Below are 72,089 nucleotides of genomic sequence, written 5' to 3'. Positions count from 1 at the left end.
TATAACTCAGCATTGGTAAACAATGTTAATATATAACTCAGTATTGGTAAACAATGTTAATAGATAACTCAGTATTGGTAAACAATGTTAATATATAACTCAGTATTGGTAAACAATGTTAATATATAACTGAGTATTGTAAACAATGTTAATATATAACTCAGCATTGGTAAACAATGTTAATATATAACTCAGCATTGGTAAACAACGTTAATATATAACTGAGCATTGGTAAACAATGTTAATATATAACTCAGCATTGGTAAACAATGTTAATAGATAACTCAATAATTGGTAAACAATGTTAATATATAACTCAGTATTGGTAAACAATGTTAATATATAACTCAGTATTGGTAAACAATGTTAATATATAACTCAGTATTGGTAAAAAATGTTAATAGATAACTCAGAATTGGTAAACAATGTTAATAGATAACTCAGTATTGGTAAACAATGTTAATATATAACTGAGTATTGTAAACAATGTTAATATATAACTCAGCATTGGTAAACAATGTTAATATATAACTCAGCATTGGTAAACAACGTTAATATATAACTGAGCATTGGTAAACAATGATAATATATAACTCAGTATTGGTAAACAATGTTAATATATAACTCAGCATTGGTAAACAATGTTAATATATAACTAAGTATTGATAAACAATGATAATATATAACTCAGCATTGGTAAACAATGTTAATATATAACTCAGTATTGGTAAACAATGTTAATATATAACTCAGTATTGGTAAACAATGTTAATATATAACTAAGTATTGATAAACAATGATAATATATAACTCAGCATTGGTAAACAATGTTAATATATAACTCAGTATTGGAAAACAATGTTAATATATAACTCAGTATTGGTAAACAATGTTAATATATAACTCAGCATTGGTAAACAATGATAATATATTAACTCAGTATTGGTAAACAATGTTAATATATAACTCAGTACTGGTAAACAATGTTAATAGATAACTCAGTATTGGTAAACAATGTTAATATATAACTCAGTATTGGTAAACAATGTTAATATATAACTCAGTATTGGTAAACAATGTTAATATATACCTCAGTATTGGTAAACAATGATAATATATAACTCAGTATTGGTAAACAATGTTAATATATAACTCAGCATTGGTAAACAATGTTAATATATAACTCAGTATTGGTAAACAATGTTAATATATACCTCAGTATTGGTAAACAATGTTAATATAAATCTCAGTATTGGTAAACAATGTTAATATATAACTCAGTATTGGTAAACAATGTTAATATATAACTCAGCATTGGTAAACAATGATAATATATTAACTCAGTATTGGTAAACAATGTTAATATATAACTCAGTACTGGTAAACAATGTTAATAGATAACTCAGTATTGGTAAACAATGTTAATATATAACTCAGTACTGATAAACAATGTTAATATATAACTCAGTATTGGTAAACAATGTTAATATATACCTCAGTATTGGTAAACAATGATAATATATAACTCAGTATTGGTAAACAATGTTAATATATAACTCAGCATTGGTAAACAATGTTAATATATAACTCAGTATTGGTAAACAATGTTAATATATACCTCAGTATTGGTAAACAATGTTAATATATAACTCAGTATTGGTAAACAATGTTAATATATAACTCAGTATTGGTAAACAATGTTAATATATAACTCAGTATTGGTAAACAATGTTAATATATACCTCAGTATTGGTAAACAATGTTAATATATACCTCAGCATTGGTAAACAATGTTAATATATAACTCAGTATTGGTAAACAATGTTAATATATACCTCAGTATTGGTAAACAATGTTAATATATAACTCAGTATTGGTAAACAATGTTAATATATAACTCAGTATTGGTAAACAATGTTAATATATACCTCAGTATTGGTAAACAATGTTAATATATAACTCAGTATTGGTAAACAATGTTAATATAAAACTCAGTATTGGTAAACAATGGTAATATATTAACTCAGTATTGGTAAACAATGTTAATATATAACTCAGTATTGGTAAACAATGTTATATATAACTCAGTATTGGTAAACAATGTTATATATAACTCAGAATTGGTAAACAATGTTAATATATAACTCAGTATTGGTAAAACACTGTTAATATATAACTCAGTATTGGTAAACAATGTTAATATATAACTTAGTATTGGTAAACAATGTTAATATATAACTCAGTATTGGTAAACAATGTTAATATATAACTCAGCATTGGTAAACAATGTTAATATATAACTAAGTATTGATAAACAATGATAATATATAACTCAGCATTGGTAAACAATGTTAATATATAACTCAGTATTGGTAAACAATGTTAATATATAACTCAGTATTGGTAAACAATGTTAATATATAACTAAGTATTGATAAACAATGATAATATATAACTCAGCATTGGTAAACAATGTTAATATATAACTCAGTATTGGTAAACAATGTTAATATATAACTCAGTATTGGTAAACAATGTTAATATATAACTCAGCATTGGTAAACAATGATAATATATTAACTCAGTATTGGTAAACAATGTTAATATATAACTCAGTACTGGTAAACAATGTTAATAGATAACTCAGTATTGGTAAACAATGTTAATATATAACTCAGTATTGGTAAACAATGTTAATATATAACTCAGTATTGGTAAACAATGTTAATATATACCTCAGTATTGGTAAACAATGATAATATATAACTCAGTATTGGTAAACAATGTTAATATATAACTCAGCATTGGTAAACAATGTTAATATATAACTCAGTATTGGTAAACAATGTTAATATATACCTCAGTATTGGTAAACAACGTTAATATATAACTCAGTATTGGTAAACAATGTTAATATATAACTCAGTATTGGTAAACAATGTTAATATATAACTCAGTATTGGTAAACAATGTTAATATATACCTCAGAATTGGTAAACAATGTTAATATATAACTCAGCATTGGTAAACAATGTTAATATATAACTCAGTATTGGTAAACAATGTTAATATATACCTCAGTATTGGTAAACAATGTTAATATATAACTCAGTATTGGTAAACAATGTTAATATATAACTCAGTATTGGTAAACAATGTTAATATATACCTCAGTATTGGTAAACAATGTTAATATATAACTCAGTATTGGTAAACAATGTTAATATATAACTCAGTATTGGTAAACAACGGTAATATATTAACTCAGTATTGGTAAACAATGTTAATATATAACTCAGTATTGGTAAACAATGTTATATATAACTCAGTATTGGTAAACAATGTTATATATAACTCAGAATTGGTAAACAATGTTAATATATAACTCAGTATTGGTAAAACACTGTTAATATATAACTCAGTATTGGTAAACAATGTTAATATATAACTTAGTATTGGTAAACAATGTTAATATATAACTCAGTATTGGTAAACAATGTTAATAGATAACTCAGTATTGGTAAACAATGTTAATATATAACTCAGTATTGGTAAACAATGTTAATATATAACTCAGCATTGGTAAACCAATGTTAATAGATAACTCAGTATTGGTAAACAATGTTACATATAACTCAGTATTGGTAAACAATGTTAATATATAACTCAGCATTGGTAAACAATGTTAATATATAACTCAGTATTGGTAAACAATGTTAATAGATAACTCAGTATTGGTAAACAATGTTAATATATAACTCAGTATTGGTAAACAATGTTAATATATAACTGAGTATTGTAAACAATGTTAATATATAACTCAGCATTGGTAAACAATGTTAATATATAACTGAGCATTGGTAAACAACGTTAATATATAACTGAGCATTGGTAAACAATGTTAATATATAACTCAGCATTGGTAAACAATGTTAATAGATAACTCAATAATTGGTAAACAATGTTAATATATAACTCAGTATTGGTAAACAATGTTAATATATAACTCAGTATTGGTAAAAAATGTTAATAGATAACTCAGAATTGGTAAACAATGTTAATAGATAACTCAGTATTGGTAAACAATGTTAATAGATAACTCAGTATTGGTAAACAATGTTAATATATAACTCAGTATTGGTAAACAATGTTAATATATAACTCAGCATTGGTAAGCGATGTTAATATATAACTCAGCATTGGTAAACAATGTTAATATATAACTCAGTATTGGTAAACAATGTTAATATATAACTCAGTATTGGTAAACAATGTTAATAGATAATTCAGCATTGGTAAACAATGTTAATATATAACTCAGTTTTGGTAAACAATGTTAATAGATAACTCAGTATTGGTAAACAATGTTAATATATAACTCAGTATTGGTAAACAATGTTAATATATAACTCAGCATTGGTAAGCGATGTTAATATATAACTCAGCATTGGTAAACAATGTTAATATATAACTCAGTATTGGTAAACAATGTTAATATATAACTCAGTATTGGTAAACAATGTTAATATATACCTCAGTATTGGTAAACAATGTTAATATATAACTCAGTATTGGTAAACAATGTTAATATAAAACTCAGTATTGGTAAACAATGGTAATATATTAACTCAGTATTGGTAAACAATGTTAATATATAACTCAGTATTGGTAAACAATGTTATATATAACTCAGTATTGGTAAACAATGTTATATATAACTCAGAATTGGTAAACAATGTTAATATATAACTCAGTATTGGTAAAACACTGTTAATATATAACTCAGTATTGGTAAACAATGTTAATATATAACTTAGTATTGGTAAACAATGTTAATATATAACTCAGTATTGGTAAACAATGTTAATATATAACTCAGCATTGGTAAACAATGTTAATATATAACTAAGTATTGATAAACAATGATAATATATAACTCAGCATTGGTAAACAATGTTAATATATAACTCAGTATTGGTAAACAATGTTAATATATAACTCAGTATTGGTAAACAATGTTAATATATAACTAAGTATTGATAAACAATGATAATATATAACTCAGCATTGGTAAACAATGTTAATATATAACTCAGTATTGGTAAACAATGCTAATATATAACTCAGTATTGGTAAACAATGTTAATATATAACTCAGCATTGGTAAACAATGATAATATATTAACTCAGTATTGGTAAACAATGTTAATATATAACTCAGTACTGGTAAACAATGTTAATAGATAACTCAGTATTGGTAAACAATGTTAATATATAACTCAGTATTGGTAAACAATGTTAATATATAACTCAGTATTGGTAAACAATGTTAATATATACCTCAGTATTGGTAAACAATGATAATATATAACTCAGTATTGGTAAACAATGTTAATATATAACTCAGCATTGGTAAACAATGTTAATATATAACTCAGTATTGGTAAACAATGTTAATATATACCTCAGTATTGGTAAACAACGTTAATATATAACTCAGTATTGGTAAACAATGTTAATATATAACTCAGTATTGGTAAACAATGTTAATATATAACTCAGTATTGGTAAACAATGTTAATATATACCTCAGAATTGGTAAACAATGTTAATATATAACTCAGCATTGGTAAACAATGTTAATATATAACTCAGTATTGGTAAACAATGTTAATATATACCTCAGTATTGGTAAACAATGTTAATATATAACTCAGTATTGGTAAACAATGTTAATATATAACTCAGTATTGGTAAACAATGTTAATATATACCTCAGTATTGGTAAACAATGTTAATATATAACTCAGTATTGGTAAACAATGTTAATATATAACTCAGTATTGGTAAACAACGGTAATATATTAACTCAGTATTGGTAAACAATGTTAATATATAACTCAGTATTGGTAAACAATGTTATATATAACTCAGTATTGGTAAACAATGTTATATATAACTCAGAATTGGTAAACAATGTTAATATATAACTCAGTATTGGTAAAACACTGTTAATATATAACTCAGTATTGGTAAACAATGTTAATATATAACTTAGTATTGGTAAACAATGTTAATATATAACTCAGTATTGGTAAACAATGTTAATAGATAACTCAGTATTGGTAAACAATGTTAATATATAACTCAGTATTGGTAAACAATGTTAATATATAACTCAGCATTGGTAAACCAATGTTAATAGATAACTCAGTATTGGTAAACAATGTTACATATAACTCAGTATTGGTAAACAATGTTAATATATAACTCAGCATTGGTAAACAATGTTAATATATAACTCAGTATTGGTAAACAATGTTAATAGATAACTCAGTATTGGTAAACAATGTTAATATATAACTCAGTATTGGTAAACAATGTTAATATATAACTGAGTATTGTAAACAATGTTAATATATAACTCAGCATTGGTAAACAATGTTAATATATAACTGAGCATTGGTAAACAACGTTAATATATAACTGAGCATTGGTAAACAATGTTAATATATAACTCAGCATTGGTAAACAATGTTAATAGATAACTCAATAATTGGTAAACAATGTTAATATATAACTCAGTATTGGTAAACAATGTTAATATATAACTCAGTATTGGTAAACAATGTTAATATATAACTCAGTATTGGTAAAAAATGTTAATAGATAACTCAGAATTGGTAAACAATGTTAATAGATAACTCAGTATTGGTAAACAATGTTAATAGATAACTCAGTATTGGTAAACAATGTTAATATATAACTCAGTATTGGTAAACAATGTTAATATATAACTCAGCATTGGTAAGCGATGTTAATATATAACTCAGCATTGGTAAACAATGTTAATATATAACTCAGTATTGGTAAACAATGTTAATATATAACTCAGTATTGGTAAACAATGTTAATAGATAATTCAGCATTGGTAAACAATGTTAATATATAACTCAGTTTTGGTAAACAATGTTAATAGATAACTCAGTATTGGTAAACAATGTTAATATATAACTCAGTATTGGTAAACAATGTTAATATATAACTCAGCATTGGTAAGCGATGTTAATATATAACTCAGCATTGGTAAACAATGTTAATATATAACTCAGTATTGGTAAACAATGTTAATATATAACTCAGTATTGGTAAACAATGTTAATATATAACTCAGCATTGGTAAACAATGTTCATATATAACTCAGTATTGGTAAACAATGATAATATATAACTCAGTATTGGTAAACAATGTTAATAAATAACTCAGTATTGGTAAACAATGTTAATATATAACTCAGTATTGGTAAACAATGTTAATATATAACTCAGTATTGGTAAACAATGTTAATATATAACTCAGCATTGGTAAACAATGTTAATATATAACTCAGCATTGGTAAACAATGTTAATATATAACTCAGCATTGGTAAACAATGTAAATATACAACTCAGTATTGGTAAACAATGTTAATAGATAATTCAGCATTGGTAAACAATGTTAATATATAACTCAGTATTGGTAAACAATGTTAATATATAACTCAGCATTGGTAAACAATGTTAATATATAACTCAGTATTGGTAAACAATGTTAATAGATAACTCAGTATTGGTAAACAATGTTAATATATATCTCAGTATTGGTAAACAATGTTAATATATAACTCAGTATTGGTAAACAATGTTAATATATAACTCAGTATTGGTAAACAATGTTAATAGATAACTCAGTATTGGTAAACCATGTTAATATATAACTCAGCATTGGTAAAAAATGTTAATATATAACTCAGTATTGGTAAACAATGTTAATATATAACTCAGCATTGGTAAACAATGTTAATATATAACTCAGTATTGGTAAACAATGTTAATAGATAACTCAGTATTGGTAAACAATGTTAATATATAACTCAGTATTGGTAAACAATGTTAATATATAACTGAGTATTGTAAACAATGTTAATATATAACTCAGCATTGGTAAACAATGTTAATATATAACTGAGCATTGGTAAACAACGTTAATATATAACTGAGCATTGGTAAACAATGTTAATATATAACTCAGCATTGGTAAACAATGTTAATAGATAACTCAATAATTGGTAAACAATGTTAATATATAACTCAGTATTGGTAAACAATGTTAATATATAACTCAGTATTGGTAAACAATGTTAATATATAACTCAGTATTGGTAAAAAATGTTAATAGATAACTCAGAATTGGTAAACAATGTTAATAGATAACTCAGTATTGGTAAACAATGTTAATAGATAACTCAGTATTGGTAAACAATGTTAATATATAACTCAGTATTGGTAAACAATGTTAATATATAACTCAGCATTGGTAAGCGATGTTAATATATAACTCAGCATTGGTAAACAATGTTAATATATAACTCAGTATTGGTAAACAATGTTAATATATAACTCAGTATTGGTAAACAATGTTAATAGATAATTCAGCATTGGTAAACAATGTTAATATATAACTCAGTTTTGGTAAACAATGTTAATAGATAACTCAGTATTGGTAAACAATGTTAATATATAACTCAGTATTGGTAAACAATGTTAATATATAACTCAGCATTGGTAAGCGATGTTAATATATAACTCAGCATTGGTAAACAATGTTAATATATAACTCAGTATTGGTAAACAATGTTAATATATAACTCAGTATTGGTAAACAATGTTAATATATAACTCAGCATTGGTAAACAATGTTCATATATAACTCAGTATTGGTAAACAATGATAATATATAACTCAGTATTGGTAAACAATGTTAATAAATAACTCAGTATTGGTAAACAATGTTAATATATAACTCAGTATTGGTAAACAATGTTAATATATAACTCAGTATTGGTAAACAATGTTAATATATAACTCAGCATTGGTAAACAATGTTAATATATAACTCAGCATTGGTAAACAATGTTAATATATAACTCAGCATTGGTAAACAATGTAAATATACAACTCAGTATTGGTAAACAATGTTAATAGATAATTCAGCATTGGTAAACAATGTTAATATATAACTCAGTATTGGTAAACAATGTTAATATATAACTCAGCATTGGTAAACAATGTTAATATATAACTCAGTATTGGTAAACAATGTTAATAGATAACTCAGTATTGGTAAACAATGTTAATATATATCTCAGTATTGGTAAACAATGTTAATATATAACTCAGTATTGGTAAACAATGTTAATATATAACTCAGTATTGGTAAACAATGTTAATAGATAACTCAGTATTGGTAAACCATGTTAATATATAACTCAGCATTGGTAAAAAATGTTAATATATAACTCAGTATTGGTAAACAATGTTAATATATAACTCACCATTGGTAAACAATGTTAATATATAACTCAGTATTGGTAAAAAATGTTAATATATAACTCAGTATTGGTAAACAATGTTAATATATAACTCACCATTGGTAAACAATGTTAATATATAACTCAGTATTGGTAAACAATGATAATATATAACTCAGCATTGGTAAACAATGTTAATATATAACTCAGCATTGGTTAGCAATGATAATATATTAACTCAGTATTAGTAAACAATGTTAATATATAACTCAGTACTGGTAAACAATGTTAATATATAACTCAGTATTGGTAAACAATGATAATATATAACTCAGTATTGGTAAACAATGTTAATATATAACTCAGCATTGGTAAACAATGTTAATATATAACTAAGTATTGATAAAGAATGATAATATATAACTCAGCATTGGTAAACAATGTTAATATATAACTCAGTATTGGTAAACAATGTTAATATATAACTCAGTATTGGTAAACAATGTTAATATATAACTCAGCATTGGTAAACAATGATAATATATTAACTCAGTATTGGTAAACAATGTTAATATATAACTCAGTACTGGTAAACAATGTTAATAGATAACTCAGTATTGGTAAACAATGTTAATATATAACTCAGTATTGGTAAACAATGTTAATATATAACTGAGTATTGTAAACAATGTTAATATATAACTCAGCATTGGTAAACAATGTTAATATATAACTCAGCATTGGTAAACAACGTTAATATATAACTGAGCATTGGTAAACAATGTTAATATATAACTCAGCATTGGTAAACAATGTTAATAGATAACTCAATAATTGGTAAACAATGTTAATATATAACTCAGTATTGGTAAACAATGTTAATATATAACTCAGTATTGGTAAACAATGTTAATATATAACTCAGTATTGGTAAAAAATGTTAATAGATAACTCAGAATTGGTAAACAATGTTAATAGATAACTCAGTATTGGTAAACAATGTTAATATATAACTGAGTATTGTAAACAATGTTAATATATAACTCAGCATTGGTAAACAATGTTAATATATAACTCAGCATTGGTAAACAACGTTAATATATAACTGAGCATTGGTAAACAATGATAATATATAACTCAGTATTGGTAAACAATGTTAATATATAACTCAGCATTGGTAAACAATGTTAATATATAACTAAGTATTGATAAACAATGATAATATATAACTCAGCATTGGTAAACAATGTTAATATATAACTCAGTATTGGTAAACAATGTTAATATATAACTCAGTATTGGTAAACAATGTTAATATATAACTAAGTATTGATAAACAATGATAATATATAACTCAGCATTGGTAAACAATGTTAATATATAACTCAGTATTGGAAAACAATGTTAATATATAACTCAGTATTGGTAAACAATGTTAATATATAACTCAGCATTGGTAAACAATGATAATATATTAACTCAGTATTGGTAAACAATGTTAATATATAACTCAGTACTGGTAAACAATGTTAATAGATAACTCAGTATTGGTAAACAATGTTAATATATAACTCAGTATTGGTAAACAATGTTAATATATAACTCAGTATTGGTAAACAATGTTAATATATACCTCAGTATTGGTAAACAATGATAATATATAACTCAGTATTGGTAAACAATGTTAATATATAACTCAGCATTGGTAAACAATGTTAATATATAACTCAGTATTGGTAAACAATGTTAATATATACCTCAGTATTGGTAAACAATGTTAATATATAACTCAGTATTGGTAAACAATGTTAATATATAACTCAGTATTGGTAAACAATGTTAATATATAACTCAGCATTGGTAAACAATGATAATATATTAACTCAGTATTGGTAAACAATGTTAATATATAACTCAGTACTGGTAAACAATGTTAATAGATAACTCAGTATTGGTAAACAATGTTAATATATAACTCAGTATTGGTAAACAATGTTAATATATAACTCAGTATTGGTAAACAATGTTAATATATACCTCAGTATTGGTAAACAATGATAATATATAACTCAGTATTGGTAAACAATGTTAATATATAACTCAGCATTGGTAAACAATGTTAATATATAACTCAGTATTGGTAAACAATGTTAATATATACCTCAGTATTGGTAAACAACGTTAATATATAACTCAGTATTGGTAAACAATGTTAATATATAACTCAGTATTGGTAAACAATGTTAATATATACCTCAGTATTGGTAAACAATGTTAATATATACCTCAGCATTGGTAAACAATGTTAATATATAACTCAGTATTGGTAAACAATGTTAATATATACCTCAGTATTGGTAAACAATGTTAATATATAACTCAGTATTGGTAAACAATGTTAATATATAACTCAGTATTGGTAAACAATGTTAATATATACCTCAGTATTGGTAAACAATGTTAATATATAACTCAGTATTGGTAAACAATGTTAATATAAAACTCAGTATTGGTAAACAATGGTAATATATTAACTCAGTATTGGTAAACAATGTTAATATATAACTCAGTATTGGTAAACAATGTTATATATAACTCAGTATTGGTAAACAATGTTATATATAACTCAGAATTGGTAAACAATGTTAATATATAACTCAGTATTGGTAAAACACTGTTAATATATAACTCAGTATTGGTAAACAATGTTAATATATAACTTAGTATTGGTAAACAATGTTAATATATAACTCAGTATTGGTAAACAATGTTAATATATAACTCAGCATTGGTAAACAATGTTAATATATAACTAAGTATTGATAAACAATGATAATATATAACTCAGCATTGGTAAACAATGTTAATATATAACTCAGTATTGGTAAACAATGTTAATATATAACTCAGTATTGGTAAACAATGTTAATATATAACTAAGTATTGATAAACACTGATAATATATAACTCAGCATTGGTAAACAATGTTAATATATAACTCAGTATTGGTAAACAATGTTAATATATAACTCAGTATTGGTAAACAATGTTAATATATAACTCAGCATTGGTAAACAATGATAATATATTAACTCAGTATTGGTAAACAATGTTAATATATAACTCAGTACTGGTAAACAATGTTAATATATACCTCAGTATTGGTAAACAATGTTAATATATACCTCAGCATTGGTAAACAATGTTAATATATAACTCAGTATTGGTAAACAATGTTAATATATACCTCAGTATTGGTAAACAATGTTAATATATAACTCAGTATTGGTAAACAATGTTAATATATAACTCAGTATTGGTAAACAATGTTAATATATACCTCAGTATTGGTAAACAATGTTAATATATAACTCAGTATTGGTAAACAATGTTAATATAAAACTCAGTATTGGTAAACAATGGTAATATATTAACTCAGTATTGGTAAACAATGTTAATATATAACTCAGTATTGGTAAACAATGTTATATATAACTCAGTATTGGTAAACAATGTTATATATAACTCAGAATTGGTAAACAATGTTAATATATAACTCAGTATTGGTAAAACACTGTTAATATATAACTCAGTATTGGTAAACAATGTTAATATATAACTTAGTATTGGTAAACAATGTTAATATATAACTCAGTATTGGTAAACAATGTTAATATATAACTCAGCATTGGTAAACAACGTTAATATATAACTCAGTATTGGTAAACAATGTTAATATATAACTCAGTATTGGTAAACAATGTTAATATATAACTCAGTATTGGTAAACAATGTTAATATATACCTCAGAATTGGTAAACAATGTTAATATATAACTCAGCATTGGTAAACAATGTTAATATATAACTCAGTATTGGTAAACAATGTTAATATATACCTCAGTATTGGTAAACAATGTTAATATATAACTCAGTATTGGTAAACAATGTTAATATATAACTCAGTATTGGTAAACAATGTTAATATATACCTCAGTATTGGTAAACAATGTTAATATATAACTCAGTATTGGTAAACAATGTTAATATATAACTCAGTATTGGTAAACAACGGTAATATATTAACTCAGTATTGGTAAACAATGTTAATATATAACTCAGTATTGGTAAACAATGTTATATATAACTCAGTATTGGTAAACAATGTTATATATAACTCAGAATTGGTAAACAATGTTAATATATAACTCAGTATTGGTAAAACACTGTTAATATATAACTCAGTATTGGTAAACAATGTTAATATATAACTTAGTATTGGTAAACAATGTTAATATATAACTCAGTATTGGTAAACAATGTTAATAGATAACTCAGTATTGGTAAACAATGTTAATATATAACTCAGTATTGGTAAACAATGTTAATATATAACTCAGCATTGGTAAACCAATGTTAATAGATAACTCAGTATTGGTAAACAATGTTACATATAACTCAGTATTGGTAAACAATGTTAATATATAACTCAGCATTGGTAAACAATGTTAATATATAACTCAGTATTGGTAAACAATGTTAATAGATAACTCAGTATTGGTAAACAATGTTAATATATAACTCAGTATTGGTAAACAATGTTAATATATAACTGAGTATTGTAAACAATGTTAATATATAACTCAGCATTGGTAAACAATGTTAATATATAACTGAGCATTGGTAAACAACGTTAATATATAACTGAGCATTGGTAAACAATGTTAATATATAACTCAGCATTGGTAAACAATGTTAATAGATAACTCAATAATTGGTAAACAATGTTAATATATAACTCAGTATTGGTAAACAATGTTAATATATAACTCAGTATTGGTAAACAATGTTAATATATAACTCAGTATTGGTAAAAAATGTTAATAGATAACTCAGAATTGGTAAACAATGTTAATAGATAACTCAGTATTGGTAAACAATGTTAATAGATAACTCAGTATTGGTAAACAATGTTAATATATAACTCAGTATTGGTAAACAATGTTAATATATAACTCAGCATTGGTAAGCGATGTTAATATATAACTCAGCATTGGTAAACAATGTTAATATATAACTCAGTATTGGTAAACAATGTTAATATATAACTCAGTATTGGTAAACAATGTTAATAGATAATTCAGCATTGGTAAACAATGTTAATATATAACTCAGTTTTGGTAAACAATGTTAATAGATAACTCAGTATTGGTAAACAATGTTAATATATAACTCAGTATTGGTAAACAATGTTAATATATAACTCAGCATTGGTAAGCGATGTTAATATATAACTCAGCATTGGTAAACAATGTTAATATATAACTCAGTATTGGTAAACAATGTTAATATATAACTCAGTATTGGTAAACAATGTTAATATATACCTCAGTATTGGTAAACAATGTTAATATATAACTCAGTATTGGTAAACAATGTTAATATAAAACTCAGTATTGGTAAACAATGGTAATATATTAACTCAGTATTGGTAAACAATGTTAATATATAACTCAGTATTGGTAAACAATGTTATATATAACTCAGTATTGGTAAACAATGTTATATATAACTCAGAATTGGTAAACAATGTTAATATATAACTCAGTATTGGTAAAACACTGTTAATATATAACTCAGTATTGGTAAACAATGTTAATATATAACTTAGTATTGGTAAACAATGTTAATATATAACTCAGTATTGGTAAACAATGTTAATATATAACTCAGCATTGGTAAACAATGTTAATATATAACTAAGTATTGATAAACAATGATAATATATAACTCAGCATTGGTAAACAATGTTAATATATAACTCAGTATTGGTAAACAATGTTAATATATAACTCAGTATTGGTAAACAATGTTAATATATAACTAAGTATTGATAAACAATGATAATATATAACTCAGCATTGGTAAACAATGTTAATATATAACTCAGTATTGGTAAACAATGCTAATATATAACTCAGTATTGGTAAACAATGTTAATATATAACTCAGCATTGGTAAACAATGATAATATATTAACTCAGTATTGGTAAACAATGTTAATATATAACTCAGTACTGGTAAACAATGTTAATAGATAACTCAGTATTGGTAAACAATGTTAATATATAACTCAGTATTGGTAAACAATGTTAATATATAACTCAGTATTGGTAAACAATGTTAATATATACCTCAGTATTGGTAAACAATGATAATATATAACTCAGTATTGGTAAACAATGTTAATATATAACTCAGCATTGGTAAACAATGTTAATATATAACTCAGTATTGGTAAACAATGTTAATATATACCTCAGTATTGGTAAACAACGTTAATATATAACTCAGTATTGGTAAACAATGTTAATATATAACTCAGTATTGGTAAACAATGTTAATATATAACTCAGTATTGGTAAACAATGTTAATATATACCTCAGAATTGGTAAACAATGTTAATATATAACTCAGCATTGGTAAACAATGTTAATATATAACTCAGTATTGGTAAACAATGTTAATATATACCTCAGTATTGGTAAACAATGTTAATATATAACTCAGTATTGGTAAACAATGTTAATATATAACTCAGTATTGGTAAACAATGTTAATATATACCTCAGTATTGGTAAACAATGTTAATATATAACTCAGTATTGGTAAACAATGTTAATATATAACTCAGTATTGGTAAACAACGGTAATATATTAACTCAGTATTGGTAAACAATGTTAATATATAACTCAGTATTGGTAAACAATGTTATATATAACTCAGTATTGGTAAACAATGTTATATATAACTCAGAATTGGTAAACAATGTTAATATATAACTCAGTATTGGTAAAACACTGTTAATATATAACTCAGTATTGGTAAACAATGTTAATATATAACTTAGTATTGGTAAACAATGTTAATATATAACTCAGTATTGGTAAACAATGTTAATAGATAACTCAGTATTGGTAAACAATGTTAATATATAACTCAGTATTGGTAAACAATGTTAATATATAACTCAGCATTGGTAAACCAATGTTAATAGATAACTCAGTATTGGTAAACAATGTTACATATAACTCAGTATTGGTAAACAATGTTAATATATAACTCAGCATTGGTAAACAATGTTAATATATAACTCAGTATTGGTAAACAATGTTAATAGATAACTCAGTATTGGTAAACAATGTTAATATATAACTCAGTATTGGTAAACAATGTTAATATATAACTGAGTATTGTAAACAATGTTAATATATAACTCAGCATTGGTAAACAATGTTAATATATAACTGAGCATTGGTAAACAACGTTAATATATAACTGAGCATTGGTAAACAATGTTAATATATAACTCAGCATTGGTAAACAATGTTAATAGATAACTCAATAATTGGTAAACAATGTTAATATATAACTCAGTATTGGTAAACAATGTTAATATATAACTCAGTATTGGTAAACAATGTTAATATATAACTCAGTATTGGTAAAAAATGTTAATAGATAACTCAGAATTGGTAAACAATGTTAATAGATAACTCAGTATTGGTAAACAATGTTAATAGATAACTCAGTATTGGTAAACAATGTTAATATATAACTCAGTATTGGTAAACAATGTTAATATATAACTCAGCATTGGTAAGCGATGTTAATATATAACTCAGCATTGGTAAACAATGTTAATATATAACTCAGTATTGGTAAACAATGTTAATATATAACTCAGTATTGGTAAACAATGTTAATAGATAATTCAGCATTGGTAAACAATGTTAATATATAACTCAGTTTTGGTAAACAATGTTAATAGATAACTCAGTATTGGTAAACAATGTTAATATATAACTCAGTATTGGTAAACAATGTTAATATATAACTCAGCATTGGTAAGCGATGTTAATATATAACTCAGCATTGGTAAACAATGTTAATATATAACTCAGTATTGGTAAACAATGTTAATATATAACTCAGTATTGGTAAACAATGTTAATATATAACTCAGCATTGGTAAACAATGTTCATATATAACTCAGTATTGGTAAACAATGATAATATATAACTCAGTATTGGTAAACAATGTTAATAAATAACTCAGTATTGGTAAACAATGTTAATATATAACTCAGTATTGGTAAACAATGTTAATATATAACTCAGTATTGGTAAACAATGTTAATATATAACTCAGCATTGGTAAACAATGTTAATATATAACTCAGCATTGGTAAACAATGTTAATATATAACTCAGCATTGGTAAACAATGTAAATATACAACTCAGTATTGGTAAACAATGTTAATAGATAATTCAGCATTGGTAAACAATGTTAATATATAACTCAGTATTGGTAAACAATGTTAATATATAACTCAGCATTGGTAAACAATGTTAATATATAACTCAGTATTGGTAAACAATGTTAATAGATAACTCAGTATTGGTAAACAATGTTAATATATATCTCAGTATTGGTAAACAATGTTAATATATAACTCAGTATTGGTAAACAATGTTAATATATAACTCAGTATTGGTAAACAATGTTAATAGATAACTCAGTATTGGTAAACCATGTTAATATATAACTCAGCATTGGTAAAAAATGTTAATATATAACTCAGTATTGGTAAACAATGTTAATATATAACTCAGCATTGGTAAACAATGTTAATATATAACTCAGTATTGGTAAACAATGTTAATAGATAACTCAGTATTGGTAAACAATGTTAATATATAACTCAGTATTGGTAAACAATGTTAATATATAACTGAGTATTGTAAACAATGTTAATATATAACTCAGCATTGGTAAACAATGTTAATATATAACTGAGCATTGGTAAACAACGTTAATATATAACTGAGCATTGGTAAACAATGTTAATATATAACTCAGCATTGGTAAACAATGTTAATAGATAACTCAATAATTGGTAAACAATGTTAATATATAACTCAGTATTGGTAAACAATGTTAATATATAACTCAGTATTGGTAAACAATGTTAATATATAACTCAGTATTGGTAAAAAATGTTAATAGATAACTCAGAATTGGTAAACAATGTTAATAGATAACTCAGTATTGGTAAACAATGTTAATAGATAACTCAGTATTGGTAAACAATGTTAATATATAACTCAGTATTGGTAAACAATGTTAATATATAACTCAGCATTGGTAAGCGATGTTAATATATAACTCAGCATTGGTAAACAATGTTAATATATAACTCAGTATTGGTAAACAATGTTAATATATAACTCAGTATTGGTAAACAATGTTAATAGATAATTCAGCATTGGTAAACAATGTTAATATATAACTCAGTTTTGGTAAACAATGTTAATAGATAACTCAGTATTGGTAAACAATGTTAATATATAACTCAGTATTGGTAAACAATGTTAATATATAACTCAGCATTGGTAAGCGATGTTAATATATAACTCAGCATTGGTAAACAATGTTAATATATAACTCAGTATTGGTAAACAATGTTAATATATAACTCAGTATTGGTAAACAATGTTAATATATAACTCAGCATTGGTAAACAATGTTCATATATAACTCAGTATTGGTAAACAATGATAATATATAACTCAGTATTGGTAAACAATGTTAATAAATAACTCAGTATTGGTAAACAATGTTAATATATAACTCAGTATTGGTAAACAATGTTAATATATAACTCAGTATTGGTAAACAATGTTAATATATAACTCAGCATTGGTAAACAATGTTAATATATAACTCAGCATTGGTAAACAATGTTAATATATAACTCAGCATTGGTAAACAATGTAAATATACAACTCAGTATTGGTAAACAATGTTAATAGATAATTCAGCATTGGTAAACAATGTTAATATATAACTCAGTATTGGTAAACAATGTTAATATATAACTCAGCATTGGTAAACAATGTTAATATATAACTCAGTATTGGTAAACAATGTTAATAGATAACTCAGTATTGGTAAACAATGTTAATATATATCTCAGTATTGGTAAACAATGTTAATATATAACTCAGTATTGGTAAACAATGTTAATATATAACTCAGTATTGGTAAACAATGTTAATAGATAACTCAGTATTGGTAAACCATGTTAATATATAACTCAGCATTGGTAAAAAATGTTAATATATAACTCAGTATTGGTAAACAATGTTAATATATAACTCACCATTGGTAAACAATGTTAATATATAACTCAGTATTGGTAAAAAATGTTAATATATAACTCAGTATTGGTAAACAATGTTAATATATAACTCACCATTGGTAAACAATGTTAATATATAACTCAGTATTGGTAAACAATGATAATATATAACTCAGCATTGGTAAACAATGTTAATATATAACTCAGCATTGGTTAGCAATGATAATATATTAACTCAGTATTAGTAAACAATGTTAATATATAACTCAGTACTGGTAAACAATGTTAATATATAACTCAGTATTGGTAAACAATGATAATATATAACTCAGTATTGGTAAACAATGTTAATATATAACTCAGCATTGGTAAACAATGTTAATATATAACTAAGTATTGATAAACAATGATAATATATAACTCAGCATTGGTAAACAATGTTAATATATAACTCAGTATTGGTAAACAATGTTAATATATAACTCAGTATTGGTAAACAATGTTAATATATAACTCAGCATTGGTAAACAATGATAATATATTAACTCAGTATTGGTAAACAATGTTAATATATAACTCAGTACTGGTAAACAATGTTAATAGATAACTCAGTATTGGTAAACAATGTTAATATATAACTCAGTATTGGTAAACAATGTTAATATATAACTCAGTATTGGTAAACAATGTTAATAGATAATTCAGCATTGGTAAACAATGTTAATATATAACTCAGTATTGGTAAACAATGTTAATATATAACTCAGTATTGGTAAACAATGTTAATATATAACTCAGTATTGGTAAACAATGATAATATATAACTCAGTATTGGTAAACAATGTTAATAGATAACTCAGTATTGGTAAACAATGTTAATAGATAACTCAGTATTGGTAAACAATGTTAATATATAACTCAGTATTGGTAAACAATGTTAATATATAACTCAGCATTGGTAAACAATGTTCATATATAACTCAGTATTGGTAAACAATGATAATATATAACTCAGTATTGGTAAACAATGTTAATAAATAACTCAGTATTGGTAAACAATGTTAATATATAACTCAGTATTGGTAAACAATGTTAATATATAACTCAGTATTGGTAAACAATGTTAATATATAACTCAGCATTGGTAAACAATGTTAATATATAACTCAGCATTGGTAAACAATGTTAATATATAACTCAGCATTGGTAAACAATGTAAATATACAACTCAGTATTGATAAACAATGTTAATAGATAATTCAGCATTGGTAAACAATGTTAATATATAACTCAGTATTGGTAAACAATGTTAATATATAACTCAGCATTGGTAAACAATGTTAATATATAACTCAGTATTGGTAAACAATGTTAATAGATAACTCAGTATTGGTAAACAATGTTAATATATATCTCAGTATTGGTAAACAATGTTAATATATAACTCAGTATTGGTAAACAATGTTAATATATAACTCAGTATTGGTAAACAATGTTAATAGATAACTCAGTATTGGTAAACAATGTTAATATATAACTCAGCATTGGTAAAAAATGTTAATATATAACTCAGTATTGGTAAACAATGTTAATATATAACTCACCATTGGTAAACAATGTTAATATATAACTCAGTATTGGTAAACAATGATAATATATAACTCAGCATTGGTAAACAATGTTAATATATAACTCAGCATTGGTTAGCAATGATAATATATTAACTCAGTATTAGTAAACAATGTTAATATATAACTCAGTACTGGTAAACAATGTTAATATATAACTCAGTATTGGTAAACAATGATAATATATAACTCAGTATTGGTAAACAATGTTAATATATAACTCAGCATTGGTAAACAATGTTAATATATAACTAAGTATTGATAAACAATGATAATATATAACTCAGCATTGGTAAACAATGTTAATATATAACTCAGTATTGGTAAACAATGTTAATATATAACTCAGTATTGGTAAACAATGTTAATATATAACTCAGCATTGGTAAACAATGATAATATATTAACTCAGTATTGGTAAACAATGTTAATATATAACTCAGTACTGGTAAACAATGTTAATAGATAACTCAGTATTGGTAAACAATGTTAATATATAACTCAGTATTGGTAAACAATGTTAATATATAACTCAGTATTGGTAAACAATGTTAATATATACCTCAGTATTGGTAAACAATGATAATATATAACTCAGTTTTGGTAAACAATGTTAATATATAACTCAGCATTGGTAAACAATGTTAATATATAACTCAGTATTGGTAAACAATGTTAATATATACCTCAGTATTGGTAAACAATGTTAATATATAACTCAGTATTGGTAAACAATGTTAATATATAACTCAGTATTGGTAAACAATGTTAATATATAACTCAGTATTGGTAAACAATGTTAATATATACCTCAGTATTGGTAAACAATGTTAATATATAACTCAGCATTGGTAAACAATGTTAATATATAACTCAGTATTGGTAAACAATGTTAATATATACCTCAGTATTGGTAAACAATGTTAATATATAACTCAGTATTGGTAAACAATGTTAATATATAACTCAGTATTGGTAAACAATGTTAATATATACCTCAGTATTGGTAAACAATGTTAATATATAACTCAGTATTGGTAAACAATGTTAATATATAACTCAGTATTGGTAAACAATGGTAATATATTAACTCAGTATTGGTAAACAATGTTAATATATAACTCAGTATTGGTAAACAAGTAGCCCAGTTCTGTATTATTCTCGTGGCCACAGTATGACATTGAGACGCCTGGTCTACACACACACATATATAATCTGCTATTTTTATTCCCCGTTAACTCCACACGTGAACTATTTCTCCACCTTAATGAATGATTTGCAACTCTGCTGTATAAACGGATCTCCACGTGTTGTAGGTGGAGGAGGGTCAGTGGGCTAGGAGCCAGGATTTTGACTTTGGGGGGGGGGGGGGGGGTTGCTGACTTCAATATTCTGAGACATCTCAGTGTGTTGACGTTTTACAATGGGCCGCCACAAATGTATAAAACTAATTTTAATTGGATTTGAACGCGGAGTTTATTAATAGGTGACAGCACACGAGGTGACAACACACGTGGTGGTGACATCACACGTGGTGGTGACATCACACGTGGTGGTGACAGCACACGAGGTGACACCACACGTGGTGGTGACATCACACGTGGTGGTGACATCACACGTAGTGGTGACATCACACGTGGTGGTGACATCACACGTGGTGGTGACAACACACGTGGTGGTGACAACACACGTGGTGGTGACATCACACGTGGTGGTGACAACACACGTGGTGGTGACATCACACGTGGTGGTGACAACACACGTGGTGGTGACAACACACGTGGTGACATCACACGTGGTGACATCACACGTGGTGGTGACAACACACGTGGTGGTGAAAACACACGTGGTGGTGACAACACACGTGGTGGTGACATCACACGTGGTGGTGACAACACACGTGGTGGTGACATCACACGTGGTGGTGACATCACACGAGGTGGTGACAGCACACGAGGTGATGACAACACACGTGGTGGTGACATCACACGAGGTGGTGACAACACACGTGGTGGTGACATCACACGTGGTGATGACATCACACGAGGTGGTGACAACACACGTGGTGGTGACAACACACGTGGTGGTGACATCACACGTGGTGGTGACATCACACGAGGTGACAACACACGTGGTGGTGACAACACACGTGGTGGTGACAACACACGTGGTGGTGACAACACACGTGGTGGTGACAACACACGTGGTGGTGACAACACACGTGGTGGTGACAACACACGTGGTGGTGACAACACACGTGGTGGTGACAACACACGTGGTGGTGACATCACACGTGGTGGTGACATCACACGTGGTGGTGACATCACACGAGGTGGTGACAACACACGTGGTGGTGACAACACACGTGGTGGTGACAACACACGTGGTGGTGACATCACACGTGGTGGTGACATCACACGTGGTGGTGACATCACACGAGGTGACATCACACGAGGTGACATCACACGAGGTGGTGACATCACACGTGGTGACAACACACGTGGTGGTGACAGCCTGCAGGGAAGCACACGAGGTCCCCGACTTACGACGATCCCCGAATTACGACGATCCCCGACTTACGCTATTTCGATCTTACGATAAGACAAAATTGTTAAAATCTTTTAAATTTCGCGCGGCAGGCAAACGCAGCGGCGCGCGAGGTACGAATCTTGGCGAGTACAGTACAACATACGATACGTTACGTTCAATGCATGTTTAAAGTTGTTATAGCAATACAGTATTGTAATAAATACATACGGTATATAGTTTATACAGTACTACTGTAAATTATCTGTTTTTGCTAAATAATCACCATTCTGTAAGACTCCCGGCTAGGCTAAGGACGATATTTCCGAGTTCCGGTGTTGGTCGCTGTAACGCAACTCCGTCGTAAGTCGAGGACTACCCTGGAAACGCCTTACACACAATAACAACGTTTTATTATTAAACAACGCCTTCTTATTTTAAAGTGCGCTAAAAGGTAAAGAAGAAGAAGTCGAGTGGACAACGGGAAGTGATCACAAGCTTTAAACGCGACGTAAACACAGAGAAGTGAAGATTAATAACAATAACAACAATAATTAAATAGTTTATAACTCACCGCCGTGAGAGAAGGACGTGGTGCCTGCTTCCCCGGCGAGGCAATTCCACACTTTAGGGACCGCGGCGTTTCATTGACCTAGCCAAAAAAAACATTAAATTAAATAATCCGTCCATACAAAAAAAATTGTAATTGCTTTAAAAGAGCCGCTTAATTGATTGATTACTTTATAAATTAATCTTCAACGTGCTACTTTTTTGTGTGTGCGTGTGATGCTGTCCGTAACTCGTTAACACGCACACGGAGCAGGCGCGCCTCAGACACGCGGCGCCTGCTCGTCGCGCGAGACGATTCCGCAGTTTAGGGACCGCGGCGTTTTTCCCACCTGCACAACAAAATTTAAGACGCCGTCCATAAATCTTATTTTTAATTGCTGGAAAGGAGGCAATAAATTGATTAATTGATGCCGATTTTAATACAGGATATGCATCGTCACCGCGTGCAACATGTGTGATTGATTGGACGACAGGAAGTAAACTACATTTTCAAGTTCGGTAAAAGCGTTGAAAAATTTAGAGGGGCAGAAATTACTCCATCGAGAACACAACATTTTAATTCAAACCCAGTAAACATGCAACGTCGAGCCAACGTTGGCATTTAGTTAACATAGGTGTACACACAGTGTGATTAACATGGTGTACACACACACACAGTGTGATTAACATAGGTGTACACACACAGTGTGATTAACATGGTGTACACACACACAGTGTGATTAACATGGTGTACACACACAGTGTGATTAACATAGGTGTACACACACAGTGTGATTAACATAGGTGTACACACACTGTGATTAACATGGTGTACACACACACAGTGTGATTAACATAGTTGTACTCACACAGTGTGGTTAACATAGGTGTACACACACAGTGTGATTGACATGGTGTACACACACACAGTGTGATTAACATGGTGTACACACACAGTGTGGTTAACATGGTGTACACACACACACAGTGTGATTAACATGGTGTACACACACACAGTGTGATTAACATGGTGTACACACACACAGTGTGATTAACATAGGTGTACACACAGTGTGATTAACATGGGGTGTACACACACACAGTGTGATTAACATAGGTGTACACACACACACAGTGTGATTAACATGGTGTACACACAAACACAGCGTGATTAACATAGGTGTACACACACACAGCGTGGTTAACATAGGTGTACACAGACACACAGTGTTACTATTATGATGGGCTCATCTTGCCTTAGCAGTAGTGTGACATCAGACGCTGAGTTTGTATTGTATTTTTCTCAAGCAGCTTTGAATTAGCCCAGCTAATTGACCCCGCGGTGTGAAAGTGGTAACTCTACATGTGCGGCTTGTCAGAGGCAGTCTTCACTGCAGTGAGCATTAGTGATGATACCACACTGATGAGTCTGATCAATGACTAAATGGGCCTTGAGTTACCCATCTCTGTATTGGTGATGATACCACACTGATGAGTCTGATCAATGACTACATGGGACTAGAGTTACCCATCTCTGTATTGGTGATGATACCACACTGATGAGTCTGATCAATCACTAAATGGGCCTAGAGTTACCCATCTCTGTATTCGTGATAATACCACACTGATGAGTCTGATCAATGACTACATGGGCCTAGAGTTACCCATCTCTGTATTGGTGATGATACCACACTAATGAGTCTGATCAATGACTAAATGGGCCTAGAGTTACCCATCTCTGTATTGGTGATGATACCACACTGATGAGTCTGATCAATGACTAAATGGGCCTAGAGTTACCCATCTCTGTATTGGTGGTGATACCACACTCATGAGTCTGATTAATGACTACATGGGCCTAGAGTTACCCATGTCTGTATTGGTGGTGATACCACACTGATGAGTCTGATCAATGACTACATGGGCCTAGAGTTACCCATCTCTGTATAGGTGGTGATACCACACTGATGAGTCTGATCAATGACTACATGGGCCTAGAGTTACCCATCTCTGTATTGGTGATGATACCACACTGATGAGTCTGATCAATGACTACATGGGCCTAGAGTTACCCATCTCTGTATTGGTGATGATACCACACTGATGAGTCTGATCAATGACTAAATGGGCCTAGAGTTACCCATCTCTGTATTGGTGATGATACCACACTGATGGAGTCTGATCAATGACTACATGGGCCTAGAGTTACCCATCTCTGTATTGGTGATGATACCACACTGATGAGTCTGATCAATGACATGGGCCTAGAGTTACCCATCTCTGTTTAGTTTAACACATACGCTTTCGCGACCAAAATTCAGAACATCTTGTGAATGTGATTAAAGATATTAAACTTACTCCGATGTGATTTCTCTATTCACTAAGGTTCCAGTGGACGAATCGCTTAAATTACTTGATACACTAGTAAAGAATACCGGTTTACCAAAAGATATTCCGAAACTTGCTGGCCATTGTTTAAATAACACTTATTTCTTATGGAGAGGGGATTTCTTTAAACAAAAGGAAGGAGCAGCAATGGGTTCTCCTTTATCCCCTGCTATACCAAATTTGTACATGGAAAACTTTGAAATAAGAGCACTTGCCTCGAGCACATTGAAACCATCCTTTTGGTTTAGATATGTGGATGACACTTTGGTTGTCTGGCCACATGGTAAAGATACACTTAATGATTTTCTAAATCATCTCAATGCACAAAACCCGGCCATCCAGTTCACCATGGAAATGGAGGCGAATAACACACTCCCATTCCTAGATATTTTGCTTGGACATGGCCTAAACGGTAAAATAACACACAGCGTTTACAGAAAGCAAACGCACACTGATACCTATCTGAATGCAGAATCACATCATCATCCAGCTCAGAAATCCTCTCTTATCAAGACGCTCATACATCGGGCTAAAACAGTGTCAGATGGTGAGAGTCTAGTGAGAGAGATTAAACACGTTAAAGATGCACTACGACAGAATGGCTACAATAATGCTCAAATTAACAGAGCACTGAATGCCAAATCACGATCGCAAAGCAATACTGCTGAAAGCGACCAGATTGTTAAAACAATAAAAATTCCATATATCTCAGGAGTAACTGACAAATTAGCCCGTGTTTTGCAAAAGCAAAACATTACAGTAAGATTTGGTACAGTACACAAAATTTAAAAACTAGTATCTTGCACTAAAGACGCATTACCTAAATTATCAACAGAAGGTGTATATCGGATTAATTGTTTATGTGGCAGCTGCTACATTGGACAGACGGGACGTAACATCAGCGTAAGACTAAAAGAACATCAGATAAATATTAAATTATCTCAAACACAACTGTCAGCAGTGGCAGAACATGCTTGTCAACAAGGACACTCAATTGATTTTGACAATGTTGCAGTGGTGTGTAAAACGAATTATTACTGGCAAAGACTAATTAGAGAATCCATTGAAATTGAGAGGAACAAGAATAACTTTAATCGCTCTGACAGCTACAGGCTTAGTGCGGCCTGGAAGCGTATTATTAAATAATACACATTACATTTTGATTTAAAGAATTACTAATCTACAACTCATTACTAATCATAACCATTGACTGATTATCAATCGATTATATAATTACAATACCCCCCCCTCCGCCTCTAATCACTGCACCTGATATGAGTTAAGTGATGACGTCACCCTGCTGCTCTATATAAAACCGGGAGCAAGCGAGGGCTTTACCATTCTGGCGAATTGCCCGATGATTGCTGGATGTATTTACCAGAGAAACGTCGTACTCAAACTGTAAATGTGGATTCACTCTTCAACACACCGGTGGGCTAAAGTAGTGAACTATGTGTCTTTTTGTCAACGTGACACTTTTTTTGCTGATTGGCCATGTCGGGTGGTGGAGGGTTACGACACATTTATAAACGCGATCTAACCCAAAAACCTTTATTATGAATTACCCATCTCTGTATTGGTGATACCACACTGATGAGTCTGATCAATGACTAAATGGGCCTAGAGTTACCCATCTCTGTATTGGTGATGATACCACACTGATGAGTCTGATCAATGACTACATGGGCCTAGAGTTACCCATCTTTGTATTGGTGGTGATACCACACTGATGAGTCTGATCAATGACTAAATGGGCCTAGAGTTACCCATCTCTGTATTGGTGGTGATACCACACTGATGAGTCTGATCAATGACTACATGGGCCTAGAGTTACCCATCTCTGTATTGGTGCTACCTGACAGCAGTCGGTCAGATTTGCTCTGATTTATTTTGACAGTGACCAAAGGTAAGATAACCACAATGCACTGCTTAAGAAGAAACCGTTCGTGTTTATTTGCAAGTAAAACATGATTTTACAACCTGCGCTGTTATGATCGGATTTTTTTCGTCAATTACAGGTTTAAATACTCTTTGTTGGTGATATTAAAGGAATTACCAACACTGGATCAGGGCCACAAATACGAATATCTTGCCATGATCGTTTGAGCAGGAAGACAGTTTTATCAGTAACATTTTTTCTAAATTAATAGTCTAAAACAATTAATGATTCCCTTGTCTCACATGCAAGAGATAATTCTGAATATAAATGCTGTCACCCAGTCACACACAGGATTAAATGTGCCCATTTAAAGTGTACATAATTATCCACAATGAAATTACAGCAATACACCTGTCCGTAGCAGCATCTTTCACATGTCGATGCAGAAAACTTCGAAACCGACTTTACCATCCCTATAATTACACGTAATTTCATTAATACACGTTCTTTCTGAGAGGTGCATAAGTGATAAGGTCGCAATATATAAAAACAAGTAGCAGACACAGTTCGCACTGTTTAATGGAAGTGTCTGGGTGGCTTTGGGCTAACACTATGCCCCGAAACAGAGACATGAGATTGGTACAAATTCCACGCATGGTTATTTTTTTATATTAATGGCTAAACAGATGGCACATTATGTTCAGTGTATTTGGTAATGTTGTTCAGTGTAGCGCAGTGATAAAAGAGTCCAACCTATAACCAGATAGTCGCCAGTTCAATTCCCACACAAGAGGTAGATTCTGCAATTATTCCAGTTTAACACGGAAGCTTTCGCGACCAATTATTCCGCCGGGATTGACGCAGTAAGTGCCGCTTTGTGGAACGGCAACGATCGCTTCGCAGACATGTCCTTAAAAAATACCTTCATTGGCTGAGAAACTCCCGTGAAAATAAGCATCAACCAATGCTCACTTCGGCTTGATTACATTTTCTTACTATGTCTCTTTGGCCATTTGAATTAATGGCCAAACATAAAATGGCCAGAGTGGAGCCGGGCCCGAACAGCGTGGCTTTTAACTGCAGGCCGACCCACTATTTGTCGGCGTTCGGCTGGCCTCTTGACCAGCGGAAGTCGGTTTGCGATGTCGCGGGATTGCGTGTGGCACGACGCCTCATTAATTTAAATTTGCAATCGTCGCGAAGATTCTGCGACGCTTTCGTTGCCGGTAATCTACAGCTCACTCCAGCGCTGTCCTCCAGACAGTCTCGTCCCTTCACCTGATGAAGGCCGCTTGTGTTGTGGCCGAAACGTCGTGATTTTTGTTATTTTATTTTTTACCTACGTGACTTTACCCAATAGAACCAAAGAGTATGGATCTACAGCCTCCTTGAACACCCCCCACCCCCCCAGCTTGCCGACCAAAGCTCTGACGAGCTGAGCTTTGACCGACAACTCGCTCCGTGTTCTGCATTCCTGAAATCGGTGCCCTGCCGAAAACGCAACAGCAATCGCCGCACAGCCTGCCGATCTATCTGTTGTGCGGCTCGATGGCCAGGTTCCTGCTGACACGCGGCTTGCGCGGCCAAAACGTGGTCATCCCAAATGTTGCCAAGGGTCTCTTTGCTGAACGGCGGCGGCAGCGGCGGCGACGACGACTCCATCTCCTGACCCACCTCCACAGGTGGCGTCTGCACCGACTTGGGCACCAGATGCTGCTCCTCCTGCTGCTGTTGTTGCTGCTGCTGCTGTGGCTGCTGCTGCTGTGGCTGCTGCTGTTGCTGCTGCTGTTGTTGCTGTGGCTGCTGCTGCAGCTACTGTAGCTGTTGTTGTGGCTGCTGCTGTGGCTGCTGCTGCTCCTCCTGCTGCTGTTGCTCCTGCTGCTGTTGTTGTTGTGGCTGCTGCTGCTGCTGCTGTGGTTTCTGCTGCTGCTGCTGTTGCTGCTGCTGCATCATTTGTTGCTGTTGTTGCTGCTGCTGTGGCTGCTGCTGTGGCTGCTGCTGTTGCTGCTGTTGCTGCTGCTGTTGTTGCTGCTGTTGCTGCTGCTGCTGTTGCTGCTGCTGCTGCTGTTGCTGCTGTTACTGCTGCTGCTGCTGTGGCTGCTGCTGTTGTTGTGGCTGCTGCTGCTGCTGCTGCTGTGGCTGCTGCTGTTGCTGCTGCTGCTGTAGTGGCTGTGGCTGCTGCTGCTGCTGTAGAGTTGACTGGTGAAGAGGCACACGTGGTATGGCTGAGGCTGAGTGGGAGGGCTGCTCAGAGTGGACAGCAGGATTTTCCTGAAGCTCCATGACCTGCTTCCTGTTGAAGTTGTATTTACTGAAGAGTTCGAACACAGGGGGAGGACGTAGAGTTAGAACAGACACACAGGTCCATGCCTGTGTGTCTAATCATGTTAGGTTCAAGCCCATCTTGACACACACAGGTCCATGCCTATGTGTCTCATCATGTTAGGTTCAAGCCCATCTTGACACACACAGGTCCATGCCTGTGGGTCTAATCATGTTAGCTTCAAGCCCATCTTGACACACACAGGTCCATGCCTGTGGGTCTCATCATGTTAGGTTCAAGCCCATCTTGACACACACAGGTCCATGCCTGTGGGTCTAATCATGTTAGCTTCAAGCCCATCTTGACACACACAGGTCCATGCCTGTGGGTCTAATCATGTTAGGTTCAAGCCCATCTTGACACACACAGGTCCATGCCTGTGTGTCTAATCATGTTAGGTTCAAGCCCATCTTGACACACACAGGTCCATGCCTGTGGGTCTAATCATGTTAGGTTCAAGCCCATCTTTACACACACAGGTCCATGCCTGTGTGTCTAATCATGTTAGGTTCAAGCCCAACTTGACACACACAGGTCCATGCCTGTGGGTCTCATCATGTTAGGTTCAAGCCCATCTTGACACACACAGGTCCATGCCTGTAGGTCTAATCATGTTAGGTTCAAGCCCATCTTGACACACACAGGTCCATGCCTGTGGGTCTAATCATGTTAGGTTCAAGCCCATCTTGACACACACAGGTCCATGCCTGTGGGTCTAATCATGTTAGGTTCAAACCATCTTGTGATCCTTGAACCCAATATCACACCGTGCCCTTGACAGCAATATAATTATTTAACATCAATAAAAACATCTAGGATGTACTGCAGTAATTAACACCACTGCATAGTACTGTCGTTTGTAGTAGTTTGTCCTCAATATAACATAAGTGGAAACAACCCTGGGGCAAAATCTGAAAACCATACTCCCCAATCTCTAAAAATTAAGAGTGTGCAACTTAATGTTATGTTTAAATAACGGTCGCTAAGCACAGGCCCAAAATGCTAAGAAGCCAGCAACAGCACCAGAGGAATGTCTAATCGTTTAGCGTTCATCTGCTTATTTAATTCAGCAAGGTGATGAGAAACCTCAACCATAAGGGCCCATCTACCAATGAGTCACAAAGCACCATGGATAATGCTGGAGCGCCTCACCGAGTCTCAGGGCATCCGTGATGGACTAGGACGTGAAAATTCGCACGCACAGGAATCCACATATCAGCTTCATTTAGTCGTCATGGATATTGCTTAAAATATTTGCCATCTGTTGCACAATGGCATACTCTTTTCGATTTGAAGCTTTCATGACTGCAAGGATTAATCTTCTTTCGTTCTTTCGGTAAAGTCACCACCACATAGAATGAGAATAAAATAATAAAATAACACAATAAAATTCTCACGACGTTTCGGCCACAACGCAAACAGGTCTGTACCATTCACCTGAAGACGGCCGCTTGCGTTGTGGCCAAAACGTCGTGAGAATTTTATTATTTTATTTTATTATTTTATTCTCACTCTACGTGGTGGTGACTTTACCGAAAGAACCAAAGAAAATGGCATACTCGTTTTTTGTAGTCTCTCGTCATGCCAACTTGACAACAGTATTTGTCCTCTGGAGACACTGGCCTCCACCGTGTGAATGTTGAATCGACACGACTATCTCGGTCCCACCGACATCGCTCATTTGACCTGGGAGACAACTTTCACTTCCCTGTGACTAACAGTTAATCTTAAAGCAGTGATGGTTTGGGCAGCAGTGATGGTTCGGGCAGCGACGCATAACCTGTATTCAATTTTCCTTGGGTAAATTCGGCTTTAACGGGTAACCGGTATTGGTTTGTAAACAAAAATTGTGGAGAGAAAAGAGCACGTTGCTGCCTCGTGAGCCACAACTCAGCCTTAATAGGTCTCTTAAACGGTCACTTAGGAGAGCTTTGTGTTGTTTTGTCGTGCAAATCACCAAATCAGCTGCTCCACGCATGGCAGGATCATCTCCCAGGCAAGGCCAGTGAAGTGTTGCATGTACAGAGTCCACGCAGAGGGCAGCTTCACTTCTATACGGGCCAATGCTATGCTTGCAGCCGCCACCACGGATGGACGGAAACTCAGGAATACGTGGTCTGCATACACACAAACAAAGACAAAAACCCTCCGTTTAGCCTTAACAGACTGTTGGGGCAAGTGCTGCTAGCGAGTAGCAGCACCTATGAAGGTCGGCACTGTGGCACCCGAGGGGGTGGGTGGCCAGCACCACGCCCGGCCGCCTTTGTCTCCCCAGTGCTGGCGATGTTTACACACCGCAATGAGTTACTCATTTGAGGCCGAGTCGACCTAGGGGAGGCCCAGGACCGGTTCAGATAATCGTCACCGGTGATAGCCATGAGCGGGCGAGGGACCAGGGTGTCCAGGGTCGTAGCTGCAGCGTAGCGCTAACCGCTACGCCACCTCTACCCTGCACACAGGAATGACAGGCAGGCACACACACAGACGCTTAAACGCACAAGCACCCAGTGAATGAGGAACGTTGGGCCAACGGCACCCTGAACATTTGAACAAACATTCCGATTAAAATTTTGATTTAAAGCTTTTGTGACTGCAGTAATTCATATTCTTACCTCTTTCGGTAAAGTCACGTTGAAGGGAAACAATAAAATAATAAAATATATATAAAACAATAAAAATTCTCACGACGTTTCGACCATAACACAAACGGTCATCATCAGGTGTGAAAAGCAACGGCAAGAAACATTTGAAAGAAGTGTCGGTTCGCATTAAATTGGTTATTTTATTAACGGTATTTGTGTGTGTTTATTTATTTATTTATAAAAACGTTAGCACTACGGGCAGCGATTTGGCAGTTTGTTTAGAAGGACGAGTCCATCTATGTTCTGAAAAGAGGAGGGGGGAGACGAAACATTAATGTATGTTGTCTGAAAGCCACCGTAAGCGTGAACAATCAATTAAGACCTGTTCACGCTTACGGTGGCTTTCAGACAGCATACATTAATTTTTCGTCTCCCCCCTCCTCTTTTCAGAACATAGATGGACTCGTCCTTCTAAATAAACTGCCAAATCGCTGCGCGTGGCGCTGACGTTTTTTTAAATAAACACCCCGTTTTAAAATAAATAAATTAATGGAAACCGACACACCTGATGACGACCGTTTGTGTTATGGTCGAAACGTCGTGAGAATTTTTATTGTTTTATATATATTTTATTATTTTATTGTTTCCCTTCAACGTGACTTTACCGAAAGAGCTAAGAATATCAACATTCCGACGTTGGAAAAAAATATATATTCGGTGACGTTTCAGGCACTGCCCCTTCTGTCGCCGGTCACCTTAGCGCTGCAAGGCCGGTGCCTACGAAGCGCTCCTCTACAGCTCTGCGAGCACCTTGCAGGGCGAGCTGAAGGAAGTGGGCCGTGTACTTGATGGTGTACGCGTGCCGGTAGGACGAGCCTCCAGCCGGGGCGTCCTCATGCCGCGACAGCCACAGGAAGTAGTCCACGAAGTGCGCCGCTGTGGGCGTGCACAGGTTCCAGTCGAGTGTACACAGCAGCAGGAACTGTGCAGGGGGGAGGCAGACGGGAGAGTGGGCTGGCACGGCACAGCTGCCACCACTCCGTGAAGCATTCAGTCCGCCACGCTGCTGCGTGTTGCCTGGAGGGTTTATTTGGTGCGTGGCTCGCAAAACAGTTCAAATGTCTGGTCAAGGAGTCAACTCGGCCCTTCGTCTGCACGGGTAAATGCAATGACCATCATATTAAATTTCGATTTAAAGCTTTCGTGACTGCAAGGATTCATCTTCTTTGGTTCTTTCGGTAAAGTCACCACGTAGAATGAGAATAAAATAATACATTGATAAAATAACACAATAATATTCTCATTATTGTGTTATTTATTTGATCAAGTTATTATTTTATTCTCATTCTACGTGACTTTACCGAAAGAACCAAAGAAGACCATCATATTCTTTTGGGTCTTTCGGTAAAGCCACGTAGATTGAAAAATTAACAAAAAATATCACGACGTTTCGATCGCAACGCAAGCAAATCGTCACGGGGTGATTGTTTTACGGAGAGACTGAGCCCCACCATAGGAAGGGAGAATTTCCTGCACCACTCCACGTTCATTCGTCAGGTCTGCTGTGGTAATGTTATTCTGCAGCTTTTGCCTTCCTGTTATCTAGTAAGAAGACACGCTTCTATATTCAAATTCGGGCTGTACATTCAAATTGTTTACAGAATAATTAGTTGGCATGAAACAGAGATGATGTGTTCATACTCTTTGGGTCTTTGACGTTTCGATCGCAACACAAGCAATCACCTGAGGACAACTGCTTGTGGTGCCATCGAAACGTCGTGATTTTTTAAAATTATTTTTCCATCTACGTGACTTTACCGACAGACCCACAGAGAAAGATTGTAAAGTAACAAGACGAAACAATTGGTTTCTTGAATCAAATCGTGACCTTGAATCATGACAATGCACGGAACGGTTCTGGGGTGAAACATTGCATGCCGAATTAATAGGGGCATGCAGCTACCTCCGTCTGCTGCAATTCCTCCTTGGACAGACTTAGCCCTTGCTTGGTCATCACCTCCAGCCGGTTCACCCAGTCCAGTCGCGGCACCTGCTCATCCATCTCCTCGAACTTGGCTGCGCAGGGTGTCAGGGACACGCATGCCGACGGTGAGCAAGCGACCAAGCGTACGAGCGAGAGATGAGCGAGTGATCGGGTGATCGGGTGGGTGGGTGGGCACGTGAGCGATTGACCGACCTGCTATAATGAGGTAGCAGATTGAGCAGGTGTAGAGGCAGAGGACGGTGATGTCGTGGCGGTCCATGAACACGTCTAACATCGCAATGGCCAGGTGGTGCGTGGCCACACCCAGCTGCAGCTGCTCGCTCAGAGTTGCCAGGAGGTCGACGAAGTGGCGACGGAGGTGCAGCTTGGGCGAGCGTGCGCAAAACCGAGGCAGCGACAGCTCCTGCGAGGGGGAAAAAACAGAGGACACGGGGTTGGGAGAGCAGTTGGGACGCTGTAGAGTTGGGTCAAGAGGTCAAGAGGTGTTTTGAAACGATAATAGATTATTCTGGGGGTCTAAGGAGGCGACGTGCCCGGTTACGGTCGGCCACAGCAGTTAATTTTCGCTGTCACGCAAACCAAGAGTGACAAAAGCCACGGGCCAAATTGTCTCCCTGTTCAAGCGAGTGAAAGATGGCGAAGAACTCATTCGGTAGTCCTCAGCCTATGATGAAAAAAAACCATAAGGTGTGGTGATCCGTACCTCCAAAGCACAGCCACTTTTATTCTTCCACAAGGTACCGTATCGCTCGTGTTATAGTCCCCGGAGAGATAGGGGGCCGGGTCGACCCGCTGGCCAGGATTGAACTTGCAACTTTCCCACTGCGAGTCGAGCACTCAAACGTACAAGCCGTGTAAATCAGTCCGTGGGATTTGCGTCTGCGTGTAGGAGGCCTATTAATGAGAGAGGCGGATACCTTCTCTCGAAGGACGCGGTAGACGTCGTCTGCCAACTCGCCTTGCCACCACTCGCTTCTGTCCATGTCTTGGTTAGTCGCTCGCGCCTCGTGCTCAGGAGTTTATTACTTGGGCAGGCACGTGCTGGGTACACACAAGTGTTCACGTGTGGAGTTTATTACTTGGACAGGCACGTGCTGGGTAGACACAAGTGGAGTTTATTACTCGGACAGGCACGTGCTGGGTACACACAAGTGTTCACGAGTGGAGTGTATTACTTGGACAGGCACGTGCTGGGTACACACAAGTGGAGTTTATTACTCGGACAGGCACGTGCTGGGTACACACAAGTGTTCACGAGTGGAGTTTATTACTCGGACAGGCACGTGCTGGGTGCACACAAGTGTTCACGAGTGGAGTTTATTACTTGGACAGGCACGTGATGGGTGCACACAAGTGTTCACGAGTGGAGTTTATTACTCGGACAGGCACGTGCTGGGTACACACACAAGTGTTCACGTGTGGAGTTTATTACTCGGGCAGGCACGTGCTGGGTACACACAAGTGTTTACGTGTGGAGTTTATTACTCGGGCAGGCACGTGCTGGGTACACACAAGTGGAGTTTATTACTTGGGCAGGCACGTGCTGGGTACACACAAGTGTTCACAAGTGGAGTTTATTACTCGGGCAGGCACGTGCTGGGTACACACAAGTGGAGTTTATTACTCGGGCAGGCACGTGCTGGGTACACACAAGTGGAGTTTATTACTCGGACAGGCACATGCTGGGTGCACACAAGTGGTCACGTGACAGATTTGACGTCACAGCTCACTTGCCGTGCAAAAAATAAATACATTATTGAGCCCCCCCCCCTAAAAAAATTATACAAAAGTGTATTTTCATAATTTGTGCATGGTGTACAGTCTGGAAAGTACCCACATGGCAAATTTCCAGTTTGTTGCATGTGGAGAAGTACAGACAACACACACAATCACAACTTTGCCTTTCATATATATGGAGATTACCACAGGTTACGCCACGGGCACTTCGTGCTCAACAGAGCATTAAGAATAAAGGCATAATTTTCACAACACTTGGAAAAGAAACTACATTTGCAATTTTTTGCAAAAAAAAATGAACACATTTTCCCATGTGTAAAAAATAAATGCAATTTGTTATTGACACGTGTGCAAACTTCATAATGCATTTGCTTGAGCAACACCGATTGCATTATTGACGAAATCTTAAAAGTGCTCATGCTAAACCGGCTTCCAAACGTCTCAAGCTCACACCCTACCCCCCGCTATGCATGTGGAATAATGTAAAAAATGTGTCCCGTTATGATGAAAAACAAAACAAAGTCTTACCAAACACTGTCCATTATTACACGGCGGGAAGGGAAATCGTTCAAGTAACAAACCGTGATTGTTTAAACGCCTCAATATGTCACGATATAGTCTAAATACAGCAAGTCTCAAGTCTTTCACGGTAACTACGGACGGAGCGGGCAGCACGCAGCCACGTGGGAGTCGTCACGTGACGCAGCCGCCGACTCGCAGGACTCTCCACGCTCCCGGAAGTGCTGCTGAGCGCCGGAAGCCGGAGGTGACGCGTCATCCGTGAGCCAGACTCCTGATTGGATGAGGTGTGGGCGTGGCCGCACCCGAGGGGGAGGCGACGGCCAGGGGATAAAGGGGGGGGGGGGGTGAGGGAAAGACCCACACAGACCCATAGAGACCCACAGAGACCCATACTCACAGAGACCCATACTCATAGAGACCCACACAGACCCAGAGACTCATAGAGACCCACAGAGACCCACACAGACTCACAGACTCATAGAGACCCATACTCACAGAGACCCACAGAGACTCATAGAGACCCATACTCATAGAGACCCATACTCATAGAGACCCAGACAGACTCACAGAGACCCACACAGACCCACAGAGACACCCACAGAGACTCATAGAGACCCACAGAGACACCCACAGAGACTCATAGAGACCCACAGAGACACCCACAGAGACTCATAGAGACCCACAGACACCCAAAGAGACTCATAGAGACCCACATAGACTCACAGAGACCCACAGACACCCACACTCACATAGACCCACAGAGCCATACTCATAGAGACCCACACAGACCCACAGAGACACCCACAGAGACCCATACTCATAGAGACCCACACAGACACCCACAGAGACCCATACTCATAGAGACCCACATAGACCCACAGAGACCCATAGAGACCCACACACACTCACAGAGACCCATACTCATAGAGACCCACACAGACTCACAGAGACCCACATAGACTCACAGAGACCCACACTCATAGAGACCCACACAGGCCCACAGAGACCCATACTCATAGAGACCCACACAGACCCACAGAGACCCATACCCACAGAGACCCACAGAGACCCATACTCATAGAGACCCACGGAGACCCACAGAGACCCATAGAGACCCACACAGATACCCACAGAGACCCACACTAACAGAGACCCTAAGTAAAACTAAACTAAGTGTATTGCCACCAGGGTGTAGGGGGGCCCCCCACTGAGCTGCTGTGCCAATCTTGGTCCACGCGAGCGGCCTGCCCTGCACCAAGTGAAAGCAGCTCCGTCAGGTCGCTCGTCACGTGGCAACGGCGTTAGAGCGGCCAGGAGAATAATCCTCGCACTCTTAAGACGCACCGCTCGGATCGCTAGGGATGGGTTAGCGCGTCTCCCACGTGCGCGTGAATATTCACAGAGGGTGAACGTGGATGTAAGATAATTTTGTCGTGACGGTGCTCGCAGCTGCTGCGAGCTGCTAAGAGACACTTGCCCCTACAGTCTGTTAGAGGCCACACGGGGGGCCTTCACTGGAGGGGTTTGCTTTGGCGCACCAACGCTCCCCACACACACAGTGCACACACGGTGAACTCGTAAAGTGATGACAGGAAACGATGAGGTAAAATGTGCAAAAGTTTAATATATTAAACGGCAATAAACGCATTCAAGAGTATGATTGAGGTAAAAGAATAGAATTTCTACATTGAGGTAAACAATTTTTTTATATTGTGAGGTAAAAACAAATCTTTTTTACATTCTGAGGTAAAAAAAATAACATTAGTATTTTTTATAAATATTCTGAGGTAAACAAAAAATATTTTGAACATTGAGGAACATTTTTTTTACATTCTGAGGTAAAAATATGAACATTAAATTGTCCTTAATGAGACATACATTAACAAACGCTCTCTGTGTATCTGTCTCTCTGTGTGTCTCTCTCTGTCTGTATCTGTCTCTCTGTGTGTGTATCTGTGTCTGTGTGTGTCTGTGTGTGTCTGTGTGTATCTGTGTCTGTGTGTATCTGTCTGTGTGTCTCTGTGTGTGTATATCATCTCAGTCAGTCGACCCGTGGCACCTGGGTCTGCCCCGTGGCCTCCTGCCAGCGGTCGGTCAACACTTCACGTGGCCTCAAGGTGCACATAGCCTGGCACAAGCGTCGTGGTGACATTACTGCCACTGAGTGGTGAATGGCGGTTGTTGTTATTGTTGTGCGTGTCTGTGTGTCTGTGTGTGTGTCTGTGTGTGTGTGTCTGTGTGTGTGTCTGTGTGTGTGTCTGTTTACTATTACCATCAGGGGAAAAAACGGTGATCCAATCTCCGACCCCCAGGAACAGGTTTGCAGATTTGCTGAGCATTTCTGTGAGGTCCTGGGGGAGGGAAAATCCCTCAGCCAGGAAAACATCGTGGCACAAAGTGAGGATGACCCTGCTGTGGCTGCGGTGCCTCAAATATTGGAAGAAGTCACCCCCTGTGAGTGGCTGGCTGAGGTGCCATCTGTTGAGGAAGTACTGAAGGCGATCCGGAGTCTGAGACCAGGAAAGGCAGCGGGCAGAGATGATCTCCCAAGCGAAATGCTGAGGGTGGCATTTGTGCACAGACTGCCCTATATGACATCATAACGGTCTGGACCACTGGACGGGTTCCGCAGGATTGGAAGGATGCCCTGGTGGTCCCCCTTTTTAAGAAGGGGGACCGCACAGACTGTAACAACTACAGGGGCATCTCACTCCTCAGTGTGCCGGGAAAGGTCCTGGCAAGGATTATTCAGCATCGCGGCAATATCTTTTCATCAGTTGCGTAACACTGTGTGGAAGCTACCTGGTCTGTCGCTCCGCACTAAGCTTCAGGTCTTCTCGGCCACGGTCATTCCCTCCCTTCTCTACGCTTGCGAAACGTGGACCCCCCCTAATGGAACATCTTCGCCGGTTAGAAACATTTAGGCTGGCCTGCCTACAATCCATCCTGGGTTTAACCAGACTGGATTGTGTGAGGAGTTCACAAATCCTTGAAAGATCTGGGCAAGGTCCCATCGGTGAGCTCCTCCGGCGGGCAAGGCTGGGTCATGTAGCCCGCATGCCCAGCCACCGCATGCCAAAACAGCTTTTGTTCGGCCGGATCGAGGGGGCTAAGCGGGCGCGGCACAGGCTAGAGAAGAGATGGAGTGATGTGGTACAGGAGGACGTGGAGCTGAGTGGACTTGCCGATGACTGGTACCAGCGGTGTCAAGATCGGCTTCTGTGGAGGCTCGTGAAGGATGCTACTGGGCAGTTGGAGGTAGTTGCCCTCCAACAACAACGGAGGGCGGAGGAGCGACGCTCAGAACAACGAGCGGAGCGCCGGGTGGCTAAAGCACAGCAGGTTGGCACAGTAGGGGGCACAGGTGGTGCATCAGCCAGTGATCTCAGTCAGTCGACCCGTGGCACCTGGGTCTGCCCCGTGACCTCCTGCCAGCGGGTGTTCGACACTTCACGTGGCCTCAGGGTGCACATAGCTTGGCACAAGCGTCGTAGTGACGTCACCGCCACTTAGTGGCGAATGGCGGTTGTTGTTGTTGTGTGTCTGTCTGTGTGTGTGTGTCGTGTCAGGACAGGAACGTGTGCACCACAGAGTGGATCTCCCTGCGGCAGAGTGGGCAGCCAATGCCACGCTGCTGCAGCTCCAAGGCGCAGCGGCGGCACGTGGCAAGGTGGCCGCTGTCGCCGTGAACTAACGTGCAGCTATGCGGCTCACTCCGGCACACCACGCACTCACCCACGACAACACCATCAGCACCACCCACACCACCAACACCACCCACACCAACACCACCATCACCAAAACCACCAGCACCACCACCCACACCAACACCACCAACCACACCACCACCACCCACACCACCAGCACCACCCACACCAACACCACCACCACCCACACCAACACCACCACCTACACCACCACTATCACCACCACCACCCACACCACCACCTACACCATCACCATCACAACCACCACCAGCCACACCACCACCCACACCAACACCACCACCCACACCACCACCATCACCACCACCACCACCACCCACACCACCACCACCACCACCCACACCAACACCACCGGCTGTGGTGGAGGTGGTGGAGGTGGTGGTGACATTGACACCAGCTGAAGGGGAAGAAAAAGAAGAGATTATGTGAGTGAGTGAATGTGTGAGTGTGTGTGAGTGTGTGAGTGAATGAATGTGTGAGTGTGTGTGAGTGAGTGTGTGTGTGAGTGAGTGAATGTGTGAGTGTGTGTGAGTGTGTGAGTGAGTGAATATGTGAGTGTGAGTGAGTGAATGTGTGAGTGTGTGTATGTGAGTGAATGTGTGAGTGTGTGTGAGTGTGTGAGTGAGTGTATGACTGTATATGGGTAGCGGTATTGTAGTTAGCGCTACATCGCGCTATGAACCCGGGGAGGGAGTGAGAAGGAGGGAGTGAGGAGGAGGGAGGGGAACTTCACCTCGCCTGCTGTCGGCCGTCACTATGGAGAATGACTTCACGAACAGCGCTGCCACCGAGTGTCTGGAAGAGAGGGACAGGGAGATCCAGGCTGGGTTTGGATGCAGGCTCTATCTACCGCCCCTCTCTCTCTCTCCACCCCTCTCTCTCGTGTTTGTTTATTTTTATTTCACTTTTTAAATTATAATTTTTCTATCTACGTGACTTTAGTGAAAGAACCAAAGAATATTCACCCACTCAATCACTCACCCACTCACTAAACAGCTCACCCACCCACTCAATAATTCACTCCCCCACTCGCCCTCCCTCCCACTCACTCACTAAATAACTCATCCGCTCACCCACACTCACTCACCCACCCACCAAATCTCTCTCCACCCTCTTTCTATCTCCCTCACCTGGGATCTCTGAGTGAGAATCCCTCCACACCAAACACCTCCCCCAGGGGGTCCCCGCCACACCTCACCAGGTACGGCCTCTCTACATCGTAAAGTTGTCTCCGCTTGATGTATTGTCCCACGTAGTGGTACGCCTACGTGGGACGTACACACACACATGCACACACACACGCATGCATGCACACACACGAGTGGGTGACTGAGTGGGTGAGTAGGTGGGTGGGTGAGTGAGTGGGTGAGTGAGTGGATGAGTTAGTGAGTGGGTGGTTGAGTGATTGAGTGGGTGAGTGGGTGGGTAGGTGAGTGAGTGGGTGGTTGAGTGATTGAGTGGGTGAGTGGGTGGGTAGGTGAGTGAGTAGGTGAGTGAGTGGGTGTGTGGATCAGTGAGAGAATCAGTGAGTGGGTGGGTGGATCAGTGATTTAGTGGCATGGGCGGAAGAGATGGACTAGTCAGTGAGTGGATGGGTTAGAGGGTGAGTGGATGGGTTAGAGGGTGAGTAGAGTGAGTGGTTGGGTGAGTGAGTGGATGAGTGAGTGGTTGGATGAGTGAGTGTTAGTGTGTGGGTAAATGGAGTGGGTGAGTGGTTGGGTGAGTGGGTGGCTGAGTAGGTCAATGAATGAGTGGGTGGACGAGTGGTTGGGTGAGTGGGTGGGTGAGTGTAACGTCTGTACTATGTTGAACTTCTTTCGCACCGCACGTAGCCATCTGTGATAATCCTGCAAATCCAAATTATACAGCAGGTGTCAGGGTCGCGATAGAATCCACGACCTCCTGTACACCAGGCGAGGTAGTCAACATCTCCTAGCCACCCTGATAATGATGATGGTGGGTCCCACGACCTCCTGTACACCAGGCGAGGTAGTCAACATCTCCTAGCCACGCAGATGATGATGGTGTTGGTGGTCGTGATGGGACCCACCTGCTCCCACGTGAATGTGTCGCCCTCGACACCGACCGACTGCAGCAGACGAAGCATCGCAGGCACCGGCTTCAGCTGCATCCCAGCGGACAGAGGCATCACGGAGCCACATGTCATCACTCACACAGACACAAAGGTCCCCCGTGTAGCCACGGCAGGCTATAGGGGCAAGTGCTGTTAGCGAAGAGAAGCACCTATTAAGGCTGCCGGCACTGTGGCACATGAGAGGGTGGGTGGCCAGCACCACGCCGAACCGCCTTTGTCTCCCCAGTGGCTTTGTTTACTACGACACACCGCTACACCAGCTACTCTTTTGAGTCAACCTAGGGGAGGCCCAGGACCGATTGTAGTGTATAGTAGTGTATATTACATTGTAGTGTATAGTAGTGCATAGTGTATAGTAGCGTATAGGTCTGTAGTTTATAGTAGTGTAGGGTATAGTGTAGTGTATAGTAGTGTAGTGTATAGTAATGTAGTACATAGTAGTGTAGTGTATAGTAATTGTAGTGTATAGTTGTGTATAGTGTACAGTGTATAGTTGTGTAGTGTATAGTAATGTAGTGTATAGTTGTGTATAGTGTACAGTGTATAGTTGTGTAGTGTATAGTAATGTAGTGTATAGTTGTGTATAGTATAGTGTACAGTGTATAGTATAGCGTACAGTATAGTGTACAGTGTATAGTTTAGTGTATAGTGTGCAGTGTATAGTGTACAGTGTATAGTATAGCGTACAGTGTATAGTATAGCGTACAGTGTATAGTAGTGTACAGTGTATAGTAGTACACAGAGCACCGGTGAGCCCCCCTAAAAGCGACTCACCAGAATGTTCCTGTGAGCTCCAGCAGCGGCCAGAGACAACCTGGAGTCACCGGCACTCATCACGGCAGCGGCCAGAGACAACCTGGAGTCACCGGCACTCATCACGGCAGCGGCCAGAGACAACCTGGAGTCACCGGCACTAATTACGGCAGCTGTGGAGACAGCAGGAAGACAGCGACACTCGTCACGGCAGCTGTGAGACAGCAGGAAGACAGCGACACTCGTCACGGCAGCTGTAGAGACAGCAGGAAGACAGCGACACTCGTCACGGCAGCTGTGGAGACAGCAGGAAGATAGCGACACTCGTCACGGCAGCTGTGGAGACAGCAGGAAGACAGCGACACTCGTCACGGCAGCTGTGGAGACAGCAGGAAGACAGCGACACTCGTCACGGCAGCTGTGGAGACAGCAGGAAGACAGCGACACTCGTCACGGTAGCTGTGAGACAGCAGGAAGACAGCCACACTCGTCACGGCAGCTGTGGAGACAGCAGGAAGACAGCGACACTCGTCACGGCAGCTGTGGAGACAGCAGGAAGACAGCCACACTCATCACGGCAGCTGTGGAGACCGCAGGAAGACAGCCACACTCGTCACGGCAGCTGTAGAGACAGCAGGAAGACAGCGACACTCGTCACCGCAGCTGTGGAGACAGCAGGAAGTCACCGGCACTCATCACGGCAGCTGTGGAGACAGCAGGAAGACAGCAACACTCGTCACGGCAGCTGTGGAGACAGCAGGAAGACAGCGACACTCGTCACGGTAGCTGTGGAGACAGCAGGAAGACAGCGACACTCGTCACGGCAGCTGTGGAGACAGCAGGAAGACAGCGACACTCGTCACGGCAGCTGTGGAGACAGCAGGAAGACAGCGACACTCGTCACAGCAGCTGTGGAGACAGCAGGAAGACAGCGACACTCGTCACGGCAGCTGTGGAGACAGCAGGAAGACAGCGACACTCGTCACGGCAGCTGTGGAGACAGCAGGAAGACAGCGACACTCGTCACAGCAGCTGTGGAGACAGCAGGAAGACAGCGACACTCGTCACGGCAGCTGTGGAGACAAAGGGTAAACCTATTCTTATATCTTGTTTCTGGCAAAGGAGGTCTCATAATGTTAATGCTCACCCCGAGCCCTCAATGCTCTGAGAGTGCGCTGTTTTTGAGTTGTACGCCTTTTGGCGTCTTCTGGTCCAACACCAATGGAGACTAGGCTCCAAGAAAAGCTGTCTCGGGTGTGGACCAATCAAATTCAAGGACAGTGCATATTATTATCAGAGTTGTCTTTTTTGTTTGCATTTTGACTGCTTGTGTTGTGGTTATTGCAAACATGATGCCTTGAATAAAGGTGTCAGTTTTTGTGCCAGTTAAAAGGGTAAAACCTATTCTTATATCTTGTTTCTGGCAAAGGAGGTCTCATAATGTTAATGCTCACCCCGAGCCCTCAATGCTCTGAGAGTGCGCTGTTTTTGAGTTGTACGCCTTTTGGCGTCTTTTGGTCCAACACCAATGGAGACTAGGCTCTAAGCAAAAGCTGTCTCGGGTGTGGACCAATCAAATTCAAGGACAGTGCATATTATTATCAGAGTTGTCTTTTTTGTTTGCATTTTGACTGCTTGTGTTGTGGTTATTGCAAACATGATGCCTTGAATAAAGGTGTCAGTTTTTGTGCCAGTTAAAAGGGTAAAACCTATTCTTATATCTTGTTTCTGACAAAGGAGGTCTCATAATGTTAATGCTCACCCCGAGCCCTCAATGCTCTGAGAGTGCGCTGTTTTTGAGTTGTACGCCTTTTGGCGTCTTCTGGTCCAACACCAATGGAGACTAGGCTCTAAGAAAAGCTGTCTCGGGTGTGGACCAATCAAATTCAAGGACAGTGCATATTATTATCAGAGTTGTCTTTTTTGTTTGCATTTTGACTGCTTGTGTTGTGGTTATTGCAAGCATGATGCCTTGAATAAAGGTGTCAGTTTTTGTGCCAGTTAAAAGGGTAAAACCTATTCTTATATCTTGTTTCTGGCAAAGGAGGTCTCATAATGTTAATGCTCACCCCGAGCCCTCAATGCTCTGAGAGCGCGCTGTTTTTGAGTTGTACGCCTTTTGGCGTCTTCTGGTCCAACACCAATGGAGACTAGGCTCTAAGAAAAGCTGTCTCGGGTGTGGACCAATCAAATTCAAGGACAGTGCATATTATTATCAGAGTTGTCTTTTTTGTTTGCATTTTGACTGCTTGTGTTGTGGTTATTGCAAACATGATGCCTTGAATAAAGGTGTCAGTTTTTGTGCCAGTTAAAAGGGTAAAACCTATTCTTATATCTTGTTTCTGGCAAAGGAGGTCTCATAATGTTAATGCTCACCCCGAGCCCTCAATGCTCTGAGAGCGCGCTGTTTTTGAGTTGTACGCCTTTTGGCGTCTTTTCGTCCAACACCAATGGAGACTAGGCTCTAAGCAAAAGCTGTCTCGGGTGTGGACCAATCAAATTCAAGGACAGTGCATATTATTATCAGAGTTGTCTTTTTTGTTTGCATTTTGACTGCTTGTGTTGTGGTTATTGCAAACATGATGCCTTGAATAAAGGTGTCAGTTTTTGTGCCAGTTAAAAGGGTAAAACCTATTCTTATATCTTGTTTCTGGCAAAGGAGGTCTCATAATGTTAATGCTCACCCCGAGCCCTCAATGCTCTGAGAGTGCGCTGTTTTTGAGTTGTACGCCTTTTGGCGTCTTCTGGTCCAACACCAATGGAGACTAGGCTCTAAGAAAAGCTGTCTCGGGTGTGGACCAATCAAATTCAAGGACAGTGCATATTATTATCAGAGTTGTCTTTTTTGTTTGCATTTTGACTGCTTGTGTTGTGGTTATTGCAAGCATGATGCCTTGAATAAAGGTGTCAGTTTTTGTGCCAGTTAAAAGGGTAAAACCTATTCTTATATCTTGTTTCTGGCAAAGGAGGTCTCATAATGTTAATGCTCACCCCGAGCCCTCAATGCTCTGAGAGCGCGCTGTTTTTGAGTTGTACGCCTTTTGGCGTCTTCTGGTCCAACACCAATGGAGACTAGGCTCTAAGAAAAGCTGTCTCGGGTGTGGACCAATCAAATTCAAGGACAGTGCATATTATTATCAGAGTTGTCTTTTTTGTTTGCATTTTGACTGCTTGTGTTGTGGTTATTGCAAACATGATGCCTTGAATAAAGGTGTCAGTTTTTGTGCCAGTTAAAAGGGTAAAACCTATTCTTATATCTTGTTTCTGGCAAAGGAGGTCTCATAATGTTAATGCTCACCCCGAGCCCTCAATGCTCTGAGAGCGCGCTGTTTTTGAGTTGTACGCCTTTTGGCGTCTTTTGGTCCAACACCAATGGAGACTAGGCTCTAAGAAAAGCTGTCTCGGGTGTGGACCAATCAAATTCAAGGACAGTGCATATTATTATCAGAGTTGTCTTTTTTGTTTGCATTTTGACTGCTTGTGTTGTGGTTATTGCAAACATGATGCCTTGAATAAAGGTGTCAGTTTTTGTGCCAGTTAAAAGGGTAAAACCTATTCTTATATCTTGTTTCTGGCAAAGGAGGTCTCATAATGTTAATGCTCACCCCGAGCCCTCAATGCTCTGAGAGTGCGCTGTTTTTGAGTTGTACGCCTTTTGGCGTCTTCTGGTCCAACACCAATGGAGACTAGGCTCTAAGAAAAGCTGTCTCGGGTGTGGACCAATCAAATTCAAGGACAGTGCATATTATTATCAGAGTTGTCTTTTTTGTTTGCATTTTGACTGCTTGTGTTGTGGTTATTGCAAACATGATGCCTTGAATAAAGGTGTCAGTTTTTGTGCCAGTTAAAAGGGTAAAACCTATTCTTATATCTTGTTTCTGGCAAAGGAGGTCTCATAATGTTAATGCTCACCCCGAGCCCTCAATGCTCTGAGAGTGCGCTGTTTTTGAGTTGTACGCCTTTTGGCGTCTTCTGGTCCAACACCAATGGAGACTAGGCTCTAAGAAAAGCTGTCTCGGGTGTGGACCAATCAAATTCAAGGACAGTGCATATTATTATCAGAGTTGTCTTTTTTGTTTGCATTTTGACTGCTTGTGTTGTGGTTATTGCAAACATGATGCCTTGAATAAAGGTGTCAGTTTTTGTGCCAGTTAAAAGGGTAAAACCTATTCTTATATCTTGTTTCTGGCAAAGGAGGTCTCATAATGTTAATGCTCACCCCGAGCCCTCAATGCTCTGAGAGTGCGCTGTTTTTGAGTTGTACGCCTTTTGGCGTCTTCTGGTCCAACACCAATGGAGACTAGGCTCTAAGAAAAGCTGTCTCGGGTGTGGACCAATCAAATTCAAGGACAGTGCATATTATTATCAGAGTTGTCTTTTTTGTTTGCATTTTGACTGCTTGTGTTGTGGTTATTGCAAACATGATGCCTTGAATAAAGGTGTCAGTTTTTGTGCCAGTTAAAAGGGTAAAACCTATTCTTATATCTTGTTTCTGGCAAAGGAGGTCTCATAATGTTAATGCTCACCCCGAGCCCTCAATGCTCTGAGAGTGCGCTGTTTTTGAGTTGTACGCCTTTTGGCGTCTTCTGGTCCAACACCAATGGAGACTAGGCTCTAAGAAAAGCTGTCTCGGGTGTGAACCAATCAAATTCAAGGACAGTGCATATTATTATCAGAGTTGTCTTTTTTGTTTGCATTTTGACTGCTTGTGTTGTGGTTATTGCAAACATGATGCCTTGAATAAAGGTGTCAGTTTTTGTGCCAGTTAAAAGGGTAAAACCTATTCTTATATCTTGTTTCTGGCAAAGGAGGTCTCATAATGTTAATGCTCACCCCGAGCCCTCAATGCTCTGAGAGTGCGCTGTTTTTGAGTTGTACGCCTTTTGGCGTCTTCTGGTCCAACACCAATGGAGACTAGGCTCTAAGAAAAGCTGTCTCGGGTGTGGACCAATCAAATTCAAGGACAGTGCATATTATTATCAGAGTTGTCTTTTTTGTTTGCATTTTGACTGCTTGTGTTGTGGTTATTGCAAACATGATGCCTTGAATAAAGGTGTCAGTTTTTGTGCCAGTTAAAAGGGTAAAACCTATTCTTATATCTTGTTTCTGACAAAGGAGGTCTCATAATGTTAATGCTCACCCCGAGCCCTCAATGCTCTGAGAGTGCGCTGTTTTTGAGTTGTACGCCTTTTGGCGTCTTCTGGTCCAACACCAATGGAGACTAGGCTCTAAGAAAAGCTGTCTCGGGTGTGGACCAATCAAATTCAAGGACAGTGCATATTATTATCAAAGTTGTCTTTTTTGTTTGCATTTTGACTGCTTGTGTTGTGGTTATTGCAAACATGATGCCTTGAATAAAGGTGTCAGTTTTTGTGCCAGTTAAATGGGTAAAACCTATTCTTATATCTTGTTTCTGGCAAAGGAGGTCTCATAATGTTAATGCTCACCCCGAGCCCTCAATGCTCTGAGAGTGCGCTGTTTTTGAGTTGTACGCCTTTTGGCGTCTTCTGGTCCAACACCAATGGAGACTAGGCTCTAAGAAAAGCTGTCTCGGGTGTGGACCAATCAAATTCAAGGACAGTGCATATTATTATCAGAGTTGTCTTTTTTGTTTGCATTTTGACTGCTTGTGTTGTGGTTATTGCAAACATGATGCCTTGAATAAAGGTGTCAGTTTTTGTGCCAGTTAAAAGGGTAAAACCTATTCTTATATCTTGTTTCTGGCAAAGGAGGTCTCATAATGTTAATGCTCGCCCCGAGCCCTCAATGCTCTGAGAGTGCGCTGTTTTTGAGTTGTACGCCTTTTGGCGTCTTCTGGTCCAACACCAATGGAGACTAGGCTCTAAGAAAAGCTGTCTCGGGTGTGGACCAATCAAATTCAAGGACAGTGCATATTATTATCAGAGTTGTCTTTTGTGTTTGCATTTTGACTGCTTGTGTTGTGGTTATTGCAAACATGATGCCTTGAATAAAGGTGTCAGTTTTTGTGCCAGTTAAAAGGGTAAAACCTATTCTTATATCTTGTTTCTGGCAAAGGAGGTCTCATAATGTTAATGCTCACCCCGAGCCCTCAATGCTCTGAGAGTGCGCTGTTTTTGAGTTGTATGCCTTTTGGCGTCTTCTGGTCCAACACCAATGGAGACTAGGCTCTAAGAAAAGCTGTCTCGGGTGTGGACCAATCAAATTCAAGGACAGTGCATATTATTATCAGAGTTGTCTTTTTTGTTTGCATTTTGACTGCTTGTGTTGTGGTTATTGCAAACATGATGCCTTGAATAAAGGTGTCAGTTTTTGTGCCAGTTAAAAGGGTAAAACCTATTCTTATATCTTGTTTCTGGCAAAGGAGGTCTCATAATGTTAATGCTCACCCCGAGCCCTCAATGCTCTGAGAGTGCGCTGTTTTTGAGTTGTACGCCTTTTGGCGTCTTCTGGTCCAACACCAATGGAGACTAGGCTCTAAGAAAAGCTGTCTCGGGTGTGGACCAATCAAATTCAAGGACAGTGCATATTATTATCAGAGTTGTCTTTTTTGTTTGCATTTTGACTGCTTGTGTTGTGGTTATTGCAAACATGATGCCTTGAATAAAGGTGTCAGTTTTTGTGCCAGTTAAAAGGGTAAAACCTATTCTTATATCTTGTTTCTGGCAAAGGAGGTCTCATAATGTTAATGCTCACCCCGAGCCCTCAATGCTCTGAGAGTGCGCTGTTTTTGAGTTGTACGCCTTTTGGCGTCTTCTGGTCCAACACCAATGGAGACTAGGCTCTAAGAAAAGCTGTCTCGGGTGTGGACCAATCAAATTCAAGGACAGTGCATATTATTATCAGAGTTGTCTTTTTTGTTTGCATTTTGACTGCTTGTGTTGTGGTTATTGCAAACATGATGCCTTGAATAAAGGTGTCAGTTTTTGTGCCAGTTAAAAGGGTAAAACCTATTCTTATATCTTGTTTCTGACAAAGGAGGTCTCATAATGTTAATGCTCACCCCGAGCCCTCAATGCTCTGAGAGTGCGCTGTTTTTGAGTTGTACGCCTTTTGGCGTCTTCTGGTCCAACACCAATGGAGACTAGGCTCTAAGAAAAGCTGTCTCGGGTGTGGACCAATCAAATTCAAGGACAGTGCATATTATTATCAAAGTTGTCTTTTTTGTTTGCATTTTGACTGCTTGTGTTGTGGTTATTGCAAACATGATGCCTTGAATAAAGGTGTCAGTTTTTGTGCCAGTTAAATGGGTAAAACCTATTCTTATATCTTGTTTCTGGCAAAGGAGGTCTCATAATGTTAATGCTCACCCCGAGCCCTCAATGCTCTGAGAGTGCGCTGTTTTTGAGTTGTACGCCTTTTGGCGTCTTCTGGTCCAACACCAATGGAGACTAGGCTCTAAGAAAAGCTGTCTCGGGTGTGGACCAATCAAATTCAAGGACAGTGCATATTATTATCAGAGTTGTCTTTTTTGTTTGCATTTTGACTGCTTGTGTTGTGGTTATTGCAAACATGATGCCTTGAATAAAGGTGTCAGTTTTTGTGCCAGTTAAAAGGGTAAAACCTATTCTTATATCTTGTTTCTGGCAAAGGAGGTCTCATAATGTTAATGCTCGCCCCGAGCCCTCAATGCTCTGAGAGTGCGCTGTTTTTGAGTTGTACGCCTTTTGGCGTCTTCTGGTCCAACACCAATGGAGACTAGGCTCTAAGAAAAGCTGTCTCGGGTGTGGACCAATCAAATTCAAGGACAGTGCATATTATTATCAGAGTTGTCTTTTGTGTTTGCATTTTGACTGCTTGTGTTGTGGTTATTGCAAACATGATGCCTTGAATAAAGGTGTCAGTTTTTGTGCCAGTTAAAAGGGTAAAACCTATTCTTATATCTTGTTTCTGGCAAAGGAGGTCTCATAATGTTAATGCTCACCCCGAGCCCTCAATGCTCTGAGAGTGCGCTGTTTTTGAGTTGTACGCCTTTTGGCGTCTTCTGGTCCAACACCAATGGAGACTAGGCTCTAAGAAAAGCTGTCTCGGGTGTGGACCAATCAAATTCAAGGACAGTGCATATTATTATCAGAGTTGTCTTTTTTGTTTGCATTTTGACTGCTTGTGTTGTGGTTATTGCAAACATGATGCCTTGAATAAAGGTGTCAGTTTTTGTGCCAGTTAAAAGGGTAAAACCTATTCTTATATCTTGTTTCTGGCAAAGGAGGTCTCATAATGTTAATGCTCACCCCGAGCCCTCAATGCTCTGAGAGTGCGCTGTTTTTGAGTTGTACGCCTTTTGGCGTCTTCTGGTCCAACACCAATGGAGACTAGGCTCTAAGAAAAGCTGTCTCGGGTGTGGACCAATCAAATTCAAGGACAGTGCATATTATTATCAGAGTTGTCTTTTTTGTTTGCATTTTGACTGCTTGTGTTGTGGTTATTGCAAACATGATGCCTTGAATAAAGGTGTCATTTTTTTGCCAGTTAAAAGGGTAAAAACTATTCTTATATCTTGTTTCTGGCAAAGGAGGTCTCATAATGTTAATGCTCACCCCGAGCCCTCAATGCTCTGAGAGTGCGCTGTTTTTGAGTTGTACGCCTTTTGGCGTCTTCTGGTCCAACACCAATGGAGACTGGGCTCTAAGAAAAGCTGTCTCGGGTGTGGACCAATCAAATTCAAGGACAGTGCATATTATTATCAGAGTTGTCTTTTTTGTTTGCATTTTGACTGCTTGTGTTGTGGTTATTGCAAACATGATGCCTTGAATAAAGGTGTCAGTTTTTGTGCCAGTTAAAAGGGTTAAACCTATTCTTATATCTTGTTTCTGACAAAGGAGGTCTCATAATGTTAATGCTCACCCCGAGCCCTCAATGCTCTGAGAGTGCGCTGTTTTTGAGTTGTACGCCTTTTGGCGTCTTCTGGTCCAACACCAATGGAGACTAGGCTCTAAGAAAAGCTGTCTCGGGTGTGGACCAATCAAATTCAAGGACAGTGCATATTATTATCAGAGTTGTCTTTTTTGTTTGCATTTTGACTGCTTGTGTTGTGGTTATTGCAAACATGATGCCTTGAATAAAGGTGTCATTTTTTTGCCAGTTAAAAGGGTAAAACCTATTCTTATATCTTGTTTCTGGCAAAGGAGGTCTCATAATGTTAATGCTCACCCCGAGCCCTCAATGCTCTGAGAGTGCGCTGTTTTTGAGTTGTACGCCTTTTGGCGTCTTCTGGTCCAACACCAATGGAGACTGGGCTCTAAGAAAAGCTGTCTCGGGTGTGGACCAATCAAATTCAAGGACAGTGCATATTATTATCAGAGTTGTCTTTTTTGTTTGCATTTTGACTGCTTGTGTTGTGGTTATTGCAAACATGATGCCTTGAATAAAGGTGTCAGTTTTTGTGCCAGTTAAAAGGGTTAAACCTATTCTTATATCTTGTTTCTGACAAAGGAGGTCTCATAATGTTAATGCTCACCCCGAGCCCTCAATGCTCTGAGAGTGCGCTGTTTTTGAGTTGTACGCCTTTTGGCGTCTTCTGGTCCAACACCAATGGAGACTAGGCTCTAAGAAAAGCTGTCTCGGGTGTGGACCAATCAAATTCAAGGACAGTGCATATTATTATCAGAGTTGTCTTTTGTGTTTGCATTTTGACTGCTTGTGTTGTGGTTATTGCAAACATGATGCCTTGAATAAAGGTGTCATTTTTTTGCCAGTTAAAAGGGTAAAACCTATTCTTATATCTTGTTTCTGGCAAAGGAGGTCTCATAATGTTAATGCTCACCCCGAGCCCTCAATGCTCTGAGAGTGCGCTGTTTTTGAGTTGTACGCCTTTTGGCGTCTTCTGGTCCAACACCAATGGAGACTAGGCTCTAAGAAAAGCTGTCTCGGGTGTGGACCAATCAAATTCAAGGACAGTGCATATTATTATCAGAGTTGTCTTTTTTGTTTGCATTTTGACTGCTTGTGTTGTGGTTATTGCAAACATGATGCCTTGAATAAAGGTGTCAGTTTTTGTGCCAGTTAAAAGGGTAAAACCTATTCTTATATCTTGTTTCTGGCAAAGGAGGTCTCATAATGTTAATGCTCACCCCGAGCCCTCAATGCTCTGAGAGTGCGCTGTTTTTGAGTTGTACGCCTTTTGGCGTCTTCTGGTCCAACACCAATGGAGACTAGGCTCTAAGAAAAGCTGTCTCGGGTGTGGACCAATCAAATTCAAGGACAGTGCATATTATTATCAGAGTTGTCTTTTTTGTTTGCATTTTGACTGCTTGTGTTGTGGTTATTGCAAACATGATGCCTTGAATAAAGGTGTCAGTTTTTGTGCCAGTTAAAAGGGTAAAACCTATTCTTATATCTTGTTTCTGACAAAGGAGGTCTCATAATGTTAATGCTCACCCCGAGCCCTCAATGCTCTGAGAGCGCGCTGTTTTTGAGTTGTACGCCTTTTGGCGTCTTCTGGTCCAACACCAATGGAGACTAGGCTCTAAGAAAGCTGTCTCGGGTGTGGACCAATCAAATTCAAGGACAGTGCATATTATTATCAAAGTTGTCTTTTTTGTTTGCATTTTGACTGCTTGTGTTGTGGTTATTGCAAACATGATGCCTTGAATAAAGGTGTCAGTTTTTGTGCCAGTTAAATGGGTAAAACCTATTCTTATATCTTGTTTCTGGCAAAGGAGGTCTCATAATGTTAATGCTCACCCCGAGCCCTCAATGCTCTGAGAGTGCGCTGTTTTTGAGTTGTACGCCTTTTGGCGTCTTCTGGTCCAACACCAATGGAGACTAGGCTCTAAGAAAAGCTGTCTCGGGTGTGGACCAATCAAATTCAAGGACAGTGCATATTATTATCAGAGTTGTCTTTTTTGTTTGCATTTTGACTGCTTGTGTTGTGGTTATTGCAAACATGATGCCTTGAATAAAGGTGTCAGTTTTTGTGCCAGTTAAAAGGGTAAAACCTATTCTTATATCTTGTTTCTGGCAAAGGAGGTCTCATAATGTTAATGCTCGCCCCGAGCCCTCAATGCTCTGAGAGTGCGCTGTTTTTGAGTTGTACGCCTTTTGGCGTCTTCTGGTCCAACACCAATGGAGACTAGGCTCTAAGAAAAGCTGTCTCGGGTGTGGACCAATCAAATTCAAGGACAGTGCATATTATTATCAGAGTTGTCTTTTGTGTTTGCATTTTGACTGCTTGTGTTGTGGTTATTGCAAACATGATGCCTTGAATAAAGGTGTCAGTTTTTGTGCCAGTTAAAAGGGTTAAACCTATTCTTATATCTTGTTTCTGGCAAAGGAGGTCTCATAATGTTAATGCTCACCCCGATCCCTCAATGTTCTGAGAGTGCGCTGTTTTTGAGTTGTACGCCTTTTGGCGTCTTCTGGTCCAACACCAATGGAGACTAGGCTCTAAGAAAAGCTGTCTCGGGTGTGGACCAATCAAATTCAAGGACAATGCATATTATTATCAGAGTTGTCTTTTTTGTTTGCATTTTGACTGCTTGTGTTGTGGTTTTTGCAAACATGATGCCTTGAATAAAGGTGTCAGTTTTTGTGCCAGTTAAAAGGGTAAAACCTATTCTTATATCTTGTTTCTGGCAAAGGAGGTCTCATAATGTTAATGCTCACCCCGAGCCCTCAATGCTCTGAGAGTGCGCTGTTTTTGAGTTGTACGCCTTTTGGCGTCTTCTGGTCCAACACCAATGGAGACTAGGCTCTAAGAAAGGCTGTCTCGGGTGTGGACCAATCAAATTCAAGGACAGTGCATATTATTATCAGAGTTGTCTTTTTTGTTTGCATTTTGACTGCTTGTGTTGTGGTTATTGCAAACATGATGCCTTGAATAAAGGTGTCAGTTTTTGTGCCAGTTAAAAGGGTTAAACCTATTCTTATATCTTGTTTCTGACAAAGGAGGTCTCATAATGTTAATGCTCACCCCGAGCCCTCAATGCTCTGAGAGTTCGCTGTTTTTGAGTTGTACGCCTTTTGGCGTCTTCTGGTCCAACACCAATGGAGACTAGGCTCTAAGAAAAGCTGTCTCGGGTGTGGACCAATCAAATTCAAGGACAGTGCATATTATTATCAGAGTTGTCTTTTGTGTTTGCATTTTGACTGCTTGTGTTGTGGTTATTGCAAACATGATGCCTTGAATAAAGGTGTCAGTTTTTGTGCCAGTTAAAAGGGTAAAACCTATTCTTATATCTTGTTTCTGGCAAAGGAGGTCTCATAATGTTAATGCTCACCCCGATCCCTCAATGCTCTGAGAGTGCGCTGTTTTTGAGTTGTACGCCTTTTGGCGTCTTCTGGTCCAACACCAATGGAGACTAGGCTCTAAGAAAAGCTGTCTCGGGTGTGGACCAATCAAATTCAAGGACAATGCATATTATTATCAGAGTTGTCTTTTTTGTTTGCATTTTGACTGCTTGTGTTGTGGTTTTTGCAAACATGATGCCTTGAATAAAGGTGTCAGTTTTTGTGCCAGTTAAAAGGGTAAAACCTATTCTTATATCTTGTTTCTGGCAAAGGAGGTCTCATAATGTTAATGCTCACCCCGAGCCCTCAATGCTCTGAGAGTGCGCTGTTTTTGAGTTGTACGCCTTTTGGCGTCTTCTGGTCCAACACCAATGGAGACTAGGCTCTAAGAAAGGCTGTCTCGGGTGTGGACCAATCAAATTCAAGGACAGTGCATATTATTATCAGAGTTGTCTTTTTTGTTTGCATTTTGACTGCTTGTGTTGTGGTTATTGCAAACATGATGCCTTGAATAAAGGTGTCAGTTTTTGTGCCAGTTAAAAGGGTTAAACCTATTCTTATATCTTGTTTCTGACAAAGGAGGTCTCATAATGTTAATGCTCACCCCGAGCCCTCAATGCTCTGAGAGTGCGCTGTTTTTGAGTTGTACGCCTTTTGGCGTCTTCTGGTCCAACACCAATGGAGACTAGGCTCTAAGAAAAGCTGTCTCGGGTGTGGACCAATCAAATTCAAGGACAGTGCATATTATTATCAGAGTTGTCTTTTTTGTTTGCATTTTGACTGCTTGTGTTGTGGTTATTGCAAACATGATGCCTTGAATAAAGGTGTCATTTTTTTGCCAGTTAAAAGGGTAAAAACTATTCTTATATCTTGTTTCTGGCAAAGGAGGTCTCATAATGTTAATGCTCACCCCGAGCCCTCAATGCTCTGAGAGTGCGCTGTTTTTGAGTTGTACGCCTTTTGGCGTCTTCTGGTCCAACACCAATGGAGACTGGGCTCTAAGAAAAGCTGTCTCGGGTGTGGACCAATCAAACTCAAGGACAGTGCATATTATTATCAGAGTTGTCTTTTTTGTTTGCATTTTGACTGCTTGTGTTGTGGTTATTGCAAACATGATGCCTTGAATAAAGGTGTCAGTTTTTGTGCCAGTTAAAAGGGTAAAACCTATTCTTATATCTTGTTTCTGGCAAAGGAGGTCTCATAATGTTAATGCTCACCCCGAGCCCTCAATGCTCTGAGAGTGCGCTGTTTTTGAGTTGTACGCCTTTTGGCGTCTTCTGGTCCAACACCAATGGAGACTAGGCTCTAAGAAAAGCTGTCTCGGGTGTGGACCAATCAAATTCAAGGACAGTGCATATTATTATCAGAGTTGTCTTTTTTGTTTGCATTTTGACTGCTTGTGTTGTGGTTATTGCAAACATGATGCCTTGAATAAAGGTGTCAGTTTTTGTGCCAGTTAAAAGGGTAAAACCTATTCTTATATCTTGTTTCTGGCAAAGGAGGTCTCATAATGTTAATGCTCACCCCGAGCCCTCAATGCTCTGAGAGCGCGCTGTTTTTGAGTTGTACGCCTTTTGGCGTCTTCTGGTCCAACACCAATGGAGACTAGGCTCTAAGAAAAGCTGTCTCGGGTGTGGACCAATCAAATTCAAGGACAGTGCATATTATTATCAGAGTTGTCTTTTTTGTTTGCATTTTGACTGCTTGTGTTGTGGTTATTGCAAACATGATGCCTTGAATAAAGGTGTCAGTTTTTGTGCCAGTTAAAAGGGTAAAACCTATTCTTATATCTTGTTTCTGGCAAAGGAGGTCTCATAATGTTAATGCTCACCCCGAGCTCTCAATGCTCTGAGAGTGCGCTGTTTTTGAGTTGTACGCCTTTTGGCGTCTTCTGGTCCAACACCAATGGAGACTAGGCTCTAAGAAAAGCTGTCTCGGGTGTGGACCAATCAAATTCAAGGACAGTGCATATTATTATCAGAGTTGTCTTTTTTGTTTGCATTTTGACTGCTTGTGTTGTGGTTATTGCAAACATGATGCCTTGAATAAAGGTGTCAGTTTTTGTGCCAGTTAAAAGGGTAAAACCTATTCTTATATCTTGTTTCTGGCAAAGGAGGTCTCATAATGTTAATGCTCACCCCGAGCCCTCAATGCTCTGAGAGTGCGCTGTTTTTGAGTTGTATGCCTTTTGGCGTCTTCTGGTCCAACACCAATGGAGACTAGGCTCTAAGAAAAGCTGTCTCGGGTGTGGACCAATCAAATTCAAGGACAGTGCATATTATTATCAGAGTTGTCTTTTTTGTTTGCATTTTGACTGCTTGTGTTGTGGTTATTGCAAACATGATGCCTTGAATAAAGGTGTCAGTTTTTGTGCCAGTTAAAAGGGTAAAACCTATTCTTATATCTTGTTTCTGGCAAAGGAGGTCTCATAATGTTAATGCTCACCCCGAGCCCTCAATGCTCTGAGAGTGCGCTGTTTTTGAGTTGTACGCCTTTTGGCGTCTTCTGGTCCAACACCAATGGAGACTAGGCTCTAAGAAAAGCTGTCTCGGGTGTGGACCAATCAAATTCAAGGACAGTGCATATTATTATCAGAGTTGTCTTTTTTGTTTGCATTTTGACTGCTTGTGTTGTGGTTATTGCAAGCATGATGCCTTGAATAAAGGTGTCAGTTTTTGTGCCAGTTAAAAGGGTAAAACCTATTCTTATATCTTGTTTTTGGCAAAGGAGGTCTCATAATGTTAATGCTCACCCCGAGCCCTCAATGCTCTGAGAGCGCGCTGTTTTTGAGTTGTACGCCTTTTGGCGTCTTCTGGTCCAACACCAATGGAGACTAGGCTCTAAGAAAAGCTGTCTCGGGTGTGGACCAATCAAATTCAAGGACAGTGCATATTATTATCAGAGTTGTCTTTTTTGTTTGCATTTTGACTGCTTGTGTTGTGGTTATTGCAAACATGATGCCTTGAATAAAGGTGTCAGTTTTTGTGCCAGTTAAAAGGGTAAAACCTATTCTTATATCTTGTTTCTGGCAAAGGAGGTCTCATAATGTTAATGCTCACCCCGAGCCCTCAATGCTCTGAGAGCGCGCTGTTTTTGAGTTGTACGCCTTTTGGCGTCTTTTGGTCCAACACCAATGGAGACTAGGCTCTAAGCAAAAGCTGTCTCGGGTGTGGACCAATCAAATTCAAGGACAGTGCATATTATTATCAGAGTTGTCTTTTTTGTTTGCATTTTGACTGCTTGTGTTGTGGTTATTGCAAACATGATGCCTTGAATAAAGGTGTCAGTTTTTGTGCCAGTTAAAAGGGTAAAACCTATTCTTATATCTTGTTTCTGGCAAAGGAGGTCTCATAATGTTAATGCTCACCCCGAGCCCTCAATGCTCTGAGAGTGCGCTGTTTTTGAGTTGTACGCCTTTTGGCGTCTTCTGGTCCAACACCAATGGAGACTAGGCTCTAAGAAAAGCTGTCTCGGGTGTGGACCAATCAAATTCAAGGACAGTGCATATTATTATCAGAGTTGTCTTTTTTGTTTGCATTTTGACTGCTTGTGTTGTGGTTATTGCAAGCATGATGCCTTGAATAAAGGTGTCAGTTTTTGTGCCAGTTAAAAGGGTAAAACCTATTCTTATATCTTGTTTCTGGCAAAGGAGGTCTCATAATGTTAATGCTCACCCCGAGCCCTCAATGCTCTGAGAGCGCGCTGTTTTTGAGTTGTACGCCTTTTGGCGTCTTCTGGTCCAACACCAATGGAGACTAGGCTCTAAGAAAAGCTGTCTCGGGTGTGGACCAATCAAATTCAAGGACAGTGCATATTATTATCAGAGTTGTCTTTTTTGTTTGCATTTTGACTGCTTGTGTTGTGGTTATTGCAAACATGATGCCTTGAATAAAGGTGTCAGTTTTTGTGCCAGTTAAAAGGGTAAAACCTATTCTTATATCTTGTTTCTGGCAAAGGAGGTCTCATAATGTTAATGCTCACCCCGAGCCCTCAATGCTCTGAGAGTGCGCTGTTTTTGAGTTGTACGCCTTTTGGCGTCTTCTGGTCCAACACCAATGGAGACTAGGCTCTAAGAAAAGCTGTCTCGGGTGTGGACCAATCAAATTCAAGGACAGTGCATATTATTATCAGAGTTGTCTTTTTTGTTTGCATTTTGACTGCTTGTGTTGTGGTTATTGCAAGCATGATGCCTTGAATAAAGGTGTCAGTTTTTGTGCCAGTTAAAAGGGTAAAACCTATTCTTATATCTTGTTTCTGGCAAAGGAGGTCTCATAATGTTAATGCTCACCCCGAGCCCTCAATGCTCTGAGAGCGCGCTGTTTTTGAGTTGTACGCCTTTTGGCGTCTTCTGGTCCAACACCAATGGAGACTAGGCTCTAAGAAAAGCTGTCTCGGGTGTGGACCAATCAAATTCAAGGACAGTGCATATTATTATCAGAGTTGTCTTTTTTGTTTGCATTTTGACTGCTTGTGTTGTGGTTATTGCAAACATGATGCCTTGAATAAAGGTGTCAGTTTTTGTGCCAGTTAAAAGGGTAAAACCTATTCTTATATCTTGTTTCTGGCAAAGGAGGTCTCATAATGTTAATGCTCACCCCGAGCCCTCAATGCTCTGAGAGCGCGCTGTTTTTGAGTTGTACGCCTTTTGGCGTCTTTTGGTCCAACACCAATGGAGACTAGGCTCTAAGAAAAGCTGTCTCGGGTGTGGACCAATCAAATTCAAGGACAGTGCATATTATTATCAGAGTTGTCTTTTTTGTTTGCATTTTGACTGCTTGTGTTGTGGTTATTGCAAACATGATGCCTTGAATAAAGGTGTCAGTTTTTGTGCCAGTTAAAAGGGTAAAACCTATTCTTATATCTTGTTTCTGGCAAAGGAGGTCTCATAATGTTAATGCTCACCCCGAGCCCTCAATGCTCTGAGAGTGCGCTGTTTTTGAGTTGTACGCCTTTTGGCGTCTTCTGGTCCAACACCAATGGAGACTAGGCTCTAAGAAAAGCTGTCTCGGGTGTGGACCAATCAAATTCAAGGACAGTGCATATTATTATCAGAGTTGTCTTTTTTGTTTGCATTTTGACTGCTTGTGTTGTGGTTATTGCAAACATGATGCCTTGAATAAAGGTGTCAGTTTTTGTGCCAGTTAAAAGGGTAAAACCTATTCTTATATCTTGTTTCTGGCAAAGGAGGTCTCATAATGTTAATGCTCACCCCGAGCCCTCAATGCTCTGAGAGTGCGCTGTTTTTGAGTTGTACGCCTTTTGGCGTCTTCTGGTCCAACACCAATGGAGACTAGGCTCTAAGAAAAGCTGTCTCGGGTGTGGACCAATCAAATTCAAGGACAGTGCATATTATTATCAGAGTTGTCTTTTTTGTTTGCATTTTGACTGCTTGTGTTGTGGTTATTGCAAACATGATGCCTTGAATAAAGGTGTCAGTTTTTGTGTCAGTTAAAAGGGTAAAACCTATTCTTATATCTTGTTTCTGGCAAAGGAGGTCTCATAATGTTAATGCTCACCCCGAGCCCTCAATGCTCTGAGAGTGCGCTGTTTTTGAGTTGTACGCCTTTTGGCGTCTTCTGGTCCAACACCAATGGAGACTAGGCTCTAAGAAAAGCTGTCTCGGGTGTGGACCAATCAAATTCAAGGACAGTGCATATTATTATCAGAGTTGTCTTTTTTGTTTGCATTTTGACTGCTTGTGTTGTGGTTATTTCAAACATGATGCCTTGAATAAAGGTGTCAGTTTTTGTGCCAGTTAAAAGGGTAAAACCTATTCTTATATCTTGTTTCTGGCAAAGGAGGTCTCATAATATATATTTTTAATTAATCAAACCCGTAAGCCAGAAACACGAAAAACCAGATGTCGGTCATAAACAGGCCATATATATAAAGAAATAATAAAACTCTCAAGGCGAGGATGTAACAGCTATCGGCGAAAATCCCCAGATGAACAAGAGTTTGATGGGCCCCTTAGGAAAGGTCCCTCCGAGGTCAGAACACCAAGAGAGCAGACACGGAGACGCCAACAGGGTAAATCGTATACATATTCTTTTCCTTATTTGCCAGTAAAACAACAAAAAAAATTAAAAGGCAACAACAAGAATAAGATAAAATTAGCGATCCTAACGCTCACTCCAGTTAACAACAGGCCACCAGACACATCAGTGAATTATTATCTAATGATTAATTCGCTATCAAATGATTGTCACCTTTAATACTTTTACTGTTAAAACAAAGCTTGGAGCAGGAATACCGAGTCACATCAAAGGTTTTTGAGAAGGAATGAGGCGAACGGGCAAACTTGCGAAAGAGTTTAAACAATATCCCAAGCGCGGAGAAGCAAGAATTACACCTTATCACAATGGGCCATCTGGAAAAGCCAGCCGGGTTTGATGAGGAGACACACCCCACCCCACACACGGCAACCAGGCAAACAAAGTTTTAAAGAAAATTGCAATATAATATTAATAATAAATACGTGTTAACCTTACACGACATTCCATTATAGAACCTTACAGAACCAAGGGATATGGATTCCAACAATCAAGAAACGGACCTCTTAAACTCAGGATGATAATTATTTTTCTTTTTAATAATTCCATCATAACAATTCGAACCTCGGTAAAACCGAGAGGTGTCGGGAGGACGTAGTTACAAACACGAGTCTTGGCGAACATGGGACCAAATGGTATTTGAGAAATATAAGTCGAAAGTATAAAGAGGTGCTCCCGACCACCTTTGTCTCTCCCGAAGAGCGCGAGAGAGGAATTTCACGCCAGGGCAAACAGATCGTTATCGCGGGCACCATCTGCCACACACGGGACTTAGTAGTGGCCCCCACCCCACCCTGCACACGGGCAGCAAAAGAGCGAGCGAGCTTTAAGTTAAACTGTCACACATTTATAAACACACAAAGTGACTTAAATTAATAAACTAAGTAAGAGCCAAGGTAACGGGGTGGATTAGGCTGGTAGAATGTGGAGTCGAAATGATATTTGCAAAGTATAGAGAGATGGGAAGATCCCGGCCACCTTTGTCTTTCCCTGCAGCACGTGATAAAATGCATACGCTCGGAAGAGCATCTTCACTTGGAAATAAATCAAATACTATGAATCACAAGCAGGATCATAACTGTGTATGATAAGACACCAACTGTGATGTGAAATGTTAAACTTAAAAAAAATCTTAACCATTTCTTTGTGCGTCGAAAACGTGTACGAAAAGGGGGGGGAACCCGCCCCTCTCTCTGGGTGGATGGAGTAGACAACCAGACGGCTTCAAGATGAATCGAAGTGTCTGTTGTCTTGATGTTTATGGCTTGAGGAAAGACCCGAACAGAACCGTGTCATAAATGACACACACACAAACATACACACTGACACACGAACCCCCCCCACCACCGACACACGAACTCCCCCACCGACATACGATCAGATCAAAGATAGCTCCGCCTCGTGAGGGGGAGCCGAGAAGGAGAGAGATTTTTGGCATAAAAAGGAGCCGTTTCAGCATTGAAATCAGCTCATCAGCCCTCGGGGCCAGCTCAACAGAAGAAGACTCATCTCAACTCAGCTCAACAGAAGAAGACTCATCTCAACTCATCTCAGCAGAAGACCCGCTCAACTCATCTCAGCAGAAGACCAGCCATCACCGACGCCGGAGACGCCTCTACAACTCGCCGAATTGGCGAGTGTCGCCGATTGGCGTCCCGCTGCCGCTGTTAGCGGCCAGCGCCACCACGAGCGAATCGTGAGCCTGCAATCTACAACCGCCGACGACGGAGCACCAGCGTGCCAGCTGCTCGCAGACGCACTGCGCGCATTACCTACCGTCCGCGTACAACCGCGCCGCTGCGGGCGTGCTTCTAACGCCGTCTACCAGACGGTCATCGCAGCTACAACAACGTATCTACTCATTCACCAACGTCCGTCGAGTCCGAACCAACTACTGAAAGAAGAATCAACTGATACGTATGATACACTGCCCCCCACTACACGACAAACCAGACGTCTGCTTGACGCAAAGAATCGATTCCGAACATTGGCCTACTCTTTCACCACTCATACCATTCAACACACACACACACGGGTCATTAACAAAGCCTAAAACCTCAAGCCATTGAACCATCCGTGATTGTGGAAACATCGCAACGACCGAGTGAATAATCCATCGTTTTTAAGAGTGTTCATAATTTTCCTCTGTAATATTGTGCTGGGGCTGTACTTATAACCGCATAAATTACCAACTGACCCATTAACAAGGATTAATTCTTGGCACCTCACCACGGAGCGCCGCTCGCGGGGGTGAAGAGCGTGCTCAACCGGTTCCCTGTCAGGGATCTGGCCACAATTAATTAAAAGATTGGCCCGAGATAAGGATCTAAAAAGGAAACATCGCCACCCATTGAGTCGCGTTGAGAAGTCGATTAGAAATACTTGAGTCGTTCGTTAATATTTTTCTTTCTACATAATCTTGCTGGTATCCACGAATGAAATAACGAATTCAAAAGCATATTTGTGCCTCCAAGAATAATACTGGTTGGAGTGCCCTTTCAACGAGTAGCGTTGCATAATAATCAGTCATCCTATTGTTAACAGCGTGACAATAATTGCATTAAGGGCCGCGCATGATCAATGACCGAATGCTGTGTTGTGTGACAATTCAAGTAACGGAGCATTGCGGCCATCGAGTGGTGTTGATAAGGTAATTAGAAGTATTTCAGTCGAATGCTTTAAATTCATAATCGTTATGAATCAATGAACGAACATCAACGTGGTACTGTGCTGACGATTTAAAGCATAATAACTTCGCATATCAGAATGTATTAAGGATTGGATACGAATCAAAGACCAAGTGCCGTGTTGTGTAACAATTCAAGTATACGAGTTTGCATATTATAAAGTTAAGGTTTGATAGAATAGTTCGCATGTTTTTAATCTCTCTCTCAACAACCGATCGATTGCGTTACGCGTCGGGAATTAACCACAGGTGCCGCTATCGAGGTGAAACAACGCAATCGTAATGTTATCATGTTAACGCTGTGTTGAAATTCCAAATGCCGAGATTGAGTTTTCATATTATCCAAAAATTAAAGTTAGCTAGAAATAAAATTGATTAAAGCAGAAGGTTTGTGTGTGATTCTTCCTGAAATCCTGCATAATATTGTTCTGCGTATGAGATCTGAATCCTGGGGACCTATCATAAGCACACTATCACCACACATAATCCATAACACACATAATTCATAATGTTCAATCGAGAGTAATCGTATCCTTATCGATAATACGGAATTAAAGAGCAGAGTCGAATCGACTCTCTCTCATTCACGCTCACAACGTCTACGTCACTGCATACGATTAATTGCATTATTCCAATTCATAACACAATCCTTGTCACCGAGGCTCGACCTTATAATCCATAACGACCTGCATTATCATAACCACGCCCACTCGCATAAATTAATACGATTATCTCTCGAATCAGTAGAATTTATGCGCATAATTACACCAATTAACATGATTTCGGATAAATTATGCAAATTTCAAATTTCATTTAATTTTCATTATTTTCATCAATTTTCATAACACCTATATATACAACAATGCCCGGCCAGAAAAATTGCAACCGCAACAACCCAATGGTCTTATGAACACCCAGGTGCAATAAACGCTCATGCGCCGCCCATACGGCCTTGCATCGCAAGGCGGATGGCACGACGATTTTATGTTGACACGAGTCAGCATCCCAATGCATCAACAAGCCGTGCTTCATGACGAATGAATTAAATTTGCCCTGTCTTGGAGTTGCATTATTCGCGTGGCGACGCAACCTCAATAACGACATGTCCTCGCTCTGGTGCCGACCCCATTCGGCCAAAGTTAGCCCCAGCAAATCGTCACTGGCCATTGGATCTGCATGATCCAACATCGGCGCTGAGGCGGCGGGAAGTGCGGCTGACACCGTTGTGAGAGGCGCGACCTGCGCAGGCAGTGGCGGCTTACAACGGCCCGAGCCCAAAAAACACGCACATTTTTGAGCCAGCGGGAGGCAAGACAACGCATCGGCATTCGTGTGTTGTGCACCCCTACGGTAAGTGATATTGAAATCGTAGTCCTGAAGGACTTCGAGCCACCGAGAAAGCTGCCCGGACGGTTGTTCAACCCGCAGAGCGTACTGTAAAGCCGAATGATCAGATCGCACGGTAAAATGCTGACCATACAGGTACGGCCTGTATTGCTGAATAAAAAAAACAATGGCCAGCAGCTCACGTCTGGTCACACAGTATCTTTGTTCAGCAAGAGACAAGACTCTGCTACCATAGGCAACAACCCTTTCAATGCCATCAACTTTTTGGGACAGAACACCCCACTTCTGACACCAGTTGTAGTGTTGTAAGGACGAGCAGACTTCTTTAGGAGGCACACTCTGTTTATTGTATTATTTCCTTATACAACGCTTAACACACACAGAGGGATATTCGGTCCCCTCACCCGATACCCTAGGGAGGTACAGCCTCCGGACCTGGCGGGACTCACACGTCTACCGCTAACCTCCTTGATACCTAAGGAGGTACAACCTCCTGACTTGGCGGGACTCACACGTCTACCGCTATCCTAGTCCTCCGGCTAGGACCTAGGGGAGGCTATCTGACCCACCGCTGGCCCGGTGGGTCCTGACCACTGGGTATGCCGAGCCTTAGCCCTTAGAAGGGCTGAAAGGCTGGTCCAGGGTCCTAGCTAGGCTTCAGCCCAGTCTTCTATCTTCGTGCAGGGAGAGAACTCCCCGAGGTCCGTTGGGTCACCTGTCTTATACTCCTTCGTGGCCAGGTAGAACCAATCATACATTCACACGTGGAACCGTCTGATTGGCTCGTACCAAACCCTGGCCACGATCCGTTTCACCTCGACTGACCCCAACCGTTGTACCCAGGGGTAATGCTGCACTGCCCTGGTGGCAATGCAGGTTACGCAACAGAGCGTAGTTAACACCTCTACACATACATGGAAGCCATCTAGCACTGCTAAAGTGAGAACAATTAAATGTAATCTTTGGGGCCATCCCTTGACATGATGAGGCTGTCTCTTACAACTGCTGTTAACTTGTGTCCTAACAGACGAGGATGATGATAATGATGACGATGATTTTGATGAGTACGAGTGGGAAGATTGAGCTGGCGAGGCTGCTACCTACCCATGTCTCTCCGGACCCCTCCGCCCCTCCACGTTCCAGGATAACGTTAAATGTTATCCGTGCCCCTCTCACCTTCAAACCAAGATTCATCTCTCACCGGCTTAGCCTGTCTTTACCCTCATGCCTCCACCTGAGTGACACCAGCATGGGCATCGTGTGTCCACCATTGATGTGAGCACCACCAGGGCCTCTAGACCTGCATCAAAAACTTGCCCACGACAGGCCCCCTTAATCCTAGAGAAAGAAAAATAGAGATCAACGTTTTTCAAAAGTAAAGCGTTTTAGCGCAACGTGTGGTTGAGCCTTTCAGCTGCACACACTACATGAGCATTTAACACTTTTTTTCGTTGGGGGTTCTTATCAGTATCGATTTCTCATGTAATTAAGCATTCATTGAATCTAATATAAAATAATATATTTATTTGAATGTGTATGAAATGGGCTCAAGACCACTGCAACATTCACTGCAATGTTATAATTGTTTTAAATTGCTGCAATTCATCTAATCACGAGGTGTAACTAGTGAGATCATTGTTACACCTACATCAGAGAGCCACCTTGCATTTTTCGTTTCACTTAATTTGGATTCGACCAACTCTGAGAGTGAAATATAAGTAGCACATGTCAGATGACTGACACGCATTGAACTGCTCTAATGGAGCACAGGAATGTGCTGGTTAAGTGTGACCTCTTGAGGAGATGCCAGAAGATATTCTGGTGGTGTTTCTTGTGGCATCTTTACTAATTAAGACATCGATCTGCTGCCAGTAGGAATTTCCCTGCCTTGTGTATTGGCTTCGATATTCCAATTCGGAGCATTAGTTATGCATGCAGAAAAATAGTAAAATAAAAAATACAACTGCACATTAAACATGTGCTCAGACACATTTGGCTAATCAGGGTGGAGTCTAAGGTGAAACTGGCTGTTTCCTACTGGAAAATTAATTAAGCAACTGCACTCTTTGTTTGACTGTAACCATTTCTGCGTAAAAAAATAGCATTGTCTAAGCGTATCAGCTTTCCCTGTTCCTTGGCTGTTTGCTCTGAGTCTGGCTTTTTCGTGCCTTTGCCCAAGGCCTTGCCATCTGCATGTCTCCATCACACCCGCGTTTTGAATGAGAGCTACACTTTTCCTTGCTATTAAAAAGGTCACCTGCATTATAACTTAATTTTGGTCTTGCTCTGGATCTAAATAATATAATTCCTAAGTTCTGTAACCAAGTAGGTTTGGTAAACAGGACTTATTGGCTACACAACTTCTGATGTGTTCTCTTTACATTTTGTATCTTGCTAATTGAGTATTCTGAGCCAAATTTGACGGGTCACCAAATGCTCAAATGTGGGTTTGGTGGTCCTTATCTCTGTTAGCACCTCCGAGCTAGTTGTGGAAACTCCATATTCCATTGGTGGGGCCATTCCTGTCTATAGCACCATCACAATTGAGCTTCTAGTAAGTGGAACTTGGTCAACTATGTATTTGGAGTCAAGCACTCTTATCCCCTGGCCAGTTAATGTTAAACATGATGGCATTCTGTGACAAAAGATGTGTACTTTTGATGATCAAAGCAGCCCCTTAATGCTTAGAGTTATTTGGTTTTAAAACTTTTGACTGTGACATTTTAAGCAAAGGTGTCCGACAAATTGCTAAAGTATGCCACACGATGAGTGTGAAAATTAACTGAAACATTCACAAATAAGATTGTTGTTTTGATTTAAAGCTGTCGTGACTGCAGGGATTCATATTCTTGTTTCCCTTCTGCGAGACTTTACCGGAAGAACCAAGAATATGAATCCCTGCGTTCACGAAAGCTTTAAATCAAAATGTATAAATAGTGTTATTCTTCTTGATTTGAAGCATTCGTGACTGCAGGAATCCATACTCTTTGGTTCTTTTGGTAAAGTCATCAAGTAGTAGTTACAAAATAAAATAAATCACGACGTTTCGGGTGCAACACAACAAGCGACCGTCATTTTATTTTATACCTACGTGACTTTACCGAAATAACCAAAGAGTACGGTGTTATGTTGATTGCGTGCACAGTATAATACAGTGGTTCTTAACCTTGTTGGAGGTACCGAACCCCACCAGTTTCATATGCGCATTCACCGAACCCCTCTTTAGTGAAAATAAAATGTGATTTTTTTCAAATTCAAGACATAGATATGTTTTTTACTGGTACACAAAATGAGCCGTGCATGAACATTACCTTGTTCAAAGAATAAAACCAACACAATGCATAAACTCACAACAAATTACATACCTGGAAATCAATGTGACTTCTGCTGTTGCCTTTGAGAGATCAGTTCAGATATGCGTGGCTTCACCTTGGCAAGTGCCACTCTCATGTCATTTTCACAGCAAAGTATGTTCCTTTTCTTCGTTTTTATGTCCAGCATCCTCGAAAAGGATTGCTCACAAAGATATGTTGTAACAAATGGTATAAAAAAATCCAGGGCTTTCTTAGCAATAACTGGATACTTGTTCATTTGTCGACACCAAAACGTTGAGAGCGTTGTTGTTCTGAAGAGTTGCTGTTGAACCTGGCTCTGCTGAATTTCAATGATTTCGTCGAGGAATTCATCATTGACATCTGCTGTTTCAACAGCAAACGTGAACGGCTGTCTCACCCATGCTGGATATGACTCTCTTGTAGGGAAATATCCGTCGAGAGACTTTGCAAGCTCATCTAAGTGCGTGGCAATTGTTTGCTTCAGTTCCGTGGATACAGAAATATCTCCGATTCCAGACACATCTTCGATCTTACTTGCACAGTCGTCCAGAAGCGGGAAGTTTGCGAAGTTATTGTTCTCTGTTCGTCGTTTCCATAACGGTAGCTTTTTTTGAAAAGCCTTCAGGTGTTCTTCCGCTTCCATGATATTGACTCCACCACCCTGCATCTGCTGATTGAGATGATTGAGAGCTGCGAATATATCAGCCATGTACGCTAAAATGAGAATGAACTCAGGATTTTTGAAGCAATCTGCATGGCAGTGTTGGTGCTCTTGCAAAAACAGGGCTAATTCCACACGCATGGCAAAAACACGATTCAGCACCTGTCCCCGGGATAACCACCGAATATTAGAATGGAGCAGAAGTACCTCAAATTCAGAGCCCATCTCTTTACACAGCTCACTGAAGATGCGGTGCCTCAGAGCACTTTTTCGCACATAGTTCACACATTCCACCACAGTTTTTAATACTTCTGCCATTTTTGGAGGTAAGGTTTTTGTTGCCAACGCATGCCTGTGCAGAATACAATGCGTCACAATGATGTGTGGTGCATCGGCCTTTACTAGCGCACCAAAACCAGACTTTCTTCCCAGCATGACTGGAGCTCCGTCCGTACAAACTGCAGAAACCATATCCCATGAAAGATTGTTGTCTCTGAAGAAGTCATCCACAAGCTTCTTCACATCGGCTGCCTTCGTTGTTGTTGTAAGAGGCTTACAAAATAAAAACTCTTCTTTTATCATGTCGTCTTTCACATAGCGTACAAAAACAGCAAGCTGGCTTAGATCAGAAACGTCTGTGGTTTCGTCGAGTTGAAGGCTGAATTTTGCCGGGCTTGAAATCAGATCCGCGACTACTTGAGCCAAGATGTCTTTACTCATGTCTTCTATTCTGTCACTGACGGTGTCATTTGAAAGGGGAATTTGGGATAATTTACCTTCGGCCGCTGTTCCGAGTATCAGATTCGCCATCTTTAATGCAGCTGGTTTCACAAGTGTTTCACCAATGGTGTGTGGCTTGCCCTGCTTTGCGATCAGGTAAGCAACTTCGTACAATGCTGTCAGGATCGGTTTGTTAACAGGTACAAATCCAAGAGCAGGCAGAGTGGCCCTTTCATCGAATCTGGCTCTCTTCACCCTGAATTCAGCAAGTGTTGTGTTCTTGTATTCCCCGTCTCCATGCAGCTTCAAGAAGTGTTCCTTTAGTTTTGCCGGTGCAAGACTAGAGTTGCTCAACTTGGCGTTGCAAATCATGCAGATAGGACGCTCACTCCCATCACGTTCCGTGATACATGAGAATCCATGTTGTACATATTCGTCCGACCACTTTCTTCTTTTACCCGACATAGTTAGTATGGATAAAATATTAAAGAAATCACACGACGTACGACAACAACAGTCACACGTTGACTACTGAGTACGCACTAAATTCCCCGCAGCGCTGATTGGCCAAGCAGTGTAGCATGATCATCTGCAGCCAGTGATGGCCAAGCGGGCCGTGTGTGTCATCACAAATTTACACAATAATTCAAGTGTGTCCGGACCTCCGTGGCGGGGGCTCTGCCGAACCCCTGAGATCGACTCACCGAACCCCTGGGGTTCGATCGAACCCAGGTTAAGAACCACTGGTATAATAATAATAATACGCGAGTCTAGTGTCCTGTTTGTCAGTTAAGTTTATTTACATTTGAG

At 38.7% G+C, this 72,089-nt stretch overlaps 2 protein-coding genes across 2 annotated transcripts; both read right to left on the bottom strand.

The window, feature by feature from the left end:
- Positions 1 to 34,184: 34,184 nt before the first annotated feature.
- On the bottom strand, positions 34,185 to 37,883 carry LOC142912584 (cyclin-J-like). The gene is made up of 5 exons (XM_076060720.1): positions 37,704 to 37,883; positions 36,356 to 36,479; positions 35,631 to 35,841; positions 35,397 to 35,509; positions 34,185 to 34,415 (listed from the first exon to the last, which is right to left on the bottom strand). The coding sequence occupies exons 2-5, from the start codon at positions 36,419 to 36,421 to the stop codon at positions 34,185 to 34,187; spliced, it is 621 nt and encodes a 206-aa protein (XP_075916835.1). The 5' UTR covers positions 36,422 to 36,479; positions 37,704 to 37,883.
- Positions 37,884 to 41,953: 4,070 nt separating this feature from the next.
- Positions 41,954 to 44,492, bottom strand: LOC142912580 (E3 ubiquitin-protein ligase Mdm2-like). Its single transcript, XM_076060716.1, has 4 exons — positions 44,292 to 44,492; positions 43,473 to 43,547; positions 42,553 to 42,686; positions 41,954 to 42,217 (listed from the first exon to the last, which is right to left on the bottom strand). The coding sequence occupies exons 1-4, from the start codon at positions 44,391 to 44,393 to the stop codon at positions 42,097 to 42,099; spliced, it is 432 nt and encodes a 143-aa protein (XP_075916831.1). The 5' UTR covers positions 44,394 to 44,492; the 3' UTR covers positions 41,954 to 42,096.
- Positions 44,493 to 72,089: the final 27,597 nt, after the last annotated feature.

Source organism: Petromyzon marinus, unplaced genomic scaffold (genome assembly GCF_048934315.1).
Source record: "Petromyzon marinus isolate PM22_M1 ecotype Great Lakes invasive population unplaced genomic scaffold, UKy_Petmar_22M1.pri1.0 PM_G_Scaffold_21, whole genome shotgun sequence".
Taxonomy (NCBI): Eukaryota; Metazoa; Chordata; class Hyperoartia; order Petromyzontiformes; family Petromyzontidae; genus Petromyzon; species Petromyzon marinus.
This window is presented reverse-complemented; position numbering and strand designations above follow the sequence as displayed.

Coding starts and splice junctions, on each gene's coding strand:
- LOC142912584 (XM_076060720.1), bottom strand. CDS start 36,421: ATGGACAGAAGCGAGTGGTGGCAAGGCGAGTTGGCAGACGACGTCTAC. Junction 35,510..35,630: donor CTGCTACCTCATTATAGCAG/GTCGGTCAATCG, acceptor CACCCTGCGCAG/CCAAGTTCGAGGAGATGGAT. Junction 34,416..35,396: donor AGGAATTGCAGCAGACGGAG/GTAGCTGCATGC, acceptor CCCCCTGCACAG/TTCCTGCTGCTGTGTACACT.
- LOC142912580 (XM_076060716.1), bottom strand. CDS start 44,393: ATGAGTGCCGGTGACTCCAGGTTGTCTCTGGCCGCTGCCGTGATGAGT. Junction 43,548..44,291: donor GAGCTCACAGGAACATTCTG/GTGAGTCGCTTT, acceptor GCTGGGATGCAG/CTGAAGCCGGTGCCTGCGAT. Junction 42,218..42,552: donor TTCTCACTCAGAGATCCCAG/GTGAGGGAGATA, acceptor CCTCTCTTCCAG/ACACTCGGTGGCAGCGCTGT.